Source organism: Caretta caretta, chromosome 2, assembly GCF_965140235.1.
Source record: "Caretta caretta isolate rCarCar2 chromosome 2, rCarCar1.hap1, whole genome shotgun sequence".
Lineage (NCBI taxonomy): Eukaryota > Metazoa > Chordata > Testudines > Cheloniidae > Caretta > Caretta caretta.
This window is the reverse complement of record NC_134207.1, coordinates 106943085-107015173: the sequence shown is the minus strand read 5'-3', so window position 1 is coordinate 107015173 and position 72089 is coordinate 106943085. Positions and strand designations below refer to the sequence as shown.

At 42.3% G+C, this 72089-nt stretch overlaps 1 protein-coding gene across 1 annotated transcript; it reads right to left on the bottom strand.

The window, feature by feature from the left end:
* Positions 1–27036: 27036 nt before the first annotated feature.
* LOC142070767 (uncharacterized) lies at positions 27037–65892 on the bottom strand. The gene is made up of 3 exons (XM_075124735.1): positions 65247–65892; positions 64350–64634; positions 27037–27152 (listed from the first exon to the last, which is right to left on the bottom strand). The coding sequence occupies exons 1-3, from the start codon at positions 65650–65652 to the stop codon at positions 27037–27039; spliced, it is 807 nt and encodes a 268-aa protein (XP_074980836.1). The 5' UTR covers positions 65653–65892.
* Positions 65893–72089: the final 6197 nt, after the last annotated feature.

The following is a 72089-nucleotide window of genomic DNA, read 5'->3' as shown; positions in this document are numbered from 1 at the left end:
GATGGTCCCTTCTGGTATTTCACTGTCACTAACGCCTTCAATTTTATCGTGAGTCTCATGATATCTGGTGTATTTCTTAAACCTCCAACTCCTTCAGTCGTGATTATGTGAGACTCTCAGCCTCTATATAACACCTTTCTGACCCTCACAGTTGGGGACAAAAGCTAAAAAATATGAGTGCTAATGGCTCAAAAAAACAAAAGGCAAATAAAGTACCCCAAAGATATTATTTTTGCAAGATCTCACTTTGTTTATAAGTGATTTGTCATTTGATTTCTTTAAAAAGGTCCAAATATAGGGCTTGAGGTTTTCTTCTTGGCTACTCTTACCTCTAATATGGCTTTGCCTACAAAGTCCAGCTTTGGATGTTTTGGTCTTGCTGAGCGTCTTGTAGGGTTTTGAGGTGACATTAATGGAGAAATTACGAGGATATAGAACACCCCTAACAAACTTTGTTAATGTACAGTTAAGACTGTTCAGTGAACATCCTACCAACACAATTAAAACCAAGAAACGTGCAAATTAAGTACATAATTGAAACCTGCACACTATGCTCACCCCTTCAATTTGTTTATTTTGCCACCCCACATCACATAAGCTGCATAGATCTCCTGGTCACTTGTAGCCAAAAGCCTGCCTTAAGCTGATCAGTGAGAGAAAGAGACAGAGAGTGTGTGTGTGTACTTGGGATGGGGAAGGGAGTTGTATGGTTTACTTTGATTGTTTGCATGGTGGTTTTACGGTTTCACAGAAGGATGATATATCATTACCATGGTGTTATGTGAATAGTGTCATGGTAGTTAGAAGCCAAGGGAAAGGAATGTGGTTTTGTAATGCCTATAAGAAAAACATTGTAGAGAACTGGTTGACAGCATTTAGTGTTTTAAGGAGTGAAGGTTTGTGAGAGAAGAGGCTTGTATGTTTTGGCTGCCTTGATATAGATCAACCTGTATAATGGGAATGCTAGTAGGTTGAAGCACATGGGTGGGCAGCATGTTGAGGACTGGAATGGAGGAAGAGTTCAGGTCTGCATGAGGAGAATGTGGGGACGGGGAGGCCTTTGGTAATAGGAATGTGCTTGGGAGCACAGAAGTGTAGAAGGAGCATGAAAGTGAGTAGGGTTGGGGAGAGGAATGGTGGCCATTTTGGGCTTAAACTAGGGGTTGACTCTAAGGTAGAAGAAATAAAGCACAGAGCAGTTCCATTTTGATGAACCTCCTGTGTATTTCATCACAGTAGGGTTTCTTTTTCCACCTGTCCTCTGTCTCCCCTGCACTTTTTTGACATTTGATGCCACTGAACGGCTTCAAACAACCACCATTTAAACAACAGCCCCCAAGGGTTAAAGGATGAAAGAACTGCTTCCCCACTTGTGGCTAATTATTGGACTACCACCATCTGGGATAAAATGCTGCAGCTCAGCCAGAGAGGGGCTTCTGCCAGGGAGCCTGAGGAGGACTCTGCACTGGCTGTAAACAAAAGGAAACCACTGGAAGGAGCTGCTCTTCAAGGGAGGCCTGCAGGCAGATGAAGGTAGGAAGCAGCTGAGAGAAGCAGCAACGGTATAATGTCATTGGAATATTTGTTTGATGGACTCTATTACCCTGGGAGGGGTGGGACTGTAAGCAACCTAGTTGAAGGATTGAGTTGTGAGAAGGGGCAAACCTCTGAAGGCTTGGAGTGGCCATCAATAAGTGCTGCCAGATTCAAAGAAGCTGCTGCATTACAGCTGGACACGGGGGGAGGGGGATGCACCGGCAAGTAAGTGACCCTTCCTCACCCTGCCAGAGAAAACACCCTTCCCTGCCCAAACACAGAATTTTCACTTCAGAATTACCTCTGCTTGAAGCCTGGGGTGGGTGAGATTAGTCCTGCACCTGTAGCAATTCTTTCATACAGAACTAATTGTGACTTTTAACATTTTAGCCCAGAGCTCTGCAGGTTGAGAAACAGATACCTTAACCATTGGGAAGGGAAGAGTCTGAGCTTCCCTTTGAAGTCCATAGCAGTTGCTTCTAGCCCCACAAGCTCCCAAAATGTCGGACTTTCAGGCTGTGGTATTTTTTGAGATTTCTGGCTTCTTCTGAATTATTTATGTCTTAACAGGGTCAGAGGGATACAAAGTAGAGCCCCAATCATAGTTTAAAGTCTATCTAAAATATTTCTGAAATATATTTTTCTTTAGCCTGTGACACATACAAAACATAAGTGTGGTAAAGTATAAAGATGGCAATTATTTGGTATGGGCTGCTGTGACATACCAGGGTACAATCCAGTGTAATGAGCAGCTGCGTCACACTGGCCTGCAACCTTGGGTGATTTACAATACTTTGTTGAAGTAGCTTCCATCTGGGCTGAGTGTTTGTGTGTAACTGCAGCTGGCCAGCCACACTTGGGCTCTCACAGTCTTGCTTATACTACAGGGTGACCCCAACGCACACCCCAGTCTTAAAATTTCCTCCAGAAATGTATGTCCTGTACTGCCCAGCCCTCCCCTAGCTGATACAGGTTACATTGTCTGTTATTTCTGTAATAGAAACAATATACACACAACTTGCCACCACAAATGGAGTTTCCCAGACACCTCAATTTAAACCCATTGGGTTAGATAAAACAAGTTTGTAATTAATAAAGAGATATTAAGTGACTGCAAGTAATGAAGCATAAATAGGGGGACCATATTTCCCTAAACTGAAAATGGGACACCGGGTAAGCAGCGACACCAGGCGACTCGAGCCAGTCCCATGTGCGGCTGGCGTAAGCCACCTGGCATCACTGCAGCCCGAGCCCTGATGCCGTGAGGCTGACTGCCTGAGCCAGGGCTGACAGCCTGAGCCCCACCGCAGGGATCTGGCCTGAACCCTCTGGCGTCACCACTTGCCAGAGCCAACATCACAACTTTTTTTTGGCAAAACCAGGCATTTGTCCCGTTTGCTCTTGCCCGAATGTTCCTTCACGCCTTTCTTTTACTCAGAATAAATATACCTGTGGAATTTAAATCATTCGGTGTAAAATGCTTTCAAAGTTACTAAATGAAAGGTGCAGTAGAATTGAAAAGTAATAATTATAATAATCAATAATCTTGGGAGAGCATTAATATAGCTAAAAACTTAATTCAATCTCTATCTTCTGGTAGCTCCAAATTGACTTTAGTAAAATAGTATAGAATGGTACAGATAAGTTTCAACCTGTGCAATGCATAAGGTGGTTACAGTATTCTGCATGAAGCTAATAATCATAAGTAATAAAATTAATATAAATAAAGCTACTTTTTTATATTTACCAATAAGCATGACCATTTCAGTTCCATTCTCAGATGCCACCACTGGCTCCCTATTTATTTCAGGACCCAGTCCAAACTTGACCTTTATTTTTTAAACATAGCATGGATTTGCAGTTCCTCAGGCTAGAACATTCTTACAACTTTTAATCTTATTCCAGAACTCATCTCTTTTTCTCCCTGCCTCACTCAATTCTTCTATTTAATCTGTCTCAGAAATCTGATGTTATGTGCCTCTGTATGGAGATTTATAGGTACACAAACAAAGGTATTTTTATTTTTGGAGTAGCAGGCACAGAAGAAGCTGTCCTCCACTAACCCATGTGGACCCTCTCACTCAACCACAAGCCACATAACATTTTCTGTTGATTCTACAACACGTAATTTTTCAATTTAACTCAGCCTTCAGCAAGAATTGTGCTCAAGGGAGTACGTTGGTCAGAGAATAGGTGTTAGTTATTGTAAGTAGTAGAGTAATGTAACATGCACCAATTTATCATCATTAACTGGGTGTTTAAAACCAGTACAGTTCACTTGCTGAGGCGGCACAGTAAGAGGTGCAGCAACTATTAGGAAAATGTAAAATAAATAGAGCTGGCTGAATAACGGACTTTTTAGTTCACTGCAATTTAAATAAATATAGTTTCAGGTTGAACAAAACATTTCAACAAAATATTTCATTTTCATTGTGACCACTTAACTGTCTTTTAATATAAAATTAAACAAAATTTTGAAAGAAAAATTTCTGTCAGTACCCTGGGATTAATTTAGAGAGCAAACTGCACCTGTCACAAATAACAGATTCTTTTATTCAGGCAGCTACTTAGAGTTAATTAAAAAGATGGAATTGATGAAACACACAGAAACTTTATGAACTTTAGTTTATACAGACAAATATAATTGCAATTGGAAAATCAATATACACAAGTAAAAGAATAAGATGAGTACAATAGAGTTTTCCTGCATTGTTCATACTTACAATCTTATGGAGACCACTAGAAACAAAGAAGGAAGAAACAGTCAGTGGAACCCCCCCAAGAGGAAGGTGCTGGTCCAGGCTTCCTACCTGGTTGTCCCATTTGTCATCCCAGTATCCCAACTAGGAATAAGTTTGACAATCTTTTATACAATTTTTCCACTCAACCCACATATATCTAGGAATATATCTAATTAAGTCTCAGCCCCTATTCATAAACAGTATTCTGGAAGACGAATTTTAGGGTTCCAGTTGTCCATATGTGGTATTGCCCTTGACCATCATTACATTTCCAATAGATAACCAAACTATTTGTGTCAGTCTCTTTCCCAATAGTTTTGATATGTCAATGCGGTCAGTCCTCTCTTTCCCAATAGTTTTGATATGTCAATTGTGGTCAGTCCCCCCCAAAAAACCCTAAAATACTACCATATGTTTATTTGTGGTTTACCTGTTTATTCAGACAGTGCATTGCTAAACTATCACAAGATCTATATTGATAAATTTTATAACCCTAGGTCAAGCACATATCATTCCATAAACTTCGGTCAAGCACATAATACTTATTCTAACCTATGCCAATTTCTACCGCCCTTAACAGTTAATGCTTAGGACCCATAGCCAAGCCTATTTTTAATCCATATATTTTGGTTATTATTTCTATACACATTCTTAGCAGATAGACTATATTTTACCCAAACTTTAGACCTTCCAAGTTCAAGTCAGGGTCAACATGTCAAACTGAAAAATCAAAAAGTTTCATTTCAAAAATGTCAAAACAAAATATTCTGACTTTGTCACTCTTTTTTAATTTTATTTTTGATTGAGACAATTCAATGAAATTGACACTAATTCACCAAACATTTCAGAAAAACATTTTGTGCAAAAAATTTGCCCAGCTCTAAAAATAAAGCAGGACACACATACTGTCTTAAACCCTCCTGTTAGTTACTTTTTCTTCTACACATTCAATTTCACCACATTTGCATGCAAGTTGCATTCATTTTGCACAGATATTCAAAGTCAAATCTGTACAAGTTCCATTCTTTGGTCCTGCCCTTACTCTCACTGAAGCTAGTAGCAGAAACCCTAATGGTGCATCATCACATATGCTATACCATTTACATTTCATGTGAAAATTACAGCACTGTTTATATCACCATTGCAGTTAAACCCAATTACATCAGGGCTGACTTTGGCCCATTGTTTCCATAATTTAATCTTTTAGCAATTGATGTACCATACTTATGATTAGTATAGAACATCATGAATCTGCTGTAGGTTGTATGTTCCACTAATGCCTTATTCAGTCCTCTTTCTGTGGAACAATTTCTTTGTTCACCTCATCACCACCCACACATTAGGATGCGTAAACTTTTAGTGATAGTCCCTTGTCTTGTAGCTGCAGACAAATTCCACATCCTAGCAGACTTGCAAATTTTTTGCCTAACTAAAATATTAGAACAAAAGTTTTCAGAGAAGCTATTTTAAAAAGTTACACATACCCAGATGACAACACCAAAGACATTTATTCCAAAGAGACGTCTCTTAATGACAATTCTTTTCTTGGTCTCCCATGACTCAGGCTCATCTTAGGTAGTTTCCAAAGGTGATGTCTCTTGGACAGTAAATCACTGTTTCATCAGCACATTGTAGCATGTACAATAATATTTCATTCTTCATTGGATTCCATGAACAACCTCTGAATCAAAACCCCTTTCTCAACTGTGTTTTAATACATTTATTTTTTTTTCCTCCTTTTACTGCTTAATATTGAAGTTGTTCTTTTCCTGGCAAGCACATAGCTCTAATTCCAATTTCTGTTGCATTTTTTAAAACAATTCTGAGGGCCAGATTGTCATTAAACACTAAAAGTCCTGTTTAAAACTGGTGTTAACTGAGGTCAGTTAACTGGCCTTATAAGTTAGCTCTTTATTTCTTCACTTTGTTATACTTGACACCAGACATTGGTGGGTAAGGAATAAAGTTTATGGGACAGATGACACCTGTTTAGTCTCAGAGAGCATGGGCAAAAAAGTTGTCCACCCCCAGTGAGGTGTGTTGCAAAAGGCTACAGTGGGTAATACTAGGAGAAATGCCAAAAGGACCACAGAAGAAAAGTGAATTGAAGAGTGGTTGGGTCACAGTTCAGAGGCTTTGTGTTTGTATGGCCAGATTAAGGTATGGGCACCATAAACCCAGGCTGCAGCCCTTATGTGATCACAACAAAATTTCACCTAGAAAGTAGGAATGTGTAGGCCTCATGGCTCTGAAGCAAAGCTTGAAAACGTGTCCCAAGGTAAGGAAGACAATGAGATGTTCCCAAACTTGAAGAGAACAATAGCTATGAGGTGTGACCTTACTCTACCCATCTCTTTGGAGTGTTAACTCCAAGACACACCTCTGGGAACCCTGCCAAACTACATCAGCAGAGCACTCTGTGTCTGGCAGCAAAAGAAGAGCACAATGGACCCAGTCCACCCACCCACACATACTCCCCAGATGCTGGAGTATCAGGGGGCACACTTGCTACTTCAAACAGGACAGGAGGTCCCTTGCCAATGGCACTCCAAATGGAAGGAACGGGGGCAATGCCATGTGTATGAGGTCATGGTAGGCACCTTGTGTCATTGTGTGCTGAGGGCCCTGGAGTGCTGGCCCTCTGCCTGTGGGTGAATTTCACCCAAAAAGAGCCTACATGAGGGATTTGGCTGGTCGTGGCAAATTTACCTTGGAAACACAGCTCTAAATCTTGGATTAGAAGATTTGAGATATAACATCACATCTGACTGAAAGAGAGCAGACTAAGACTAAACAGAATTCCTGCTATGCTAACAGAAGCAACAGTATGTGTGATTTTGCCTCCTGGTTAATGCCACTGGTTAATGACAATGGATGAACAAGAAGATTCTACAGGGATATCTGGATAAAAATCTGAAAAGGCACCAAGAAGGACCAAAAATAACCACATTTGACTAAAATAATCCTTCTCCCCACCCCTACTCGATTGTAGTAGTAGTGATTATTTTCTTGCCTAAGCAATGCTTCCCTGTTAAAAAATAAAAACAAAAAACAAAAAAAAAACTATCCTTTCTGTGCTCAATCAACTGTGTCATCAGGGGTTAACACACTAAGTTCACTCTCCTTGACATGCCACCCTCATGCACACACTGCAATCCTTCTCCCACTAGGCGATTGATTTAAATGCAAGCAGGCTATACAAAAATGTTCTCTACATTGCTATCAGTAATGTAATTACACAGGATTGAATGTTAAAACTGTAATTTATATGTGGGCCCTTGTGCTATACCATGCATAGAGAACTCACGCTACCTCTTGGTTTGTGAGTTCAGGCCTACCAAATTAAATTATAACCCTGCAGTTAAAATTCAGATGAAAAAACACTGTTCCTCAAACAGTGGAAGTGCAAATGGAACAGCCTTTATGAGGATACTATGAGACACTTTAAAGAGGACACAGATCTACAAGTTGCACATCAAAACACACACAAACAAACAAAACCCAGACAGAAGTTAATCTTATTCTACTTCCCTCTTCATATAACACATGAGAAGTCTGGAATTAGTGCTGGTCTTGACAGACACGTAAAGCACAGACGTAGCAGCTGAGAGTTATCCCACTTGTAAGTATCTAGGGAACTAAAGTGCTCTCACGTTTTAGAGTGGGTTGGCAGCTGCTTTGCTAAAGAAAGGGACACAAAGGACTTCATACATTTTCATTTGGGAATTTCCCATATGTAACTGCAGCATTATTTAGTAAGTAAAAGAGAATGTTATTCCACTCATCAAAAATTTATTCAAATGCCTCGTATTTACGGAGTAAAATCAGACAAGTGAATTTACAATTTTAAAAAAGAAACTTATTATGGGAGAAAAACACTACATTGACATTATTACTCGAAAAGAAAAGGAGTACTTGTGGCACCTTAGAGACTAACCAATTTATTTGAGCATGAGCTTTCGTGAGCTATAGACATTATTACTGTTATACAACCCCTTCTTACCCCAGATAACATCTAAGTGATGTAGCTGTAAATGTAGACATATGTGGTGCTAATTTCAATAAACAGACCTCAAAAAGTCACCTAGATAATTATAGCCCTGTTAATGAAGTCTGTTCTTTATCCCCTCCTACAGGAAGTTTAATTATCCCAGTATTATTCTGCACGCAGAAGTAATTTCCTGAAGGTGACCTTTTTCTAGGCAGTATCCATAGTAACAGATTTCCAACTGCTAACGGTGTGACACTGCTTGTACATCGCAAATGTTACAGGGAAGCTGAGGATTGATGTTTTAGCTTACCCACTAGAGACAGTGGCTGCATAAATACACATAAATTGAAGAGCAGCATTGTTAAAAGAAATTTAAGGCCACGTTCACTGTTCCCTTATTAGCAGTCCTTATTCCACAGGTCTCTGACATCCCACACACAGAAAACTACAATAGCTAAAAACAGAACTCGAGCAGACAAATATGTGAAGGGAAAAGGAGAAACTGTCCTTTGCATCTTTCTCCAACATCTAATAGTACACAGAGATGAGAGAATCATCATTATGGGTCACGCACTGATCTCACATGCACTAGTGTAAATCCAAAGTAACTCCATGGATGCCAATAATTCTTTTCGATTTACCCTGTCTGTAACAGATTAGAATATGGCACTAATGGGTCTTTACTCCCCACATTAGCCTTAATGGGAGATATGTGTACATGTCAAAGGAAGACTATATAGCCCTAAGATTATGTTTGTCAAAGTATGCACTAGAGCAGGGGTGGGCAAACTACGGCCATGTCCGGCCTGTCAGATGTTTTAATCCGGCCCTCAAGCTCCCACCAGGGAGCGGGGTCTCTGGCTTGCCCTGCTCCACGCATGCCATGGCTCCTGGAAGCAGTGGCATGTCCCCCCTCGGCTCCTACATGTAGGAGCAGCCAGGAGGCTCCGTTTGCTGTCGCTGCCCCTGCCCCGCCCCAAGTGCTACTTCCACAGCTCCCATTGGCCAGGAACTGCGGCCAATGGGAACTGCAGGGGCGGCACCTACAGACAGGGCAGTGTGCAGAGCCACCTGGCCACGCCTTCATGTAGGAGCTGGAGGGGGGACATGCCACTGCGGGGGTGGTGCAGCTGCGGGGGGTGGTGCCTGCGGATGGGGCAACATGCTTAGCTGTCTGGCCATGCCTCCGCATAGGAGCCAGAGGGGGGACATACTGCTAATTCCGGGAACTGCTTGAGGTAAGCGCCATCCAGAGCCTGCACCCCTGACCTCCTCCCGTGCTCCAAACCCCTGCCCCAGCCCTGATCCTTCCTCCCACCCTCTGAACCCCTCAGTCCCAGCCTGCACCCCAAAATCCTCATCCCCAGCCCCTGTACCCTCAGCTGCAGCACCTTCTATGCACCCCAACCCCCTGCCCCAGCCCGGAGCCTCCTCCCACACCCTGCACTCCTCATATCTGGCCCCACCCCAGAGCCTGCACCCCCAGCCAGAACCTTCACCCCCTCCCACACCCCAACCCCAATTTCGTGAGCATTCATGGCCCACCATACAATTTCCATGCCCAGATGTGGCCCTTGGGCCAAAAAGTTTGCCCATCCCTGCACTAGAACTTACAACCATTCAGGAATTCTGTAAACCTACCATGCATTCCAGCCCATCAGCCTTGCCTGAGAAAACTTCCATAAAACTCAATGCACAGGGAAACTAAGAAATCGAGTCACTAAATCAGCAAGAAATTAAACTATTAACAGGCACTAAAGAGTTGCTGAAAAACCCAAATCTCAGAATCACATGCAAGAGTGGATCAGTCACATGATCTTAAAGAGCAGACATCAAAGCTTAGGTGGGCAAGCGTCCTTCTGCGTCGCATCTCCAGAGTTCCTCAGCATTGATCCTTACCTACCAACACAGGTGACTATCAGCATATCAAAGACAATGCAAAAAGCATAGAATCCCACCCTTGACACATTAATAAAACAGAGCTCTCAACCTTCTCTTTCTTATAGCTCATTTTTTCAAAAAGGGAGGCTGAGGCCACGGTTTAATCAACCAGATATACACAAACCAAAACCCTCCACAGGTAATTTATCTGATTTCACTCTTCTTCTCCAGTCATCTTGGCTTAAACTGGAGTCTCCAGACACAATGTGAAGAATTTGCCATGGAATAAGGTAAGGGAAGCAAGTTCCCTCAGCTTGTTCACAAGCAGATTTTAATTTGTGGGTAATTTAGCACAACGTCACATACAAAGCAAAGGGTGACATTAGGGCTGTTTGAAATTTTACATATCAAGACAGACTTAAAGAGGGTGTTTTCTTCATTTCTGTGTAATTACAAATAACAATTACCTTTTGACTGTAAAATTGCACAGAGTTGTTTTACTTTTTCCATAAACAGAAAGCAGCCCAAACAAAAATCTAAACAACTCAAGCTTTGTGGAAGTTCAGATCCAGATCCTAAATCTATGCGTGGCCCATATTTAACCAATAAGCTGAACCAAAGCTATGAATCTAGTAATTTGGGAAAGTGTGGTTTTGGGTGGGAACTGGTCTGGCCTGAGCCCATCTCTATCTATAAACAAAAATCATATGTCCCTGACAAAACTGCTTTACCATTAGAGGGGGAAAAAATGAACTTGTGTATCACAGAGGGGCTTCCAGTTGCTGTGATATTTTCCTGACCCTTGGATATGTCTTACCTTTATGAACAGGACCTTCTTATTAATATCATCAGATTACTGTTTCCTCAGATGCAGAATCCTGCTTCTGGCAGAGGACAATATCTGATGCTTCAAACAAAGATGAAATTTCATGATACACGTAGAGTCTGACTCAGCAAAATACTTAAGCACATGAGCAGTCTCAACGAAGTCAATGGGACTACTCATGCAGTTGCGTGCTTAAATATCATCTTGAATCAGTGTCCTCATTCGTTCTTCAATGAGTTCTTTCCTAATCCCTCTGGTGATCAATTTTCACCATGAATCTGGAAATTTGATTACCTTTGGTCCCTAAATGTTTGTTATCCCAGAATACGTAACTACAAATAGCAATGCTCACAAAATTAGCCAGCTCTTCTAAAAATCCAACCACATTACTTGACTTGATGTATTCTGGTAGCAATGAATTCACAAAGTTGACAGTGTGCTGCACTAAATATTATTCCCAAGGAGAGCTGAAGAAGGGAAGGAACTGAAGGAGTCTTGGAACTCAGGGGAGAAGTTAAGAAAGATACCGGGAAGGGGAAGGGCAGGGAAGTAACATCACATTTCAGGGGTTGAATTACCACCAGCAGTTGTAGTGTTGTACGTTGCTTTTAATTTTATTTTGTTCAGAAATGGCTTACGCTGGAAAAGAGAAATAATGAGGAAACTTTTCTCAGTTGCATTATTGTGTTTGGAGGGAGAATCTAAGCAGAATGTGAAATGGGCTGGGGACCGTGAGAGGCTAGCGAAAACAAAAACAACCAGAGGAGAACACATTAAAAGATAAGATATGGGGACAAGGCTACTGCCTTACTTTCCTTTCTATTAGCTCCAAAATGCCACCCACCTCCACCTCCCCTCCCCCCCACCTCCCAAAAAATGTTATTTGGTTTCCAATGAGAACACATGATGCCGGTGCATAAACAGCAGGAGCAGGTAAGGAAAAGGCAACAGCACTAGAGGCAAACAGAGTATATCCCCTGGCAGTAAAAACATCAACCAAACCCAGGTGAGACCTCCCAAGGCAGCAATTGAAGCTTTAGTATCCACTCATTTTCTTTCTTCACCAGCCCCAAAGCAACAAGAAAAGCAGTTTAATCTTCTTGGCATCTGAAACCAAAAAGATTGTTTTCCTACTTTAACAACATCTACCAATTTGCCACCCAGTTCTTCTAGTACATTGCAATGTAGATGGCTGTATTGCAAGAGCCACACAAACTACCTGCTGAAGTCAATGACATTGAGAGCTTCTGCCTAGTTCAGAAGAGTGTAAATCCATGTTAAATTTCCATAATGCTCCCCAGTTAGCCTTAGCCCCTATAGGCCACTTCTAGCCCAAATAAAATACAAAATGGTGGTGGCATAGCTGGAATTCTAGGCACAGAACAGGGATTTTTTTACTCTTGTAAACTGTCACTCCGCTCTCCCCAATACTTATTCTACCTTCAAGCAGCCGGAAGAACAAATCTGACAGATCAGTTTCATGATCACAGTTGCTCAAATATGGACTAGAAAGCAATAGCAGCGAAGTGGGTGAGGACAGAAGGGGAGCGGAAAAGCAGAGGGAAAGAGCCATATTTTCTCATCTTTCCCCTCACTACAAGGCAATGTCCCACTTCAGTGCGTAGCTTTGAAGGCCCTCCATGCTCATTCTGCTCCTGCAGGTTTGGGAGCAGTCACAGGATGGGAACATGTGTTTTTAAAAGTGCTCTCTTCTATCCCTCCCCATAAGCTGTACACATAGGCGACCGATGTAATTGTGTGATCTTATTGTTACCATCCTCCTGCCTCCTCCTCCTCAGAGCCCTACTTGCCTGTTAAATTTAATTTTATATTAGACTGTAAACTCTTTGGTCTAGGGATTGTGCTTGCCTTTGTATATGTACAGAACCTTGCACACTGGGACCATATTCCTGATTGGGGCACCTTTGAGTGATGTCACAATAATGAACCACCACTATCATCTCCAGCCCTGGAGCCAGAACACATTTGCATTCAATTGCTCCTTGTGGTGTAGAAATGCATAGAGGACCCATTGTGCTAGATATTGCACAAATACACAACAAAGATTATGCTTGGCCAAAAGAGCTTAGAATCAAAACAAATGCAGATGCCCTGACCCAGTGCTCTTCTGTACAGACACCAGTCTGCGCAAGTGGACCCAGACCCTGGGTTCCACTTGCTTCTAAGCCAACTGCGTCTGGATAGAGCCTAGCCACTCTTTCTACCTCTGCGATTCTAGGGCGTGTTCTACTCAGAGCTCCTGTCTGAACCCTTCCTAAGGACACAGGACAACACAGTCCATCCACCTGAAACCAGTGCCTCAGATTCCCTGAGCTCTCTAATGGTTTACACACACTCCCTCAGCAGTCCGTCTAGTCATGTGCACCCTCAGTCCTAATTTATCCCTTTCAGGGACAATGTGGCAACAAAGCAAGAAACACAGGCTTAGCAAAGGAATTTCTTAATTACAGTCACTTTAGTCTTTGAAAGCACTAGAGAGTTACAGAAGTTCACAAACTGACAAAATCTCCTACGTCTTACCTCCCCTAGTCTGCGAGTCTGAGGATTGTCTGTCTTTCAGGCTAAGCAGACACCCTCCTGCCATCTCTCTCACTCTCCAGCCATTCCTGCTTACTTGTAGTAATGGTCTGCCCTTGCTTGCTCAGAGAAGTAGGCCCCCTTAAATGCAGTCTCTCTCCCTTTTCCATGCATACCAGCTGAAAGGCAGCAATCTACCACCTATGTAGTCAGCCCGATGTAGAAAGTCCATTTTCCATGGGAGTGGGTCAGCAGTTGAGAAGATCAAAATTGATTCCTCTGTGATGGCTTCGCAGTGATAGTCCTTGAATAAGGCATCAAGCACCTTCCCAGGACAGGGTAGCGGACTGAAATATGTCATAATAGGCTTGTTTTAGGCAACATTAGTCATACATTCATCACAATTGTGCTGGAAAGAATGCAAAAAGGGGGAGGGAGGCTTAGCAACCAAAATGGACCAAATTTGAGTGGCATTGTGTGATCCATTGCACCAGGTTGCTACACCACTTACTCAAATTTGGTGCAACTGGCTCCCTGCCATGATGGAAAGGTGGCTGGGCCAAATTTGAATGGCACTTGCAACCTGGGTCATAGTGCCACTCAAACATGGAGTTGCAACATCATTCACTCAGCTATGGCCTGTCCACCCTGCCATCATGCCAGCAGGGAAAGGGCTCCCCCGCTACACCCTCCAGCATTGGTCAGGGACCAGGGAAGGGTGAGTGTTTTGAAAAGTGCCCTCTCATCTCCAATACATACCACAAAATGGAGGTCTTGATACCAAAAGAGAGGCTACAGTACAAAATGGAGTTCACTATTTGGTACAGACATATTCTTTCACCCTATCATCTTTACAAAAGCCAGGCAGTAAAACACAAGGAAGAATATAGCTAAAATATCAAATCTTTTCCAGCTAGTAAACATTCATTCTTACCAAGTAGAAAGAAATCACCACAATACAGCCACTCTAACTATGAACCACTGATTGTGAGATATTTTTGTGTTGTTTTTATCATTTGATTTCTGAATATTCTTTTTAAGGATATGGTGAAATGGGAAAGATCAGTAAAAATATATTAATTGACAGTGGTTTTGGTAAATTAATGTTTTATATGAATACATGTTTAATATATAGGAAGTATGAAATTAAGGAGAAGTGTATAACTTGATTTATGGTAAAAAAAAATCTGTGCTTGTGGGTTTTCTTTTAAGCAATACACATAATTAAACAGTATGAATATAACATATGCATCTTTTTCAGAAGGGTTCCAAGTACAGCTGCTCTGTAATTTTAAAAAAAAAATCTATTCCAAAATGGGCTAAAAATGAGAAGTTTTAAAAATTTCCCACAAAACAAAATTCCAGAGAAAAAATTCATTCTGATAAAAATGAAATGTTTTGTACTGATTTTGTTTTTTTTTAAATTAAAAAAATTAAGGTCAGACTTACATTCATCTCAATGACACTGGAAGGACTGCAAAAATGTGGGGGGCCAAGCAACCAAAATGGGCCAAACCTGAGTGATATTGTGTCAAGAATTTGAAACTAAGTCATTTCAAAATGGGAAATAAAAACATTCCATTCAGAAAAAAAGTCAAAGTGGACCTTTCAGCCTTATCAGAACACTCCATTCAGTTTTTTCCCCAAAAATGCTATTTAGTCAAATTAACATGTTCCCGCAAAACATATCAATTTTGATGAAACAACATTTTCCTATGGAAAACCATTGTCAGAAAATTTCCTATCAGCGCTAGTTTTGAGTTGTGTTTATAGTTGGAGATTTCTTAAGAAAAGTATTTGTTTTGAGACAAAATTAAAGTTGTGAAGAAATATAACTTTTTTACATTTGATAAGGATCATGTATTTTTTATGTAGGCAGTGTATAAGATTTATCACATCATTAACTGCTCATTACCTTGCTTTTAAGGACTTGAGTTTTGTAAATGATATGCTAGAGGTAAGTACACACATCATTTAGCAATGTTAACGAGTTTAAGACAAAGGTTTTTTTGTTTTAGATTTCCTCATGGTTGCTCAACACAAATCCAACATCTCTGTTTGCAATCACGTTCCTTCCTTTCATCATACGTTGCAATCACTATTACTAATCCAAGCTAGTACATACACAACCTCCTCTCTGTTTCATCCTGTACACTGAATAAGGCAGGAGTCCTATAGGAAACATGGCATGTGGTCATGTACTTAACAACTATCAGAATTCATATGCACAAGGGCGCAGAATGAAGGCTGCACTGGCATTTTTCTAACTTTCGCAACCTAAAACACTTTTTAAGGGCTTATCTACGAACACTTTGTTCTCAGCAAGTTGGGGAGTAAATCTACTCTGCACTAGCCTGCCAGGCATTAAATGTCCTTGTGGACCTTGCTGCTGCACACTAAAAGTTCCCTAGTGTTTTTAATCTACTTCCAATCATACATCAGTAGGATCTGAACCTGGAGCCCTCAGCTTTTCGACACTGCTTAAGCTACAAGATTGCTGCATTTGTTAGCAGCAAGAGACCACTGTTATCTGGGTCTGGGGTCAGGGTGAACAGGTTGCTAGGGCTATGTGCTGGGTACTCTACAGGGAGAAGAGTTCAGATGGGCTCTCCCCTGCTTCTTCCAGGGAGCGGTCTGGTGTCAGGACTCCCAATGATGTGTGTACTGCTGCAATGCTGTGGACCCAGCCTTAGATAAAATTTTCATGTTCAGTTATTTTGGCATACTACCAAACTTTGACAATGCAAACAACAGAAGGAAAGTAGCAATTTTGAAAAGAAAGTTTATATCCCAGGCTAGGGTTGCCAACATTCTAGTCGCACAAAACCGAACACCCTAGCCCCTTCCCTTCCCTGAGGCCCTGGCCCTTCCCCGCCCCTTCCCCAGGGCCCCAGCCCCCACTCACTACATTCCCACTCCCTCGGTAGCTCACTCTCCCCCACCTTCACTCACTTTTACTGGACTGTGGGAGGCGGTGAGGGCTCTAACTGGGGGTGCAGGCTCCAGGGTGGGAAGAGGGGTTCAGGATGTGGGAGGAGGCTCTGGGTGGGGGCAGGGAGTTGGGGTGAGTGCTCTGGGCTGGGTATGAGGAGTTTGGGGTACAGGAGGGGGCTCCAGGCTGGGGCCAAAGGATTCAGAGTGCCGGAGGGGGCTGTGGGTTGAGGCAGGGGATTGGGGTGCAGGAGGGGGTGAGGACACTGCGTATGGGGTGCTGGCTCTGGGGTGGGGCCGGGGATGAGGGGTTCAGGGTGTGGGAGGGTGCTCCGGGGTTGGGGCATGGGCTTACCTCAGGCAGCTCCCAGTCAGCAGCACAATAGGGGAGCTAAGGCAGGCTGCCTGCCTGTCCTGGCACTGCGCTGCACGTAGTCTGGGTCCTAGGCAGGAGGCCGGCAGGCTCCACGCACCGCTCCCACCCGCAGGAACTGCGCCGCCGCCCCCCAGCTCCCATTGGCCACGAGAGCAGAGCCAGTGCTTGGGGCAGGGACAGTGTGCGGAGCCCTGTGGCCCACCCCCACCTAGGAGTCGGACCTGCTGGCTGCTTCCAGGGCACAGTGCAGTGCCAGCCAGGACAGGTAGGGACTAGCCTGCCCTAGCGCCACAGCACCGCCAACCAGACTTTTAACAAGCAAGTCAGCGGTGCTGACTGTAGCCGCCAGGGTCCCTTTTCGACCAGGTGTTCCTGGTCACTCTATCCCAGACACACCTGAACAGAATGTCATGGGACAAAGAAAAGGCACTTCTCCAGCCTGAAAGCATTCTCCCTGCCAAATTCGAAAGGCCTTCTGCCAACGATGGAGGTGTTAGAGCTGCTCAAAAAAAAAGGTTGCAAGTGTAATTATTTCCATTATAAATTATATGATGGGGTTGCCTACCGTGCCATAACAGCACATCTTGGATTGAACTATGACCAAGGAAGCCCCTCCCAGTTCTTTGTTGGAAAGTGTTAGACACCTAAATATAGTGGTTACTAGCAGCTCCTAATATACAGTCTTCATTTCTCTCCTCCCCTCAAATGAAACTGTATTTGAATATGATGGATGATACACCACTTTCTTTTCTGCTCCAAGTTTCACGGAAGTGTGACGTGTCATGCAGATGTGGTTCTATGTGTGTTCATATAAATTAAAATATATATATTCACAGTACTCTAATGTCATGGCTAAGCTCTATGTCAGAGGCATAAGCCACCCGAAAGAGAATGGACATTCTCTTTTCCTCCCAAGTTTTCATGGGGAAAAAATGTCCTTAGTTTTGGACAGCTCTCTGTATTTGTGTTACAGGAGATATAAGTGGTTTTTTTAAAGAAATCAAGTGAATAACAACATGATACCTGGACAGACAGCAGGAACCAAACAATGGGTTTACTTTGTTTTATTAATGTAATAGCAGAAAATGGCAAGAGCCCAATATATTTGTTTCGTTTGAGTTTGAGAGTGTTCCAAAAACTTGTTTCACCCATAATGAAAATTTACACACACACAGTTTAATTCTATTTATTTGTCAAGGGTATTTTTTAAAAAACAAGAAAGTGTGTGTTATAACTTCTTTGATTATTTTGACATCATATTCTATGCCTTATCCTCACAGATGAAGGAAACAGCATTCTTGAGCAAAAGCAGCCTTGAGAGCTGTGACCTGCATTGACCAACTTCAGCTGAAAAAGCTATGGAGAATGGTGATATCATACTTCATATGTTAGGACAGGGAGTAAAAGGAATCCTTAGCCAGCTTTCCATCATGCAGAAAAGAATTCTGAGAATTACACATATAGCATTCAATGAAAGTCACTTAATAGATAATCTGTTAAAGGAACAGACCCTTTAAAAATATGTATTTCCATGTACCCATGTAAAGAGAAATGCCTTAAAGTTGCTTCAAATATCCAATAAAGGAGTATAGTACTAATGAAATAAGATTTTCTGCACCAGGTTATGTATTTTACAGGTTTCCATAACACTTCAGACATCAGAAAGATGCATTAAGTTGTTTCCAAGCTTTTGGAACAATCAAGGGCACAGAATCCTCTACAAAAGCCATCAGCAAGCTGCACTATTATGAAACCAATCTTAAAAAATATTGATTCCCTTAGTAGGACTGTAAGCCAAGAAGAGTCCGTGTTCGAACGCCTGAGGCCACCTCTTGGCATAGTAAATTTAAAAAAGAAAAATATGCAACGTATAAATGACCCTGACACACTATAGACATAAAAGACAAACTCTCTGCCCCAAACTGCTTAATCTGAATTCTAGACTTCATAGAATTTTAACAGGAGGTCCACCAATTTTCCTTCTCTCTCAGACAAAATCTGTTCCAATGGTATCTGGAGATTCTCGGTCACTTGTGTGTGTGCCGATGATTGAACCATATTTAGAATCGTCAGGCAGGGGCCTTCACTCATAGAACTGGGAGAAGACCTCGGGTCTATTCCCACCTGTGCCACAGACTTCCTGTGAGACACTGTCTTAAAAGATGTAACCCCTCTCTGCCTCAGTTTCCTCATCTGTAAAATGGTAGTAATCAGCTATGTCTCCTGGTCTTGGGAGATTTAGTTCATGAGAGTTTGTGAAGTTGTTTGCAATCTTCTGATTGAATGTGCTATAGAACTGACTATCGTACAATAATCATTTTAAGGTTAGCAGAATCATGAACGGGGTTGCTAGTATTGGGGAAGAGAACCAATTTTCCAGGATGCTGCGGATCTACTGCCAATAATAATGACTTTGCAATGATTTAACTGCGAAGAAGGAGTGATGATTTATGAATGGAGCCTCTAGAGAAGTGTGACTTTCTCCCTGCTTTATAATTAATCAAATGCAAAAACACCTTGCCAAAGGCTCCTGTCCTGACAGCAGGAGATTCATTAGAACAAGAGGAATCTCCATTGTGAAACTGCATTCAAAACAATTGTGTGGTGCAAGTACTATATTGGATGGGTGGCTGTGTTCTCTGCTAGTGAGACAAAAATACAGAACTGTAGTATTTTAACTATAAATAAAATATGATTAAAGAAGAGTCCACCCATTATGTGAAGTGACACTTTCATAAAATCTGGTGGGACAACTTCAGTACAGCTTTATAACACAGTAGCACTCCCTCCCCCAGGGAATACTACTAGTGCACAGCTGAACGTTTTCTGATGTGATCAAATCATACATGAGCTGATGAGATACTAAAATAGTTCAGTTACTTGTTAAATTTAAATTCTTATTATAACTGGCCAACTCGTGAGCACTATATCCCGCATGAAGGCTAGGTCTCTCTTTGTAGCAAACTAAAGGACTCTGTTACCAATGGATATTAGACAGGAAGATGCTCCTCCACAGCTTGTCAGGCTGGTTTCAACTATCCTCACCCCCACCCCAAATTCCAGTGAGCTTGTGAGTCCCCTTTTTCCACTCACACTTCCAAAATGCAACCCTAGCTCTCCCATTTCCACCCGAGTATTCCTTCACTTTTATTGGAGAGAGTCCAGCGATGGCAATGAAAATTATTAGAGGGCTGGGGCACATGACTTATGAGGAGAGGCTGAGGGAACTGGGATTATTTAGTCTGTAGAAGAGAAGAGTGAGGGGGGATTTGATAGCAGCCTTCAACTACCTGAAGGGAGGCTCCAAAGAGGATGGAGCTAGGCTGTTCTCAGTGGTGGCAGATCACAGAACAAGGAGCAATGATCTCAAATGGCATTGGGGGAGGTCTAGGTTGGATATTAGGAAAAACTTTTTCACTAGGAGGGTGATGAAACACTGGAATGGGTTACCTCGGGAGGTGGTGGAATCTCCATCCTTAGAGGTTTTAAGGCCTGGCTTGACAAAGCCCTGGCTGCGATGATTTAGTTGATGTTGGTCCTGCTTTGAGCAGGGGGTTGAACTAGATGACCTCCTGTGGTGTCTTCCAATCCTAATCTTGTATGACTCTATCCATTCACTCTGTTCTTCAAGTACCCGTATGACAGATATGACAAAGGGGCTCTGAAAAAGTATACCAGTGAATTGTGTGTCACTATTGCTACAGGACACCAATCACACTTCTAACTGTTCTATTATAATTAACAACTCTCCACTGGCATAATATGAATTGGTATTCTTCTTTTGCCAATAAACTGTGAAAGAGTTATGGTATTAATTACTAGTAATGAGACAGTTCTAGCCATCCACTGTCAATAATTTGCTAAAATAAGCACGATAAGATGAACCAATCATGACAGGAAATGAGTACCTGCCCAAATTCTGTAACTATTAAAAATGAAGCTCAGGTAAGTCAAAATATCAATAATTAGAAAACTACTTTCCTTTACACTGAAAAGTTTAGCATTTCCATGTTATATATGGGTATGGGAGTTTCTTCTGAGTGTTTACATTTTAAGTACAAACATGTCCCCACATTACAAGAAAGCAGCCAGTCTATAAACCCAGAAAGGCAGTCAGATTTTGAGTTAAAGCTATTACAGCAGCCATCTCTCAGTCCTAATGGGCCTGTGTATGGAAGCATCCCTGGTCCTTTATAAGGACACACAAAGGCATGAGCCTTTCTTAATTCAGTAAGAGGAATAATTTAAATAGCATTTTTCACAGGGAAAGGGTAATTAGCAAGATTCCCTGAAAGAACAGTTCAGGATGTTTATAAGAGGAGGATGCATTTTTCTTACAAAGGAGTGTTAATCTTGCTTTTCCGGTTGAATTCTGCAGGATGGAGCAAATCCTTCTAAGCATCAACTTTTTAGAGTCCCTACTTCAGACTTAACTTGAACCAGAGACCTAGGACAATGGAAGTATGTGTGCTGCTGTAATTAATGTGCTTAGATATATGTCAATCTCAGACATTAAAACAGCATGTGCTCCACTTAGGAGACATGCTGAAAGTGGCTCTGAACATGTATACCAATCATTTGTTGGTCACAATTGCTATTGGGCAACCATATACTTCTGACTAAGATTGTCTCAAGGTATTAGCACTTGGATGTCATGAATATCTCTTTATGCAATGAATTCAAAGGGAAAACAGAATAATATCTTCAGGATCTTCCCAACTTTATATATAGTAAGATATTGCAACTGATTACCCTGTATACGTCAAATACTGATTCCTGTACAAAAGGGTGATGGTTTTTTAATTGCAGCAAATTTCTGATTTTCTGCCCTGCACAGCTCCAACCCTAGTTCCAGAGCAAGCTTGCTCACCAGCTGATAATTGCTGGAGTGCTGCTGTGGTCCAGCCATGCCTTGATGAGCCCAGCATGCCAGAGTTGGGGTAGAGTGGCACAGAAGTCAGCTACACTGTTTGTTTCCCAGGTGAGGGCTCCATTGTCTGGTACCAGAGGAATTTCCAGCTAGCCTGCAACACAACCAGACTCAGTCTTTCATGTGAGAATGGAGAAGCAGAAAAGGAAGAGGGGCCGGGGGTGGGGATTCTTTTTCAATGTTGTCACAGTGCAGAAATAGTTCAAGCAATAAAACTGGGGTCAGGATCTCAAATTTCCCAAAGTTTGGGGTGGGGGAGGACTGTTCAGATGTAAAGGTTTGTTTTGGTTCATCTGTGATACTTTATAATAAAGATAGGTGTCATTCCAAATCCAAATTGGAACAAGGTTTGGATTTCAGACCTCCCCTACCTCCCACCCATACCCCACCTCAAAAAGCACATAGTCACGAGCCCTGGGATTGGTCTGAAACCATTCTAATAAGGTGGGGGCAGTTAAGGCTGACATAATAGGTGTACAAGTCAAATATACACTTTGCTTTGTTTCCAAAAGTGTATTATCAAGTCACCCCATACAGGCTTTAACCCATATTTCACCGTGCACATAAATATACTGCTAAACTTGATTTACTGTACATAGGTTGGTGATCCTTTAGGATATTAACAGAAACAATCTGAAATTGCCACTATAATCCTTTCATTAAATATCTTGGGGAGTTAAATGAATTCAAGAGACCTATCACTTTATTGCAAATCGTCACTGTGAACACTGACCAGAGAGTCTGCAAACATAGTGAGGAAAAGGGAAATACATCTGACAGACTCAGCTCCTTCCCACATTGCCACACAGTCAGCATAGCCCTATAAAAGCAGGCAGATGACTCACCACTGTGCCGAATGAAACAATCACAGGGACAAAATGCATCTTCCACACTCCTCTGTGGTCAATCAAAAGGAGGCTTTAGTTTTATCTCTAGAACCATATGAGAGAACTGATGCAGTGTGTTTGTGCATGGAGGACTTTTGTGCAGTTAGCACAGGTAACTAATCAAAAGGCAGCTTTCCATATATCCTCAGTCAGAGAATCATAGGGTTAGAAGGGACCACAAGGGTCAACTAGTCTAACACCCTGCACAAGATGCAGGATTTCTTGTGTCTAAAGCAGGGGTGGGCAAACTTTTTGGCCCGAGGGCCACATCAGGGTGCGAAACGATATGGAAGGCCAGGTAGGGAAGGCTGTGCCTCTGCAAACAGCCTGGCCCCCGTCCCCTATCCTCCCCCTACCACTTCCCGCCCCCTGACTGCCCCCGACCCATCCAACCCCACCTGCTCCCTGTCCTCTGACTGCCCCAACCTCTATCCATACCCCTGCCCTTGACAGGCCCCTCCAACCCATCCAAGCCCCCACCCCACTCCTTGTCCCCTGACTGCCCCCTCTTGGGACCCCCATCCCTAACTGCCCCCCCAGGACCCCACCCCTTATCCAACCCCCCCGCTCCCTGTCAGAGCAGCAGGACAGGTTTATTGGAAAGCCTGGGAGGTGGGCGAGTGCAAGCCATGCTGCCAGCAAGGCTGCGAAAACAGAAAGACAGAGGGGGAGGGGCCGGGGGCTAGCCTCCCTGGCCAGGAGCTCAGGGGCCAGGCAGGACGGTTCCACGGGCCAGATGTGGCCTGCTGGCCGTAGTTTGCCCACCTCTGGTCTAAAGCATCCAAGACATATGGCTATCCAGCGTCCTTTTGAAAACTTGCAGTGAAGCAGTTTCCACAACCCTCCTCGGCAGTCTGTTCGATTGTCCTACTGTTCTTACAGTTAGGAAGAGTTTCCCGAGTTGAGATCTGCTGTGCTGTAGTTTGAATCCATTGCCTCTTGTCCTGCCCTCTGTGGCAAGAGAGAACAACTTTTCTCCATCTCTTTTATATCAGCAAAGACAAAAGTAAGGTGCTACACTTAGGGAAGAAAAACCAAACGTGCAAATACAGAATGGGGGAGAACTGGGTTGGCAGCAGCACTGCTGAGAAGGATCTGGGAGTTGTGGTGGATCACAGCCTCAACTTTAATCAGCAATGCAATGCTGATGCAAAAAAAGCAAATGGAAGTTCGGGTTGCATTAGTAGAGGCATAGCATGCAAGTCACAGAAGGTGATAGTACCACACTGATTAGGCCTCAGCTGGAGTACTGTGTCCAATTTTGGTCACCTATGTATAGAAAGGATGTAGAGAAACTGGAAAGGATCCAGAGGTGAGTGACAAAGATGATCAAATACGTCTCCTTTCACAAGCAATTCACTATTTTTAACGTAAACACAAAATTTGTGCTGCCAACAGCGTTCTGCGTCTAATTTTCTATGGTGGGAGAAGGAAATAAAGTTGATTCACAGTAATACAACTGAGAAGGCGTTAATCAGGCCAAAAAGGAAAGAACTACTTGTTCCCTATGTGCAACATGATTGGTAAGAGAATGACCACAACCAGCATGTAACAATCTATCACACTCTCTATTTCAATTAATCTGTGTGCATTTAACACAAGTATATTTATATATAATCTTCTACAATCATATTGTGTTATAAAAATACAAAAAAAGCAAGCACATACTCCTGGCTTGCATCTAGATTTGTGATTAAGTTCTGTTCTCAGATCTGCAATGCACACTTCATCTTTAAACATGCTGCTCTGCCACCACAGCATCTTTTGCAGCAGGGTGAAATTCACCCCAAAGCAAGAGGCCCACCCAAGACTCTCTATACCACTTAAGTCTTTAAGGCATCTAAGAAAAGTAAAATACCCAACAGATCTTGACTCTGATCAGTCCGACAGCAGATTCCCCCACCCGTCACCCCCTTGCTCGATCAATTAAGAAAGGCCTGATTTTGCAGCACTTGCTCATGTTCAGAAGTACCTTATTTTGTGAATAGTCCCATTTAACTTCAGTGGAACTATTCCCATAGTAGAGTACTACTAAGTATCAGTAAGAGTGGCATAATCCAGCCCAGATCAAAATATATGTGTGTGTTATTTGAGATGTTCACTTTCTTTTCTATATGATATCTGCATTTCTTAAACTTATATAGGGGAGCATATATTTGTAAACCATGCAATTAGACTATGCATTTTAAAAATGTGCTACAATCCTAACCACTTAAGACTATTTTCTTCACAACTGAACCTAGTATTTATATTTTTGATTTGAGTTTTTTAAAAGCTATTTTCACATTTCACAAAGCAAAGTTGAAGTAGATGGCACCTCCAGGAGCACGTATGTTGGCTCATCATCCAGAATATCATGAGAGCAGTCAGAAACACATTTGTGATCTCTATGAGATTTGAACCACAATCTTTCTTTCATCCCACAGCAGACAGAGGGAGCAGTACAGTGACTCCATTCATTCCTGTCTATAGCTGGTTCTTCCATTAAGCCCAGCCTGGTCATATCCCCGTGTATGATGTCCCACCATCTAATCTGGGGTCAGGCTGACCTTGGTTGTGTTTGTATTATTTTCTTTGGTATCCTATCATCTGTTTGTCTTCTACCCCACCATCATAATATTTTGACTATAGCCAATCCCGTGCCTTGATTTCACATACTACTATAATTTATTAATTTACCTGAAAATCATTCCACTTCATATCTGCCATCTTTTGACAAACTCTCATCTCTATTGCCTTCTGATGTCTGTTTCATTCAGTGCACCTGCTTTCAGACCATAAAATAATACACTGGATTTATATATGTTCACTTTGGAACCAAACAATGTTTTTATCAGTTCATAATTTCATCAGTTTCTGTGCAGCACTTGTTGCTAAGGCAGATCTCCTTTAAACTTCAAACTTTAAGGCCAGAAGGGACCATCACGATCATCTAGTCTGACCACCTGCACATTGCAGGCCACAGAACCTCACCCACCCACTCGTGTAATAGGTCCATAACCTCATCCTTGGTGGAACCACTGATCAAGCTGTCTAGGTACATATAAGATTCTACTTGTTCTATGATTTTACTGCTGCTGCATTTCTAGAGTGACCAGATGTCCCGATTTTATAGGGACAGTCCCAATTTTGGGGTCTTTTTCTTATATAGGCTCTTATTACCCGCACCCCATCCCGATTTTTCACACTTGCTCTCTGGTCACCCTATGCATTTCAACACTTTATCTATTGCCCCTTTTCCAAGATACAATAAATGCCAAGATGACAAAGTGGTACAAGTCAACTACACCAGTTTTCCAAAGTAGTGAGGAGTATCATGGTTAATTTAAATGCATCTGGTAGTTGTACGATGTCATCTGCATAAGCGAAGGAGCTTAACTCTAGATCATCCAATGTCATGCCTCCAACTCGTATAAATATTCTTAATTTAAAAACATGATAAAGCGCAACAGTGATGCCATGCCTCCTTGTCTTATATCAAAGTTTGACTTGAACCAGTTGCTTAAATTTCCACCAATTTTTATAGTATTGCAGGAGTTATCATACACAGCTTTTATAATTGCTATTATCCTATCCGGAACTCCATATAATCTTACTACTTTGCATCCTTCCAAACCAAATGCCTTCATAAAATCTATGAAAACAACAATCCCCATTCTCACTTTTTATCTGATCAATGCAACTTCGGCCTGGTCTCAAGCAGCACTGTTCCTTGCCTACTACTTCAAAAATTGGCCTTAATCTATTGACAGTTACTTTCAAAATAATTTTTCCCAGCACTGAAAATAAGCTAATACCTCTTTAATATTCAGGTAAGCAGTATCTCCTTTCTTCAATACTGGTACAATTATTGCGTTTAGCCCAGGGGTGGCCAACCTGTGGCTCCGGAGCCACATGCGGCTCTTCAGAAGTTAATATGCGGCTCCTCATATAGGCATCGACTCTGGGGCTGGAGCTACAGGTGCCAACTTTCCAATGTGCCAGGGGAGTGCTCACTGCTCACCCCCTGGCTCTGCCCCAGGCCCTGCCCCCACTCAACCTCTTCCCATGCCCTCCCCTGAGCCTGTCATGCCCTCACTCCTCCCCCTCTCCCCCGAGCCTCCTGCATACCATGAAACAGCTGATTGGGAGGCGCAGGGAGGGAAGGGGAGGCGCTGATCGGCGGGGCTGTCGGTGGGTGGTAGGTGCAGGGAGCGGGAGGTAGGGAGCTGATGAGGGGCTGCTGACGTATTACTGTGGGTCTTTGGCAATGTACATTGGTAAATTCTGGCTCCTTCTCAGGCTCAGGTTGGCCACCCCTGGTTTAGTCAGTTTTCTAATGCTCTGGCAGCACTTGTCCAACCAGCATTTAGCAGTCCAGCTGTTACATTGTCTATTACTGCAGCTCTCCCATTTTTAACTACTTCACTGTTCTTTCTGTTTCTTCTTCTGATGGTGGCTCAGTGCTGATGTCCATTCTGCCTTGCAAGCTGTCTTGTTTATCTAGCATGACTAGAATGCTTGCATCTGGATGAACTGCAGATGAACCACAACACCACAAAGATAATATATTTATTGTGCAAGCACTTTCAGAAACCCTATAACACTGAATTAGCAGCTGCAACAATGCTTTGGATACAAAGCTTATTTATTCAGCCACAAAAGATGCTGTCGCACCTGCAACTTGAAGGCACAAGTTCGTCTTCACAATTATTTGAACTTCAAATTGAAGGCCACTTAAATAATATCTGGCTACACCTGCAAGTAAAGCTGGATGAAATATTTTGGCAGAAACTTTTTTGATGAAAAGTGCAGATTCAGTGACACTGAAACATTTCATGAATTTGCGCCAGTTTCGCGAAATTGCTTGCGTTGAAAAAACAAAAAACACTGCAAAGGAGTCTAAATGTTTCATTCTGACACTTTCAAAATGAAGTGTTTTGATTTTTGGTTCTCAACAATTTTTAGTTTTTCAATTTTCTTCAAATTTAATTTAAAAAATGTAACAATCTTCAAAAACATTTGAAATCAAAATGTTTTATTTTGACCTGAAGCAAATTGTTTACCAACTTTTCAATTCACTGAAAATTTAGAACAATTTCATTTTTGATTCAACAAAAAACAAATTTTTTCCCAAGCTTTCAGAATTGTCAGCACAGTGAAAATTGTTATTCACATAGCATTACCTTAGACATCTCTGGGTGCGAAATGGCACCTCCCAGGTTCTTTTGCTTTCCATATTGTGAACCCCACAACAGAGGCTTACGTTACATCCCAGAACACCCCCTAACAGGGTGGCCCAGCACTATGGCACTTCTGTCTCAGTTTTCCCACAACCATCTTTGGCCTACTCCCTTCATAGAGGTGACTTGGCCCTCCTGCCAAGCCACTTTTAACCATTTTTGGTGTAACAGACTTCTTTAGTCTAAGTCCAAAAACAACATCAACAAAAAAAAGAGTGTCTTCGGTAGCACCAGGTTCAACCATCAGCCCCCTTCCTTACAGTCAGGCTCCCAGTGGCCACAGTCTGTCTGACTGTCTAATCACCAGCTCTTAGGCCCCAGTCAACCCAACCCTCCAAGACAGGTCAATCCTCCTACCAAAGATCTCTGGCAGGCCATAGGCCTCAGCAAGTTCCTAGCTTAAGCCCAGTTTCTTTCCTTACGACTGCTTCAATGTGAGGAGACTGCTGTGGCTCTTTTCCTTAGCTGGTCTAGCCTGCTTCCTCCCTCCAGGAGATCCTGGCAGCCTTCCCTGGGCAGATCCCCTTCTAAAAACCTAACACTCAGTGCAGGGGTAGCAGGGAGGGGTTAATGGAACAGGGCTGACTGACTCCAAGCCTACTGGCCCTTAAAGGGGTGGGTGCCCTGTTGCAGCCTGGTTGAGACTGGGCTGGAGATTTGGTACCTTTACTTTCAAAATCTGTAAAAAGAAAAGGAGTACTTGTGGCACCTTAGAGACTAACCAATTTATTTGAGCATGAGCTTTCGTGAGCTACAAATTTATTTGAGCATGAGCTTTCGTGAGCTACAGCTCAGCTGTAGCTCACGAAAGCTCATGCTCAAATAAATTGGTTAGTCTCTAAGGTGCCACAAGTACTCCTTTTCTTTTTGCGAATACAGACTAACACGGCTGTTCCTCTGAAACCTTTCAAAATCTGTGTGTGCTTTAAACCACATTTCCATCTCACAAGTGGGGTATCATGAGGATTTTCACATCCAGCTGTATATTCTCAGTGCTAAATGATCATCAAATTACTACAAAGGGTGCTTGAAACCATTGGGCTGCTCTGTTAGTGGTTGTTTGCATTATAGAAGCACCTAGTGACCGTAACTGATGTCAGGATGCCATTGTACTAAACACAGGACAAGCAAAATAAGAGACAGTCTCTACCCTGAAGAACTGAAAATTAAGACCAACAAGACTAGAAAGACACAGGGTTAAGAGGACGGGATACCGTGCTCAAGAAGAGGAAACAATGTGATGGTCAGCAAACATCATTGGTACCACTTTGGTGGTGGAGGGCATCCTGTTGGGAGAGGACACTGAAGGGAAGGTGGGGTGTGGCTGAAGTGAAGTCTGAGGTAGAGGCAGGAGGGAGCTGGAGCAAGCAGTCAATCAAAAGAAGGGAAAGAACGCCCAGAATTTTAAAAAATCATAAGAAGCAGTGGGGCACAGGTGAGGATACCACTCTCTCAAGCTATGCTACGTTGGCTCCTTGATGGCTGAGTTTCCGGCTGGCTCCACCCAGTAGTTTTGTCCCCAAGTTCATAGGGGTTGTGGGAGGAGTAAGGGCCACTTAGACACTGATTCTCCCAGAGCAGGGGGTCTCCCCTGACGCTTTCTGGGGGACATGTCTGTTGGACAATCAGGGGTGGGGTGAGCAACTGAAGGGTCAGTGCTAGGGGTTGCAGTGATAAGCAGAGTTCTACCATTAAAAAATAACAGATGGCTACTGAACTGACCATGTATTTTTTCTATTAAATTTACCTCCTGATGATTTTATCTACTTGGAGAGTGAAGCCTTGAAACTGTTTATACCATACTTACCTGAGTAGCGTCATTCCCAATACTAGTGACTGCATGTTTAATGTAAAGTCTGGAACAGGTAAAGCAAGTTCTGTGTTTCAAAAACTTAACACAGTATGGAAGTCCAATAAGATTAGCAAAAATACCAAACTTAAGATCTTTAGAAGCAACATCCTAAGTGTCCTCCTATATGGAACAGAGTCCTGGAAAAATAGCACAATGATAGCTGAAGTGGCATTATTTTATCTTAATATAGTACTCCTGAGGGAATTCTGCACCAAAAATTTAAAAATTCTGCACACAATATTTTAAAATTCTGCAAATTTTATTTGTCAATAAATAGATGTGGAGGCTCCTGCATGGCAGTGGGGAGCACAGGCCACTGGCTGGACAGAGGTGGGAGATCACCCTGCAGACCCTGCCCACTGCCTGGGATATGGACTCGGCGATAAAGATGCACCGGACCCTGACACAAGGCAAAGACCAGGCCTGCCCTAGAAAACACCCAGGGGCCCTGCCCCTCCATGCCAAGCATACTAGATGTAGGCAGGCAGGCTCAGCCCAGAAGGATCCAAGTGTGGAGGGGCTTAGTTTGGGGAGATCCTGGTGTGGGTGATAGAGTTCTGTGTGGGGCAATCTGGGTGTACGTGCCTTGGGGGGGGGGGTATCTGGATGCACAGGGGTGCAGACACAATGGGACTCTGCAGGTGGGGTATGGGTGAAGGTGGTTGGGGCTCAGCAGGAAGGGTCTGGGTGTGGAGTGCTCAGCAGGAGAGGTCCAGGTGCTAGCTTGGTGTGGTTAGGTGGGGTGGGGATCTGGGTGTAGGGGGCTAGTCAGGGTGGTCCAGGTGCAGATGGGATGAAGTTTGTTGGGGTGGGGGTTTGAGTGTAGAGGGTGGTCTCAGTGCAGGGGTGGGGTCCAGAAGCAGGGAAGCGGGGCTTGGCATGGGGGTGCGGGTGCAGGAAGGCTCCAGATGCAGAGAGTGAGTCTTGTTAGGGTGTGGGTTTGGGTTCAGGAGTGTCAGTGGCGGGGTTCTGGGTCCAGGAGTGAGGCTTGGCGGGGTGATCTGGGTATGAGGTGAGTCCAGATGCATGGCGGTTGGGTGGATGGGGGAGCAGCTCCCTGTACACTGACCTCTGACCCTCCCCCACAGCTGAGGAGGAAGTGGGGGGATGATGCAGAGCTTCCTGCAAACAGAGAGGTTTCTGGGGGTGGGTCTGACTCAGCCTGGCTGCTCCTTGCAGGGGAAGAGAAAGTCCTGTTCTCCCCACCCCATCTGGAACTAGCAGCTTTGCCTGGCACAGGGTAGGAGCCACTGGGCTGGGGCGTCCCCAGCCCCATCCACTCCACCTTCCACCAGTGATTTACCTCTCCGCTAGCTACTCTGGGTGCCCAAAACAATACACCCACGCATGAACACTCTCGTGGCTTCCCTTTGCTTCCCGATCAGAAAGTCATTTTTCTGTGGTGAAGCTAAGAAATCCACAGTGGATATTATGAATTCAGCGCATGCACAGTGGCACAGAATTCCCCAAGGAGTAATATAGGAAACCTGGGAAAACAAGCCCAGGAGAGAAGCAACTGGCACTCTTTGACTTCTGCTTTATGCATATGATGGTGCAGGTAGAATGAGGTTGACTAAATAGGCATGTCCCTTTTCTCCAGAGTCTTAGTGCTATTCTTTTCCAAAGCCTATTTGTGGTTGCTTCTTCTTCTTAGCATATGCGCAACGTGCCTCATCTGGCACGTGACCAGGATTCATTACTGAATCTGCTGGCTGGATCATTAGCTTCCCCAGCCTGGGCCGAGACAGCGTTAACGTAAAACAAACCACTTTTTTTTTTTTTTTTTTTTTTTGCAGGAAGTTGTAGACTCAGAACACTGAAGTTAGTGGCACATTTTTCGATATCTGCTGGAAGACTCTGGGTAGCTACCTATTTGAGGGCAAGCAGTAAAAGTCTCTCTCACTTGAAAGGTTTCAATCAAGTGTGCATGTCTTCTGGAAAGATAAGTTTCCAGAGGTTCCACCCAATACAGAAATTACTAAATGAAATTCTATGACCTGGGTAAGGAGATCAAACTAGATGACCATAAGGGTCTCCTCTGGACTTAGTTTTTGAGGCCATGAAAAAGCAACCTGCTAAAAAGTGCCAGAAATTCAGTGCTTAATGGCCATTTTTTCCATTGGTTCATCACTTCCCTGGTGGTCTAGTGGTTAGGATTTGGTGCTCTCAGTACTGCAGCCTGTGTTCAGTTCCCAGTCAGGGAAAGAAGTTTTTGGGGGGAGGGATAGCTCAGTGGTTTGAGCATTGGCCTGCTAAACCCAGGGTTGTGAGCTCAATCCTTGAGGGGGCCATTTAGGAATCAGGGCAAAATTTGGGGATTGGTCCTGCTTTGAGCAGAGGATTGGACTACATGACTTCCTGAGGTCCCTTCCAACCCTGATATTCTATGATATATGTTTAACCTCAGGGTGGGGGGGAGTGAGAGGCCTTTTGATGTTCAATACATCTTGTTTCCTAATGTAGCTGTCACATAAATGTGGGCTCTTGCCCTGCAGATTTGCTGGCCTTGGTCAATGTTTCTTGACTCACATCTCATCTCTCTCACAGCAGCGTCACAATCACACAAGAGACAGGTCTTTCACAATTATTTTTTAGTCCCATTTCTCTGGAAAAATTGGACAGCAGTCCTAAATTCTTATTCTCTAAATCATATCCAATCTCTCTCTCTCCGGGAAACTGCCAACGTCTGAATTTTACTCACAATAGTCTATTTATTGTAATTTATTAGTTCTAGCAAAATAGGTGCTTCTGTAGAGAATTTGAAAAGAGGGCCAAGTGAGTTCTGATATATGGACCTTCTTGTGAGGAAATCTACTATCCCTGGTCTTTAAATTTTGTCTCTTATTAGTGGTTGGGGACTAATTAATTTTAGTTGATGGCAGAATTGGCTATTTTGGGGGAATTTCATTTTACCCGACACACAACCATATTTCCCAGAATAAGTAAAGTCCTACCATTACATGGTGAACAAATATACCCCATGACATCAGAGAGCCAAGTTTCAGTACACTGGTCCTACGGGACATTTTTAAGTGCAGTGATCTTCAAAGCACAAGGCTGGATGAAAATGGGATTATTTCAGTAAAAAAATAAAGTCAGAGAGTACATATGTTGGTGTCAGTGAGTAGCTGTTTCTGATTTCTCTGCATAAGCACCCATTTCAGCCACAAGGTTGTATCTCAGAACAAGGTGACCATGACAAAAGAAACTTTAAGTACCTTATTGAAAGATATATCCTAACAGAGATCTGAATGTTTTCTTTAATATCAGACTCCAAATATCATTTCAGACACATACCTTAATTCCTTTTTTATTACTCAAGGCAATTTTAAGTACATGCAGGTTAGTGAAACCAAGCCAGGTTCAGTGAATCTAATATATTGTGACTGCAAACAAGAATGAACTTTCCAACCAACATATTTCAGTAAAACAGATATTCATTCCAGAGAGTCAACAGTATATTTAGCTGGCTGCGGGACTTCCATTGAAAGTGACATCTTTTCTAAAGCAACAAATTTTAAACTTAGTTCTTTGTCAAAAGTGACTGAAGATCAGTGTATCATCATTCACAAATCGTTTCTCAATTAGTGCATGAGAAAAGGAAACTGACTGTTCAAAAATCTGAAGTCATCTCATCTTAAACAAACAACTGGGTACAATATGGAAGATGTAATAGGTGTGCCCACAAAAACCAGGCATTTGTGTGAGCAACACTATTAATTCTGCATGCAAGAGGGCATTGATATGTTTCGTTTCTCCAAGTAGCCACAAATAGCACACTCTCTCTGAAGCCTTCCTTGAAAAAAATCTTGCCCTAAGCCACTTTGGTTTTCTACCTAATGTGGCTTTAAAAGACTGGTACATAACATTTCACATACAGAACATGAAATTATTTTGTTCTTTCTCAAGCAAAACCATCCATTGACATCTATGGAAGTTTTGCTTGATTAAAGGATTGCAGATTTTGTCCGACTGTTCATTGAACTTAAATATTTACTATGGTCAGCAAATCACCACACTGACTATGTTAGGGTGACCATATTTCTCAAAGTGAAAACAGGACACCACGTAGGGCTGGCCCCAGCTGCTTCCCTGAGCTCCACCCCTCCCGAATGTTCCTCTGCACCCCGCTAGGGAGGCGCATCCCACTTCTTTCGCAAAACTGAGCATTTGTCCCATTTCCCCTTGCTAACTGATGATCAGTTGGCAAGAGCAAATGGGACAAATGCCCAGTTCTGCCAAAAAAGTAGGGACATCCAGGACAGGGCTTAAAAAAGGGACTGTCCCAGCCAAAATGGGACGTACGGTCACCCTATATGTGCTGGGATGCAAGGTGGCATCTTCTGAAACAAACGCAACTTTCTCTTCAGTTGCACTGCAAGATGGTTAGTGAAGGTTCTGGGTTTTTTAGTCTGTGAATGAATTTGTTATTTCTCACAGAAGCAAGAGGTAACAGATACTGGATTAAGGTAGGTATTATCCAGGGTGGCACTATGTAAACTTTGCACACACATAGTTCTCCCCTGGAATAACACTACAATTCAATTATTGAATTGGCTCTTTAGCACTGATCCCCCACTTGGTAAGGCAACTACCATCTTTTCATATGCTGTGTATTTATACCTCCCCACTGTATTTTCCACTCCATGCATCTGATGAAGTGGGTTTTAGCTCACGAACGCTTATGCCCAGATAAATTTGTTAGTCTCTAAGGTGCCACAAGGACTCCTCATTGTTTTTCCTGATATAGACTAACACAGCTACCACTCTGAATCCTATTACTGTGGCACAGAAATCAGAAGGAAGAAGTTACCATATTAAAGTATACTTCTGTTTAGTTGTAGGCTAGGTAATTCTATATCTAAAATGGCTAGCAAGGAAAAAGAAACCCTGTTGCTACGTCCATTTTGAGAGGAAGTAACACAACACATCAAGCAAAACAGCAAGGAAATATAAACTGAAAAGCTAAATTACCATGTAAAAGGTATGGGTTTTCTTCATTCCATTATTTGGGTGCTAATAGTACCTAAAGGACTCAGCTGAGATTGAATTCACTGTGATAGGTACTAAAAATACATAGACAGTCTCTTCCCTGAAGATCTTACAATCTAAATAGGCAACAAATGCAAAGGAAGTGTTTTACTGACTGGGAGTGACACAGAGACTACATGATTTGTCCAACGTCACACAGGAAGTCTGGGACAGAGTCAGGAATTGATCCCACATTTCAAATACATCATTTGAGTTTCTTAACCATTAGACCAGTCTTCCTGTCATCTTTAAGTTCAGGAGCTGTTAGGCTTGAATTTTAATTAAATCTACTGAATTTATTCAATTTTTAGATAGCATAATAAACCTCTAAGTAGAACCTCTGTTGGAATCAAATTAGTACTCCCCTCAGACAAAATGCCAACCAAGATCAGACATCAAGAAATATCTGGAAATTACTGTACAGCACCAACCAAATCAAAATATTGTATTGTTGCTTTAACGGCTACTGAGAGATTGCAACTATGCCACAATAAACCTTGCAATCCCCTATATTATTCCATAAGAGAAGAACAGAATATGAACTGCAAAGCTGGAGACACAACGAAGGATAGTGTTTTGTTTTGTTTTTTTTAATTCGGAATTAAAGAATTCTAGGCTTTACAGCTGGGGACTGGCAAAAAAAAAGAATCAATACTTGTGTTTTAAATTTAAAGCTTCTAGTTGCATATGTTACAAACACTGATTTGAATCCATATGATCCAAATCAAACTAAGACTTCCGTCCTGGCATTTTGTATTTACTGGGTAATATAGTAAGATCTTCAATGAATCTGCAAACAGAACTGGAATTCTCTACTCCAGTTGCTACTTATAACATTTGACCATGCTATTTTTTAAAAGAATTAGCCATCTAGTCATTTAAATAGAATAAAAATATTGATAGATAATAAGAATGTAAATGTATCTCTTCTTTACCAGTTTAAAGAGCTTTCATAGGATCATTATCACTGATACTGACTTCTCCATGGCACATATCCTGGAGGTCTTTACTCAGGTAAATTTCTCATTTACTCAGTGGTAACTGTATCCGCATAAGAACTTCAGGATTTATCCCCATAAGAATACATGCATAGAGGGGAATTGACAAGGTCCACATTATGATTGAACTAGGGTTCAAGTCAACTGAACTGAAAGGAACTCCTATACCTCTTCCTAACTTGAGGTAAGCAATGCATCTCCTTAACTAGTGCTGTAAGAGTTTCCCACCATTAGGGACCTAGTTCAAAAAAGCCACAACCTTACAAACTGTTTTCCCAGGATTTTAGCACAAAACTGCAGAGAACTCATTACATTTCTATCTTCATGAATGATAAAAATCTCATGATCTATGTTGTTGCAACAGTTACACCATCCTGGGCTGTATCCAGACTGGATCTGGAATTAGACCCTTTCTTGTTCTGAGCCCAACAGAGAACCAAAACAATAGGGGTAGATGAATCTGAACCAGCCTCCAAATTTCAGTGGAATGCAAAGTTTCATTTTGGGTGGATCTATTAGAACAATTATGTATATTATCTATGTATATTGGGACAACAATGTATGTTAATGCGCCAGACTAACCAATTTCAATTAAAAAAACCCACATATCCAGATGGGTAGGGGATTTGGGCCAAGAATTCCAAAATGTATGCCTCAAAACTGAGACACCCTAACTTGAGATACCTTAAAGGCCCACTTTTCAGAAAATGCTGAGCATCTGTCCTCAAAAAATCAGGCTCCTTTAAGTCACAAGCACTTTAGAAATACTGGCCTTTCCAGGTCAGTGTTTATATAAAGTAAAGCTTTTTGTCTATTTGAAAGGAATGAAAAGTAAAGGCCAAATACAAACAGATAGAAAGGAAGAGCCAACGATATTTGGAGACACGTTTTTTATCCAAAGATTTTCAGTGAAACATCTCTATTCTCTGAGAATTTTAACGGTGGTTTTGTCAGTGATCCCAACAAAATGTCAAACTTCACATTTACATGGAAATACTATAGCATACAGGTGCTTGTTAGAAGTAGGTTAGCACAGAAAACCAACACTGTACTCCATATATATATTTATTGTATTGGAACTGTCAGACTCCATTATTTCCACTGAAGCTTGACAGTAGAAGTTAACAAAGCAATCAGATTAGAACCCAGTCTCTCAGATTAACACAAGCCACAGAATTTAAGCCATACAAGAAGAGGACAGATTTGGGGGGGCCCATTTTAAGCTTAAAAGATTTAAAATAGGTAAGTGCAAACAAACAAACCCTCTCTTCAAGTCTTCAGAGGAGGCAATACAGATCAGTTGAGGCCATTTACAGCTTAACTCCAAACGGCCATTAAATGTCATCCTGCTTTGAGGCATAAAAAAAGAAAGCTAACAGGAGGGTTTCTTGAACAGTTGGGGTCTTTTGCTATTTCTGCCATGATTAGGTTGTCACATTCATTATTGTTTCTTCCCTGCTGCACCCATCCCTGGCACTCTCTACCCTGTGCTTCTGTCCCTCTAAGTCTGTAAGTCACTTCATGATGAACAAAGGACAATACCTGAGCGGTAGAGATATTAGTGAAAAAGTGAGAGGGCATTTGAAATGCAACTACTTCAACAAGCTGTTACCATGTGATAACAGAAACATGTTATGCGACTAGGAGTTGGCAAAAGTAGGGCTGTTTGTGCAGTATTTCCGTACAGGCACCTGAAGCATATGGGGCTACTCACTAACCTCCCCATTTTGACCCACTTTAGAATCACGTTATTGGGGGTTGACGTAGTTGTTATAATCCAAAAGGCTTTTTAAAGGGTCCTGAGATACTCTAAATAAATTGTAGTTAAGAGCTAATGGGCCAGATTCTGCCATTGGATGCACACATGTAACTCCCATTTAGGGCTCACATACCAACCACTGTGATGAGTATGGTTTAAAAACCTGAAGAAGTGAGATGTGTATTTTCTCCTGATGTACATGTGCTGTGAGCCAACAAAAAAAAACATTGCACCTGTGCTCCACTGTCTGAACCGGCTGCCAGTAGATGTCCAGCTGAAACACAGTGTGCTGGTCGCTATTTACAAAGCCCTAAGAAGCCCAGGCTTCAGTTACCTACAAGACTGGCCCTCCAGCTCTGATGTATATTACCTCCACTCACCAGGAATGCTTCAACTAATTGCCTCTAGGCTAAAACTCATTGGCACTAGGTACAAGCCTCAAAGAGGGACCATAGCTCTGGAATTGCTCCCATAAGCTTATGTCTAAGATTGACTTATGTCATATGTAGGAACAGATCCAAGATGTGTCTTTGCACAGGATTTTTAGTGAATGTGAAATCCGAGGAAGTTAGCCAACTAAGCAAGACTCCACATTCTGTCTTTCAAGCTACAGAGTAATGGGGTCTGTAATACTATTCAGAATCACCAAATGGCACTAGTACAAACTGAAAGACATGGACAATCATTATGTTACCCCTTGATGCTATGTTACAAAATCACCTAAGAAACAAACATACAATCTATAAACATTTGCTAGGAAGTTTACATCTGAATATTGTAATCTGAAATTAAGTTCAATTATCAGTGTTCTGAAATACTTGGTTGGAGCAAATTGCAAAGGTTTCTGATTGTCTTAAATATTTAATATTTATTATTTGGCAAATGTCTGGTCTATACTAAGAAGTTTGGTACGTTTTCTTTTTCTTTTCTTTTTTTTCCTTTTCTATTTTTGATTCTACAAAAAGATAGCTGGAAACTCTGTTACCTCTATTCCTATAAGTTTAACTGAAGACACAGAGTATAGACAGTCAAGTCAGGGGAGAAATGCTTTGGTTAGCTGTAGTGTAGTTCTTTCTAGAACTAAGTATATTGCCAAAATAGTTGCCAAATAATCTCAGGGAGGTGGAAAGTGGCTACCTACATGTTATACCCATGCAAACACAATATAAAATGATGTACAAATATTCTTCTATCTGTTCCTTTTATAAAAGGGAGTGACTAGGCCAAATTTTCAACTATGATATTTAGTGCCTACTCAGATACTACAATGATGTGTGCTCTGTAAATACACATTACTACATGTAACCCCACTTATGTTAACAGCAGTGACCTATGAGTGGCAGAAAGAAAAGTTCCCCTGAAGAGCTGATATCAAGACTCCCTCCTTCATTTTTTTCACTTTTGTCCCCTTTATAGACAACAGATTAAAACCCCCACAATTCATAGGTCTCCATCCTGAACTTCAAATTAGATTGAAAGAGCTTCTTTATTCTATTTAATATTGGTAAACAAAATACACACAAAGGTTTACCCCATTCTGAAGTGAGAGTCACTGAAGTGTTTTAGGATTATATCTATACATGGACTAGATATATACAGGTATATAGCAGCACTGCGTTCCTTTGGCCATTAGTTGCTTTATCTGAGCCTCTTATCATTAGCAACAAAGGCACAAGGTAAAGAGGGGAAAATAGTAACGTGAATCTTTCCACGTATGCTGATTGCAGAATACATAATTTTTTTTGAAAGTTTTGTCATTTGCAGTGATTGGGTGGAATGAGGAGGATAAGATAGTACCTACTGTACAGATTTAGGCATCTAAAACACAGACTTTTTTCCACACAGGTTCACAGTGTCTGAACCAGTTGGAGAAGAACAGAAAGCTTGATCCAATGCCCAAGTCCATAGAGTCTTTCCATTGATATCACCAGGCGCTGGATCAGGCCCAAATAAAAGACAAGATAGGAACAGATAAAAATAATGAAGGATTTTGAAAAAGGTAGATCAGGTACTTAGTTGTCACTCTCATAATACAAAAACCAAAGGGATATTCAATGACACTGGAGGGCAGCAAATTTAAAGCTGACAGAAGAAAATGCTCTGTTATAAATTGGATAATTTACTTATGGAACTCACATAAGCACACGGTATTGTTGAAATCAAGAGCTTAATAGGTTTTCAGAAAAGGATTAGATGTTTGTGTGGTTCATGAGAGCATATACAGATATGTTAGATAGGAAAAAATAGATAGGATATAAGCCTTCACACTTCAGGGCATAATTCAGCTTCTGACAAGTGTGTGGAAAAAACTCAGATGGCCTGATTATTCCATGATTGTACACCATGGGGAGGGGTTAGGGGTGTGTATGTCACCCCTCCCTGTGTGAACCTGTGTGAACCCTAGAGCCTTAAAGATAAGAAATAAAAAGAATCCAACTACACAGTATTTCTTTTTAACGGGTTTGTATGTTTTTGAATGTTTGTACTGCATAGTTCTGATTGATTGCCACTGAACTTGTTTGAATAAAAAGAGTAATTTTACCAGGTGTCCCGTATTCAGCATAGGGAAATATGGTCTCCCTATGTTTAATGCTATTTCTATCCAGACTTACAGAACTAAAACATATAATAATAAACATGAGAATAGAAAATATATTAAAGTAGGAATGCCTTTAAAGACAATACCAACCCAGGGACACAGGATTACAGGGACCTGTCTTAACTTACATGCACTCAGGCTAGGTCTATGCTTATGGCGGCATATAGAGTATAAGCACTACATATGTAGCTACACACCACAGTGAAAGGCTCTGGCAGAGGGGGAAACACAGGGACACTTCACTGCTAAAAAGAGCAGTGTAGATATGGGAGGTACTGCTTGGGTGTGGAAAGCCAAGGAAGGTATATACCCTCTGGGTTCAGGCATCCAGGTCACTTTAACTCTACGGACTCAATGTCTACACCACTAATTATGCCCATTCTAGCTGGGCATGCAGTGTCTCTACACTGCACACTGCATAAGTGTAGACATAGCCTGGTTAGATTACTTTTGGTCCTGTTTAAGCACATTAGGGTAAAGTTAAATAAATACCAGTCATATAAAATATCAGGAAAGGGAGACAAGGAATGAGTATAAAGACAAAAATTGAAGACTAAAGTAGCAAGTGAAACAAACAGCTAAAAGGATTAAATACATAAGTAACAAGCTAACAATAGGACCTCTGAAGAAAAAGAAAAAAAGAAAGCTAAACAGCTAAAAGTAATGATAAAGAATTAAGTAGAAAAGTAACAAGCGAACAATTGGACCTCTGAAGAAAAAAGAAAAAAAAGAAAGTTAATGACAGAAAACATTCAGAACACTGAAGGTCTAAATGATCTTCTATTTTGTCCCAGAATTCACAAATGAAACAGAAGGAAGTATCCAGTACTGAGATGCGGTTTTCTTCAGGGATTAGTAAACATTTAAAAAGTATTTACCGGTGTATGGAGACAAATAAGGTGATTAAAAACTATTCACTATGACAAAGATCTGGACCCAGGAGAGTTACATCCTAAGATTCAAAAGGAAGCCTAGTAGCCAGAGAAAAGGAAACCCTTTGACAAAGCTTTTTAATAGTACAGTAAGGAAGGAGTTGATAACCAGGAACTGGACAATTACTAGTTACATTTAGATTTTTCAAAGGAATGGGGGGTGGGGGGAGGAAGAGGATCAAGGGAACTACACAGACCCATCTGATTATCTGCAGGGAAGATACTGAAAATATCAGTTAAAAAAAACTACAAAATATTCATGGGAACAGTAATTACGAATTTGTTCAATGAACATCCGTGTACATAATTTATTTGCACTTCAAAGCATTTGATACTGCACTACTGACAAGGGCTATCATTCACAGAGTACTGTGAGTGTGTCTTTCCCACACGTCCACCCAAAGTGCTCTCTGATGAGATGCTGAGCACTTTAAAGTAGCAGGAAAGTGGGAGATGCAAGCTTAGCAAAGGTTTTTTACTGGGGCTTTGTTTTGGGGGAGCAGGTTAAACACACAAAGTATGTTCTGGGGAAAAAAAGACATTCTACACAATTTAATATTACTCACATTGAGCTATTAGGCCTAAGGAAGTTGGCTAATTCCCCTGTGGGCCATACTTGGAAACCGGCTGCTTTCCATTTAGAGTTTTTTCGATAGCCTCTGTGAGGGAAGGGAAGCCAGCTATTACTTTAGAGCTCAATTCAACTCTCATTGAGTTCAATGGGAAGACACATGGCCCATAATAGATGCTAGTCACATTGCTAAATGCACTCCTGGAATGACCTTAAGTACTCTGATGAGCTGGGTGTAAAGAACCTATATCAAATAGAATAGACTAATATTGGCTTTGAGAAGGGTTGTATAGAAACTTGAACCACTATTTAAGTGTTTTAAATGCGTAAATTAGACCTCGCTTCAAATTTGTATGAATACTCACTGAAACTGCAGTCTCAATGATCCTGCCCCTTTGAAAGGCTACAGCAGCAGAAGCAAGAGCATTCTGGGAAAAATGCATCCAAAATACACTTTGTTCCGCTGTATGCAGTGTTGTTGTAGCCATGCTGGTCTCAGGGTACTAGATTAAACAAGGTAGGTGAGGCAATTTCTTTTACTGGACCAACTTCTGTTGGGGAGAGAGAAAAGCTTTCGTGCTTACACAGAGATCTTCTTCAGATCGCTGGGATAGATCACGGGAGACTATGCCAGGCTGGGGAAGATGCTTAAGGAAATGGAGACTCAAGTAATCTTCAGTGGGATTCTGCCTGTCCCTAGAGGCAGAGAACGAAGGCGAGAACGGATGATGATGATGATGATCAAGAAGAAAGCCAAGGAAAGTGTGGGCCCCTTAATGAATGAGGGAGGCAACCTAGTGACAGAGGATTTGGAAAAAGCTAATGTACTCAATGCTTTTTTTGCCTCTGTCTTCACTAACAAGGTCAGCTCCCAGACTGCTGTGCTGGGCATCACAACATGGGGAATAGATGGCCAGCCCTCTGTGGAGAAAGAGGTGGTTAGGGACTATTTAGAAAAGCTGGACATGCACAAGTCCATGGGGCCGGACGAGTTGCATCTGAGAGTGCTAAAGGAACTGGCGGCTGTGATTGCAGAGCCATTGGCCATTATCTTTGAAAACTCGTGGCGAACGGGGGAAGTCCCGGATGACTGGAAAAAGGCTAATGTAGTGCCAATCTTTAAAAAAGGGAAGAAGGAGGATCCTGGGAACTACAGGCCAGTCAGCCTCACTTCAGTCCCCGGAAAAATCATGGAGCAGGTCCTCAAAGAATCAATCCTGAAGCACTTACATGAGAGGAAAGTGATCAGGAACAGTCAGTATGGATTCACCGAGGGAAGGTCATGCCTGACTAATCTAATCGCCTTCTATGATGAGATTACTGGTTCTGTGGATGAAGGGAAAGCAGTGGATGTATTGTTTCTTGACTTTAGCAAAGCTTTTGACACGGTCTCCCACAGTATTCTTGTCAGCAAGTTAAAGAAGTACGGGCTGGATGAATGCACTATAAGGTGGGTAGAAAGTTGGCTAGATTGTCGGGCTCAACGGGTAGTGATCAATGGCTCCATGTCTAGTTGGCAGCCGGTGTCAAGTGGAGTGCCCCAGTGGGTCGGTCCTGGGGCCAGTTTTGTTCAATATCTTCATAAATGATCTGGATAATGGTGTGGATTGCACTCTCAGCAAATTTGCAGATGATACTAAACTGGGAGGAGTGGTAGATACGCTGGAGGGCAGGGATAGGATACAGAGGGACCTAGACAAATTGGAGGATTGGGCCAAAAGAAATCTGATGAGGTTCAATAAGGATAAGTGCAGGGTCCTGCACTTAGGACGGAAGAACCCAATGCACAGCTACAGACTAGGGACCGAATGGCTAGGCAGCAGTTCTGCGGAAAAGGACCTAGGGGTGACAGTGGACGAGAAGCTGGATATGAGTCAGCAGTGTGCCCTTGTTGCCAAGAAGGCCAATGGCATTTTGGGATGTATAAGTAGGGGCATTGCCAGCAGATCGAGGGACGTGATCGTTCCCCTCTATTCGACATTGGTGAGGCCTCATCTGGAGTACTGTGTCCAGTTTGGGCCCCACATTTCAAGAAGGATGTGGATAAATTGGAAAGAGTCCAGCGAAGGGCAACAAAAATGATTAGGGGTCTGGAACACATGAGTTATGAGGAGAGGCTGAGGGAACTGGGATTGTTTAGTCTGCAGAAGAGAAGAATGAGGGGGGATTTGATAGCTGCTTTCAACTACCTGAGAGGTGGTTCCAGAGAGGATGGTTCTAGACTATTCTCAGTGGTAGAAGAGGACAGGACAAGGAGTAATGGTCTCAAGTTGCAGTGGGGGAAGGTTTAGGTTGGATATTAGGAAAAACTTTTTCACTAGGAGAGTGGTGAAACACTGGAATGCGTTGCCTAGGGAGGTGGTGGAATCTCCTTCCTTAGAAGTTTTTAAGGTCAGGCTTGACAAAGCCCTGGCTGGGATGATTTAATTGGGGATTGGTCCTGCTTTGAGCAGGGGGTTGGACTAGATGACCTCCTGAGGTCCCTTCCAACCCTGATATTCTATGATTCTATGATTCTATGAACAGATGGCTCAGGCAGTTGTGCTATAAGGAGGGATTTGGGATGTCTGACTGCTGGGAGGCATTTATGGATAGAGGACTGTTCTCATGGGATGGACTCCACCAGAGTATGGAGGTTGGCACAACTCATTAAAAGAGCTTTAAACTAGGAACTATTGGGAGACCACTGGGAGATGTTCACGTAATCTCCTCCCTGATTTTAACATTGAGAGGGAGGAAAATCAAGTAAGAAAGGATACAGCAGTGGGTAGGAGAATGGTCATTAAGAGGAAGGATAGTGCTGATACCAGACAGGCAACACTGGCAGTAGAATGACTGTACCCAATCGGGTGAGGAATGTGGGCGAACCCAAGCAGCAACAGTTATGATGTTTGTACACCAATGCAAGGAGCCTAGGTAACAAAATGGAGGAACTAGAACTACTGTGCAGGAAGTGAAACCAGATATTATAGGGATAACAGAAACACGGTGGACTAATAGGCATGACTGGAGTACAGGCATTGAAGGGTATGTGATGTTCAGGACAGACAGAACTAAAGGCAAAGGTGGTGGAGTAGCATTGTACATTAATGATGAAGTAGACTATAAAGAAATTAGAAGTGATGGAATGGATAAGACAAAGCCTGTTAGGGCCAAAATCACTTTGGGGAAGAAAACTACTAGATGTTCCCCCGATTTAGTGCTTGGTGCATACTACAGACCACGAGGATCCAATTTGGATATGGACAGAGACCTCTTTAATGTTGTTAATGAAATAAAAACTACTGGGAATTGTTTGATTATGGGAGACTTTAACTTCCCAGATATATATATGGCAGGACAAGTATTATCGATAATAGTAGGGCCTAGATTTTCCTGGATGTGATAGCTGATGGATTTCTTCACCAAATAGTTGCTGAACCAAAAAGAGGTGATGCCATTTTAGATTTGGTATTGGTGAGTAGTAAGGACCTCATAGAAGAACTGGTTGTAAAAGAAAACCTTGGTTCAAGTGATCGTTAGCTAATTCAGTTTAAACTAAATGGAAGGATAAACAAAAACAGATCTGCAGCAAGGGTCCTTGATTTCAAAAAAGCTAACTTTAAAAAATGAAGGGAATTTGTGAGGGAAGAGGACTAGATTGAAGAACTTAAGGATCTGAATGTGGAGAAGGCTTGGAATTACTTTAAGTCAAAGTCGAAGAAACTATCTGAAGCCTGCATCCCAAGCAAGGGGAAAAAATTAATTGGGAAGGGTTGCAGACCAAGATGGACGATCAAGCATCTCAAACGGATGATTAAGAGAAAGCAGAATGCCTACAAGGAATGGAAGATGGGATGGATCAGCAAGGAAAGCTATGTCATGGAGGTCAGAAAGTCTAAGCATAAAGTGAGAACTGCCAAAAGGGAAGTAGAGTTGGACCTTGCAAAGGGAATTAAAACCAATATTAAAAGACTCTATAGCCATATAAATAAGAAGAAAACAAGGAAAGAAGAAGTGGGACCGCTAAGCACTGAGGATGGGATGGAGATTAAAGATGATCTAGGCCTGGCCCCACAGCTAAACAAATACTTTGCCTCAGTTTTTAATGAACAGCTTACGGGTAGTGGCAGGGAGTCTAATGGCAATGAGGCTATGGAGGTAGAAATTACCAGATCCGAGGTAGAAGTCAAACTCAAACAGCTTAATGGGACGAAATCGGGGAGCCCACATAACCTCCATCCAAGAATATTAAAGGAACTGGCATATGAAATTGCAAGCCCAATAGCAAGGATTTTTAATGAATCTATAAACTTGGGTGTCATACCCTATGACTGGAGAATTGCTAATCTTGTTCTTATCTTTAAGAAAGGGAAATATGTGATCCAGGAAACTACAGGCCTGTTAGTTTGATGTCAATTGTATGCAAGATCTTGGAACAAATTTTGAAAGAGAAAGTAGTTAAAGACAGAGGTGAACAGTAATTAGGATAAAATATAACATGGTTTTACAAAAGGTAGATCATGCCAGACCAACTTGATCACCTTCTTTGAAAAAATAACTGATTTGTTTAGACAGAGGATTTCAGTAAGCCATTTGATATAGTTCTACATAGGAAATTATTAGTTTAATTGGAGAAGATGAGGGTTAATATGAGAATTGAAAGGTAGATAAGGAAATGGTTAAAGGGGAGACTACAACAGGTCATACTGAAAGGTGAACTGTCAGGCTTGCGGGAGGTTACTAGTGGAGTTCCTAGGGATCCAGGGTTCCTAGGGATCCAGGGATCAGTCTTGGGATCAAATCTTATTTAACATTTTTATTACTGATTTTGGCACAAAAAGTGAAAGTGTGCTAATAAAATGTGTGGATGACACAAAGTTAGGAGGTATTGCCAATACAGAGGAGGACCGGAATATCATACAAGAAGAACTGGATGACCTTGTAAACTGGAGTAATAGAAATGGGATGAAATTTAATAGTGCAAAGTGCAAGGTCATGCATTTAGGGACTAACTACAAGAATTTTTGCTATAAGATGAGAAATTATCAGTTGGAAATGGCAGAGGAGGAGAAAGATGTGGGTGTATTGGTTGATCACAGGATAAATCAAACTGGAACAGGTGCAGAGAAGGGCTACTAGGGTGATCCGAGGGATGGAAAACCTACCTTATGAGAGGAGACTCAAAGAGCTTGGCTTGTTTAGCCTAACCAAAAGAGAGTTGAGGGGAAGTATGATTGCTCTCTATAAATACATCAGAGGGATAAATACCAGGGACTGGAGAGGAGTTATTTAAGTTAAGTGCCCATGTAGACGCAAAAACAAATGGATATAAACTGGCCATCAACAAGTTTAGGCTTTAAATCAGGCAAAGGTTTCTAACCATTAGAAGAGTGAAGTTCTGGAACAGCCTTCCAAGGGGGGCAATGGGGCCAAAAAACCTATCTGGCTTCAAGACTGAGCTTGATAAGTTTATGGAGGGCATGGTATGATGAGATTGCCTACAATAGCATGTGTCCCATTGGCGACTGCCTGTAGCAAAAATCACCAACTGCTGGAGACAGGACACTAGATGGGGAGGGCTCTGAGTCAGTACAGCGAATTCTTTCCCAGGTATCTGCCTGGTGAGTCTTGCCTTGATGCTCAGGGTCTAATGATTATCATATTTGGGGTCTGGAAAGAATTTTCCCCTGGGTCAAATTGGCAGAGACCCAGAGGGCAGGGGGTGTTTCGCCTTCCTCTGCAGCATGGGACATGGGTCACTTGCAGGTTTAAACTAGTGTAAATGATGAATTCTCTGTAACTTGACATCTTTAAACCATTATATGAGGACTTCAGTAACTCTGCCAGAGGTTAGGGTATTTCAGGAGTGAGTAGGTGAGGTTCTGTGGTCTGCAATGTGCAGGTCAGACTAGATGATCATGATGGTCCCTTCTGACCTTAAAGTCTATGAGGTCTGGGAAACATACTCAGTGCCACAGCTAAATACAAGACAGAACAGTTTAATTTAAAATTAAATGTAATCTTAACTTTTTCAATTCCATCTGTTCCATCTTGTGTTTAGCTGTGGCACTGAGTACGTTTCCCAGCCCTGAAGAAGAGCTCTTCGTAAGCCTGAAACCTTGTCTCTCTCACCAACAGAAGTTGGTCCAATAAAAAAATATTACCTCACCCACCTTGTTTTTGTTTTGCTGTAATAAAGCTACACCCCAGTTTGATCTTTGGTTAGTTGTTCAAGACAGCTGGATAGACGTTGCTGCAACTTTGGAATAGGGAAAGATCTGTCACTTTAAAGAACCAGAAAACATGGGGAATGGGACAAATGACCTCTGATGGACCCTGGCATTACCAGTCTGCTACTGACTGATTTAAAGATCAGATAATTTTTTAAAAAAAAAATGTATGAACAGGAAACAAAAGGAAAATTTTAAAACCACAGTTCAAGGTGGAAGAACATGTGAAATCTGCAAAGATCTGTATTTGGGCCATATTTTTTGGTACAGAAATGTCCTTTTTGAAAGTACATATTTATAGCCAGATACATATCCTCATTTGGTAAAAGAATTGTCCAATTCTGGACAAGTATAAATACAGAAGGCCAAAGTAAACAAATGAAGAATTCTGGTAGGTGGATCATATGGAGTATGCCATGCAATGTAAACAAATGAGATAATGAAACCAAAGGCAAAAATATATATATATGCATGCACACCCACATGCATAGACACCCACACAAGCAGCTGCAGTTGCTTCCACAGAAATACAAAACAGATTACAGACCAGAAAAAGAGACCTCAGGGGATGACAGGTGATCAAAGTATTAGATTAAACCATGTGCACAGAATATGCAGATAATAAAAAAAGGCAAAGAAGATTTTGAAATGTGCAATATAGGAAAGCATTAAGGATCCAGACAGAATAAAACACTGTATGTGAAACACTATAGGCAGTTCATGTTATGACATCAGTGTTGTTAGAGAAATTACAAGAGCAGCTTGTTGTATGTAATCTTAGCTTTTTAAATATATTAGTGTATTATTTCTTATTATGTAACCTTTGGAAATAATCCAATTTCTTTTCAACATCAGTCCTCTTCTCCTTCCCTTGAGCATATGTGATGACAAAGCAGTCACAGTACCAAGCCTGTACTAAAACAAAAATAATCATGGCCCAATTATCCCCACAAGGAGAACAGTGTAAAGTGAATCCTCCACACACATCTATGCACCTCAGAGGCATCTTTGCGGGCAGCAGGAGTCGGAGACTCAACCACACCCGTGGCAACGCACTTCTAGCTCAGGATGTACTCTTCTAATACATCTTGGTGGACTGAAAGGAATGAACCCCTTGGTGGTCTTCCACTTCTTATCGTTGCTCCTATATTTTTATCCAAATAGATGTATAGCCATGCAAATCAGTATGCAGAACATTTCATAACTCTGTCCTGTGAGCAATTTTTTGTTGAAACATTTCATGGCATGGGGGAAGAACATTTGTTTTGATGATGATTTTCAACTTCTCTAAAACCTAAGTTGCAGTCAGTTCACCTGCACAAAATAACTGAAAGAGACAATACTTAAGAGATTTATTCCATGCAAAAGCAGCCTCCTTGCATTAATCCAACATTAAGTTTGTGAAGTCAAGCACATTAAAGTTAGGAAATACAGCATCAAGGTTGAAAGCTACACCTTAATTCTGTAATCATGGGCTAGTGTTCTCTCATAAAGCATTTATTAATTAGCATAATACAATACTAACTTCCCAAGGTAAAATCCTGTTTCTCTGCACACAAAACCTAATAAAAAACTAAAACAGAGACACTGTTGGAGGAGAATGGAATCTTCTTCCCAACCCTGGGGCAGGGCATAGGGTAATTGCAGATTCTGCAGTGACTGCCCATCAGGAAGCTGGGATTCAAGAATCTGAACATTCCCAGAACCATTGAGCATGCTCTACCTCTCCCCAGGCCAACATAAAGCTCTATGTCTCTCAGGAAGCTACAGAGTCCTAAACACGTGTGATGGGGTGTACTTCCCACACTGGCCATGAAAAAGCTGAAGTGGGCCAGGTGGGCCAAATCAGCCAATTAAGCTGCAAACCAGGGAGATTTGGGGTGTGGTGGGAGATAATTAGAAGGAAGCTCACCTGTGAGGGAACAAATGGGGCTTCTATAAAGCCAGGAGGCTGGCAATGGTGGGGACCGGAGGAAGCCTGCAGTCTCTCTGATGTAAGGGAGAAAGAAGGGGGATAAGAACCCATGAGAAAGGGTTTACCTAGTAGGCCTAAGAGAGAGGTAGTCCAGGGAAGAGAGCAGTAAGGTTGGTGAGGACCCAGACCATAACTGCTTGCTATAGGGCCCTAGATTGGAACCCAGTGCAGAGGGCAGACTTGAGTTCCGGACATCCACTGCAGAGTGGTACTGCTTGGGGGCAGTGGATGGGAAGACTGAGTCACTGCAGGATTGACATAGTCAGGGCAGCGGGCATGAGGACTGCCTGACGCTGCTTGTGTAGAGAGACTTGGAAAGACTCCACCGGAAAGGGAAACACAGTGTGACCTGGCCGGAGGGCCAAGTCACGAAGCAGCTGTACTGCGACTCTGTGAGTGGGAGAAGAGTGCAATGGTGGAAGAGAAGAGAGGGGACATTGAACTGAGCAGATCTAATTGCCAGGATTGCCAGAAGGGGGCGCCATCCAGCAGCAAGTACATCCTGACAATACCTCAACCCAGTGTAAATGTGGTGTTACTGCTCAGTCTTGGAACTTCCACAGCTACTGGATTTGGCTCCAAATATAATGGAGAAATTAAAACAAAACTGCCTGATTGTTTAACATTTGCTTATTCCTGCAGGTATCATCTTTGACACAGTGAAGAATATGGCCATTTAATAAAGTATGAAAAGTGTATTGGCCTCTTGTTGTGCACTGCAATGTTACTGAATTTCAGTCAAGCCCCATGGGAAAGACTTGTGTGTGATCCTGAAACTGTGTCACAGTCATTTCAAGTTGCTTCTGTACACAGCACACTTGTTTCTGGCACAAACACTGTTGACCAACAGAGTAAGGTATTTGCTGGACATGTGAGGAACAATGCAGAAAGAAAAGTTAAAGCACCGGGCTGATTCTCAGGAGATCTAAACTCAAATCACAACTCTGCCACACACTGAGTACATCATTTTGAACAGAAACTTCCTATGCCTCAGTTTAGTCATCTAAAATGGGGCTAAACACCTCCCAAAGGGATCAAAACAATACATCCATTCTACATTTACCGATCTCCAGTTCAAAGACACTATGCTTTCTCTCTGGAGCAGACGGATCTAGACTGCTACAGAAAGTTTCTCTTAGACACTGATGTCAACTACATGTCACTGAGGATTACTGAGAACATAAAGTCCCTTTTATTGACATTAGGCTTCAGGTGAGAAAAAAAAAAGCACAGAAGTGTCTGTAGAAGCAAAAATAAAGAAAACACCCATCACACCTTGAAAACACCCAGCAAGGAGGACAGGAAAGAGCATCTATCCTCTTGATCTTATTCTCACACTACATTTTTAATTGCAGAAATGAAAGAAATGCCCTTTCACAGGGAAGAAAACAAGACTACACATGAATAGAAACCTACCGAATTACAGCCCACTAATATGATATCGGGCAACCGCAGAAGAGTTATTAAAGAAGCCAAAAAACACATTAGGGTGAACTAAGGTCACCTCAGCTGTGACAGTGTGCATGGCTAGTTGGACAGGTAATCAGCCTCCAGAGAGAATGAGAATGAGCACAGAATACAAAATAATGAGCTGTTCAGCTTTCAGATGCTCTGGGGAAAAGGGCTTTTTGTTAACAATCAAAATTTGAGTATTTTTTTAAGCTTTTGCAAGTGCAGCAAAGCGCTGCATTTCCAAAGTGCTTTTTCACCCAAGATTCATCAATCATTCTGTGGGCAGACAAGCCATGAAAACTTAAAAATGAATAATTGATTATTTTACAATCGGAGGCAATAGAGTCATTTTAGAATTTCACATGGACAGCATCATGATCTTAGATGGCACAAACGGCTAGAAAACCCCAGCTTCTCCAGCAGTTGGAGTCTTTATTGACTTGTTCCATTTTTAGGTAGATGAAACAAAGATGAATTCTTGAAGTGAGCTGTTGCCAAGTCTATGAGAAGTTCCTGCTCTGAGACAATATGAACTAAGTTATGGCAGCCTCTAAATAGGGGCACTAGGAAGGAGAGGAAAGAGGGTGCCTCCTTCCCACTCCTATAACAGAGGCAACCAAATTACTGCTGCCTGCACTCCAGAGGCTTAATGCGTGAATGCTCTGCAGCCAAAAACACTGCCTTTAGCGCACACCACTCCAAAGAGATTACCTCTAGGTGAAGGTTGGGTATATGCCCCTCTGGTGCACCAGCAAGCACCTGCAGGACTGTACTGGAGTGACACTGCTTAAGTAATGAAGCCAGATTTCCTAATTGGTGCAACATGAAATATGGGGGGGAAAATCTGCCACATACATCGCCCCATGCTGTGCACAATGGGAGTTGTGTGTACAGACAAAAGGGCAGCAATAATGAACCAAGTTTTGCTCTCCTCCTATAGAAAGAAAACCCAGCCATTACTTCACCATTGTAAGGTTCTTCCAGTTGCATAGGACTTTAGTATTTAGCATAAAAGTGAGCTATTTCCTATTCACAGATATTTGGGGACTGGTCTAGACTAGAAACTTTTACTAGTATATTAAGGCTGCTTAGGGATGTGATTTTGGTCACATTTTTATTCTGAGAAAAGCCCTTGTGTTAGACTCAGGCCAAAAAAAAAAGTCATTTTGCCAATATGGCTTCTTTCGTTTGGGGAACTGGCATAAGCTATCCTGGCAAAAGCACTTTCATACCAGTATAAACTGTGAATATAGTAGCAGGATTTGATGTTATAGCTATACCAGCAAACCTTTTCTAGTACAGACCTGACCTTAGGTGACGCCAGACAACAAAGTATTTGATCAGGTAAGTCACTGAACTGACAACTTACAGAATAAAAGTCACACGGCTACAAGTACCATGCACTGAAGAGGACTATTCTGACAACCATCTACAGTATCCTTTCCTAGAATGGCAGCCGCCCGAGTCCCACCATTTCCAGTTTCCCATATCTTTCTACTTGTGTTCACTTTTCATTATGATCATCATCTCCCTGGGAGTGCCACACTGAGAATGACAAAGATGCTGTGGAATGTAGTAGCATGACTTTTAGTTCCCTGGCTTGTTACTGAATCTGTGCTTTTCTCATGGGACTGCATAAAAGTTGTTAGCTAGGAAGAGGCGGAGAGAACCTTTAGTTCTAAAAGCCTGATTTTAAATGCAGTTGTTACATCCCTTTAAAAGAGACTTGCTCTACCATTTAGAAGCTTCTCATTATTTGTATGGCCCAATCACAAAGGGCTTGATCCTGCAAACACAAGTATATGAATAACTTTAGCTAAGTGAGTAGCCCTATTGGAGTTAATGTGGCTTTTCACGTGCTTGATTGCTTGCAGGATCAGGATCACAGTTGTTCCACATGCAGAATTTCCATTCTCTGAATACCTGTATATGGCAGTCATAATGTCTGAGCAACTCACTGAGTTCCATTCACAGATCAGCTGTGGGATAGAACTCAGACAAAGTTGTGGGGGTGGGAATCATATAAATCATAGAAATCTAGCACTGGAAGGAACCTTGATAGATCATCAAGTCCAATCACCTGCACTGAAGCAGGACTAAGTATTATCTGAACCATCATTGACAGGTATTTTTCTAACCTGTTCTTAAAAACCTCCAATGTCAGAGATTCCACAACCTCCCTAGCTAATTTGTTCCAGTGCTTAACTACCCTTACAAGTTAGGCAGTTTTTCCCAATGTCTAACCTAAATCTCCCTTGCTGCAATTTAAGCCCATTGCTTTTTGTCTCATCCTCAGTGATTAAAGAGAACAATTTAGCACGCTCATCTTTATCACAAACTTTTATGTACTTGAAGATCATTATGTCCCCACTCAGTTTTCTATTCGCAGTCTCCCAGGTTTTTTCAATCTTTCCTCATAGGTCATGTTTCTTTACTCATATTTGTTGTTCTCTGGACTTTCTCCAATTTGTCCTTCCCAAAGTATGGTGCCCAGTACCGTACACTGTACTGCAGTTGAGGCCTCATCATTGCTCGGTACAGTAGAAGAATTACTTCTCTTGTCTTGATTACAACACTCCTGCTAATACATCCCAGAATTATGTTCACTTTTTTTTTTCTGCAACAGTATTGCATTGTGGACTCATTTAATTTGTGATCCAGAAGAGCACTCCTTCCTAAGCAATCATTCCCCTTTTTGTATTTGTGCAATTGGTTATTCCTCCCCAAATATAGCACTTTGCACTTGTCCTTATTGAATCTCATCCTATTTATTTTAGACCTTTCATCAAAATCATTTTGAATTCTAATCCTGTCCTCCAAAGCCCTTACAATCCCCCTCATCTTGGTATCATCTGCATATTTTATAAGTGTACTGTCTATGCCAGTATCTAAATACTTTATGAAGATACTGACTAGAACCAGACCCAGGACAGCTCTCTGCAGGACCTCACTCAAGATGCCCTTCCAGCTTCACTGTGAATCATTGGAAAACCATACCCCCAGAGACATTATCAATCAGTTGTGCACCCATATTTTAGTAGGTTCATCTAGGCTATATTTCCCTATTTCATTAACGAAAAGGTCATGTGAGACTATCACAAGCCTTACTGAAGTCGAGATATATGACATCTGCTGCTTTCCTCCTATTCACAAGGCTTGTTACCCTGTCGGAAAAGAATATAAGGTTGGTTTGACATGATTTGACATGACTGGAATATTGGTATAGAAGGATACTGCTTGGTCAGGAAGGAAAGGCAGGGGGAAAATGGAGGAGGTGTTGCCTTATATATTAAAAATGTATACACTTGGACTGAGGTTGAGATAGAAATAAGAGACAGACTTGTTGAAAATCTCTGGATAAGGATAAAAGGGGTAAAAAACCAAGGGCGATGTGAAGGTGAAGAGGTGGATGAGATTTTTTTTAAACAACTAATAAAATCATCCAAAGCACAGGACTTGGTGGTGATGGGGGACTTCAACTACCCAGATATCTGTTGGGAAAATAACAGAGCAGGGCACAGATTATCCAACAAGTTCTTGGAATGTATTATAGACTTTTTTTTTATTTCAGAAGGTGGAGAAAGCTACTGGGGGGAGGCTGTTTTAGATTTGATTTTGAGAAATAGGGAAGAACTGGTTGAGAATTTGAAAGTGGAAGGCAACTTGAGTGAAAGTGATCATGAAATGATAGAGTTCATGATTCTAAGGAATGGCAGAAGGGAGAACAGCACAATAAAGATAATGGATTTCAAGAAGGCAGACATTAGCAAACTCAGGGAGTTGGTAGGTAAAATCCCATGGGAAGCAAGTCTAAGGGGAAAAACAAGGGGGAAAACAATTGAAGATAGTTGGCAGTTTTTCAAAGAGATATTATTAAGGGCACAAGAGCAAACTATCCCACTGTGTAGGAAAGATAGGAAGTATGGCAAGAGACCACCCTGTCTTAACCAGGAGATATTCAATGATCTAAAAATCAAGAAAGAGTTCTACAAAAAGTGGAAACTCAGACAAATTACAAAGGATGAATATAAACAAATAACACAAGTATGTAGGGACAAAATTAGAAAAGCCAAGGCACAAAACGAGATCACACTAGCTAAGGACATAAAAGGAAACAAGAAAACATTCTACAAATACATTAGAAGGAAGAGGAAGACCAAACACAGAGTAGGCCCATTACTTAATGAGGGGGGTAAGGCAATAACAGAAAATGTGGAAATGGCAGAGATGCTTAATGACTTCTTTATTTCGGTTTTAACCAAGAAGGTTGGTGGCGATAGGACGTCTACCATAGTGAATGCCGGTGAAAATGAGATAGAATCAGAGTCTAAAATAGGGAAAGAACAAGTCAAAAATTACTTAGAAAAGTTAGATGTCTTCAAATCACTAGGGCCTGATGAAATGCATCCTAGAATACTCAAGGAGCTGACTGAGGAGATATCTGAGCCATTAGCAATTATCTTTGAAAAGTCATGGTAGGCAGGAGACATTCCAGAAGACTGTAAAAGGGCAAATATAGTGCCTATCTATAAAAAGAGAAATAAGGACAACCCAAGAAATTACAGACCAGACAGCTTAACTTCTGTACCCAGAAAGATAATGGAGCAAATAATTAAGCAATCAATTTGCAAACACCTAGAAGATAATAAGGTGATAAATAACAGTCATCATGGATTTGTCAAGAACAAATTGTGTCAAACCAACCTGATAGCTTTCTTTGACAGGGTAACAAGCCTTATGGATAGGAGGGAAGCCGTAGATGTGGTATATCTTGACTTTAGTAAGGCTTTTGATACTGTGTTACATGACCTTCTCCTAAACAAACTAGGCAAATGCAACCTAGATGGAGCTACTATAAGGTGGGTGCATAACTGGTTGGAAAATCATTCCCAGAGAGTAGTTATCAGTTGTTCATAGTCAAACTGGAAGGACATAACAAGTGGGGTCCCATAGGGATCAGTTCTGGGTCCGTTTCTGTTTAATATCTTCATCAATGATTTAGATAATGGCATAAAGAGTACACTTATAAAGTTTGGGGATGATACCAAGCTGGGAGGGGTTGCAAGTGCTTTGGAGGATAGGATTAAAATTCAAAAAGATCTGGACAAACTGGAGAAATGGTCTGAAGTAAATAGGATGAAATTCAATAAGGACAAATGCAAAGTACTCCATTTAGGAAGGAACAATCAGTTGCACATATACAAAATGGGAAATGACTGCACAGGAAGGAGTACTGCGGAAAGGGATCTGGGGGCCATAGTGGATCACAAGCTAAACCTGAGTCAACAGTGTAATGCCGTTGCAAAAAAAGCAAACATCATTCTGGATTGTATTAGTAGGAGTATTGTAAGCAAGACACGAGAAGTAATTCTTCTGCTCTACTCTGCACTGATTAGGCCTCAACTGCAGTATTGTGTCCAGTTCTGGGTGCCACATTTCAGGAAAGACGTGGACAAATTGGAGAAAGCCCAGAGATGAGAACAAAAATGATTAAAGGTCTAGAAAACATGACCTATGAGGGAAGATTGGAAAAGCTGGGTTTGTTTAGTCTGGAGAAGAGAAGACTGAGAGGGGACATGATAACAGTTTTCAATACATAAAAGGTTGTTACAAGGCAGAGGGAGAAAAATTGTTTTTCTTAACCTCTGAGGATAGGACAAGAAGCAATGGGCTTAAATTGCAGCAAGGGCGGTTTAGGTTAGACATCAGGAAAAACTTTCTATCAGAGTGGTTAAGCACTGGAATAAATTGCCTAGGGAGGTTGTGGAATCTCCATCATGGGGATATATAACAGCAGGTTGGACAAGCACATGTCAGGAATGGTCTAGATAATACTTAGTCCTGCCTTGAGTGCAGGGGACTGGACTAGATAACCTCTCGACATACCTTCCAGTTCTATGATTCTATGTTGACTGTTACTTATCACCTTATCTTCTGGGATAGCAATGACTACTTCTGTTCCAATCAGAGTCAGTGGCTACTTCAGTGTGAGCAGGATTGGGCTCAAAGTGAATTTAGGGGCCAATCTAAAGTCCACTGAAATCAATGGAAAGATCCCTGATGTACTTCAATAGACACTAAGACCCCAAAACACTGCAAAGAGTGAAAAAACACTTTTCAAAAGTCTCTGATGCACAATGCCCACCACTAATGAAATAAATACTCCCCTCCCAACCCCCCCAAAAAAGCCTGAAATTAGAGCTGGTCAAAAAACCCAGTAAGTATATTCCACAAAACAAGTTTGAAAATATGAAGAATTCTCATTGCATTTGAACTTTCTCAAATTCTGACGTAAAGAAGTTTTTATGAGAGAAGGACAAAACAAAACAAACCACCGCCACACAAAACATACTTTCCCCCTTTTTCCAGTGGTGAGGAAGGAAAACAAAAGAAAGCTGGAGTCCTCACCAAAACTAAAAGAAATTTAAGGGGAAAAAATGAAAACTTCACTGAAAACGTCTAACAAAACTAACTCATTTTATCATAAAAAATTTATTTTGTCAAAGGCATTTTCTATTAAAAAATAAATTTGGCTATGTCCTAACAGATAAAGGACAACATCGGGTATTAGTGTGTGTTAGATACAGACCACCAAATCAGTTTTTTTAATAGGGTGACTGACTTCTTACACATCTATCAATAATGTGTTGTGGACGAGAGAGGGGGTTGGTGAGATCATGGGGAACTTCAAGTTGAGTGATATATTCTGAACACCCATCATGCTACCAGTACTAAATCATTCTTGGCATTTCTAAATATTATAGATGACAATTTCCTAACCCTAAAAGTGTTGCATCCACCTCATCTTGACAGATAAAGAGGAACTGATAACAGAACTAAACATTAATGGTAGCTTAGGCACAAGTGATCATGACTTGATCACATTTATAATGTGCAAACTGAATAAAAGTCCAGACCATAATATATATATACTTGGAGCTTTAAAAGGGCTAATTTCACAAAGCTGAAAAGAATTATGAGCCAAATTAGCTGGGAGGAAGAATTTAATCAGAGAGATGTGAATGCTACTTGGGATTTGTTTAAGAATACTTCACTATATGCCCAAAAAGCCACCATCACACATTCAAGGAAGGCCATATTAGTTAAAATATCAACCTGGTTTAGAGGGGAAGTGAACACAGCTATAAAATATTTTTATATATATAAACAAATGGAGGAAAGGGGAAGTTGATAATAATATAAATCAGAAGCCAGGCATTGTAGAAAATTTACAAGGAAAGCAAAGGGATACAAGGAGAACTCTCTGGCCAGCAGAGTTTAGGACAACAAGGAGGAAGTTTTTTAAGTATATTAAGAACAAAAAGAATCCCAGAAATGGTATTAGTCCATTGCTAAATGGAAATGGCAGAATTAATAATAATGCAGAAGAGGCAGAAGTAATCAGCAAATATTTCTGTTGTGGCGGGGAGGACAAATGTTGTGCTGCCATGTGTTAATAACAGTCTTTCAGTTCATGGCTCTACGCTATTTAACATTTTGCTCAATGACCTGGAAGAAAACAAAATCAATACTGATAAGATCTGCAGATGACACAAAGATTAGGGGGAGTAGTAAATAATGAAGAGGACAGATCACTGATACAGAGTGATCTGGACCACTTGGTAAGCTGGGCACAAGCAAACAATATGCATTTTACTACAGATAAATGCAAACATATACACCTAAGAACAAAGCATGTAGGCCATAATTACAGGATGGGAGACTCTATCCTGGGAAGCAGTGACTCAAAAATATTTTGGGATCATCATGGATAATCAGTTGAATACAAGCTCCTATTTGTGGCCAAAAGGGCTAATGTGATCCTTGGATGCATAAACAGAAGAATCTCAAGTAGGAGTAGAGACCTTATTTAACCACTGCAGTTGGTATGGGTGCAACCGCTGCTGGAATACTGTGTCCAGTTGTGATGTCCGCAATTAGAGAAGGATGTTGATAATTTGGAGAGGGTTCAGAGAAGAGCCACAAGAATGATTACAGGATTAGAAAACAAGTCTTTTATAGTGATAGACTCAAGGAGCTCAGTCTATTTAGATTAAAGAAAACGGTAAGGGGTAATTTGATTATAAACTGTAAGTACCTACATAGGGAACAAATATTTGATAAAGGGCTCGTCAATCTAGCAGAGAAAGGTATAACATGAGCCAGTCGCTGGAAGTTAAAATCAGGCAAAGTCAGATTGAAAATAAAGCATAAATTTTTGACAGTGAGAATAACTATTGGAACAATTTACATCAAGGGTTGTAGTGGATTCACCATCACTGACAATTTTTAAATCAATTTAAATTTCTAAAATATATTATCTAGAAATTATTTTGTGGGAGTGCTGTGGCTTGTGTTATACAGGAGGTCAGACTAGATGATCACAGTCGTCCCTTCTGGCCTTGGAATCTATGAAGCACAACCAGCTCTACCTAAAGTTTATAAAGAATAGGAGTCAGGTCCAAAAATCCAAATCACTATCAAAAACCTACGCTAGCACCAAGAAAGCCAAATAGATTTTTTGTGTTTACACTTTTGAGTAAGTAGGTAGCACAATCTGAGCTTGAGTGACATCTTCAAAATGTAGAAAAATATTAACAGAGTGAAAAGAGATTACAAATGGGATAGCCAGCATTTATTCCTGCTGTAAGGAACCTCACACTTTATTTACGCATACAAATGAGAGCTACTAAAAGGATGATTTAAAGTTAAATTGGGAGGAAGAAAAAGTTAAAAAGCCTCCTGAGAAAGGATTTGGATCATTATACACTGTAGGTGGCCCTAGAAGACAGACAGTGCAGATAAGTAAATGCATGTCAAATAATATGATGAATATAGGAGGACTTATCACAGTGTCATTGACTGAAACACCAATCTTCAGAGGTGTGCTCTTAGAGGAGATAAGTGACAATATCCTATCAGATGGGCCAGTGGCAGAAAAATGTGGTCTGATGGTACCTGAATTTTGGCCAGATACCCACGAAAAATCACTATTAAGAGCACAGTGGCAATAACAGTGGTCAGAATACTGTAGTATATACATTAAATGGACTATAAAACATAGCAAGTGTCAACATATCAGTGCTAAGACCTCACATATGGTGACTAGAGCTGGGGTGAGTAATTCATGAATAATTTAGCCTCTTTCTGTTTGCAAAATATCAACAAGCAGGATCACGATTTCCTCACATTTACTTTATTCATCATTTGAAGTGATAAAAATTTGTTATTGCAATTTAGGTCTATAGATGGATCACAATCATTTCTCTGCATGTATTCAATATCCAGTGGTGATTAGATGGGATTATCTTCCTAAATTAGGTCTTTCTTTGAGTTCTTTGACTGGATAAGTGTGTGAGCAATTCTACCAAATACTTGTAGATGTAGCTCAAAATTAACTAATTTTTCATGAATGTTTGTGGTAATAAAACTAGATAATACTAATATGTTGATAATCAACATTAAAATAGGCACTAGAACAGCAAATCCAAATTCATATATAGATTACAGCAAATAGTTGCAGAAAAAATTAGTGTTAGCATATCTATAATGCTGATAGAGATTACCATAATAAAGGTAACAGCGCTCTCCTTGAATAGGAATTAATAGCACAAACATTGGGGTACAGTAATTCCTCACTTAAAGTCATCCCAGTTAATGTCGTTACATTGCTGATCAATTAGGGAACATGCTCATTTAAAGTTGTGCAGTGCTCCCTTATAACATTGTTTGGCAGCTGCTTTGTCCACTGCTTGCAGGAAGAGCAGCTCATTGCAACTAGCTGGTAGGGGCTTGGAACCAGGGTGGACTGGCAGCCGCCGCGCCCCCCCGCCCCCCGCATCAGCTCGCCTAAGGGTATGTCTACACTATGGAATAAGGTTGAATTTATAGAAGTCGGTTTTTTAGAAATCGGTTTTATATATTCGAGTGTGTGTGCCCCCACAGAAAATGCTCTAAGTGCATTAAGTGCATTAACTCGACGGAGCGCTTCCACAGTACCAAGGCTAGAGTCGACTTCCGGAGCATTGCACTGTGGATAGCTATCCCACAGTTCCCGCAGTCTCCGCTGCCCATTGGAATTCTGGGTTGAGATCCCAATGCCTGATGGGGCTAAAACATTGTCGCGGGTGGTTCTGGGTACATATCGTCAGGCCCCTGTTCCCTCCCTCCCTCCGTGAAAGCAAGGGCAGACAATTGTTTCGCGCCTTTTTTCCTGAGTTACCTATGCAGACGCCATACCATGGCAAGCATGGAGCCTGCTCAGGTAACCGTCACCCTATGACTCCTGGGTGCTGGCAGACGCGGTACGGCATTGCTACACAGTAGCAGCAACCTCTTGCCTTGTGGCAGCAGACGGTACAGTACGACTGGTAGCCATCGTCGTCATGTCCGAGGTGCTCCTGGCCACGTCGGCTGGGAGCGCCTGGACAGACATGGGCGCAGGGACTAAATTTGGAGTGACTTGACCAGGTCATTCTCTTTAGTCCTGCAGTCAGTCCTATTGAACCGTCTTATGGTGAGCAGGCAGGCGATATGGATTGCTAGCATTCGTACTGTACCATCTTCTGCCAGGCAGGCAAGAGATGAGGATGGCTAGCAGTCGTACTGTATCATCTTCTGCCGGGCAGGCAAGAGATGAGGATGGCTAGCAGTCGTACTGTACCATCTTCTGCCGAGCAGCCATGAGATGTGGATGGCATGCAGTCCTTCTGCACCGTCTGCTGCCAGCCAAAGATGTAAAAGATAGATGGAGTGGATCAAAACAAGAAATAGACCAGATTTGTTCTGTATTCATTTGCTTCCCCCCCTCCCCGTCTAGGGGACTCATTCTTCTAGGTCGCACTGCAGTCACTCACAGAGAAGGTGCAGCGAGGTAAATCTAGCCATGTATCAATCAGAGGCCAGGCTAACCTCCTCGTTCCAATAAGAACAATAACTTAGGTGCACCATTTCTTATTAGAACCCTCCGTGAACTCCTGTCTGAAATACTCCTTGATGTAAAGACACCCCCTTTGTTGATTTTAGCTCCCTGAAGCCAACCCTGTAAGCCGTGTCGTCAGTCGCCCCTCCCTCCATCAGAGCAACGGCAGACAATCGTTCCGCGCCTTTTTTCTGTGCGGACGCCATACCAAGGCAAGCATGGAGGCCGCTCAGCTCACTTTGGCAATTAGGAGCACATTAAACACCACACGCATTATCCAGCAGTATATACAGCACCAGAACCGGGCAAAGCGATACCGGATGAGGAGGCGACGTCAGCGCGGTCACGTGAGTGATCAGGACATGGACACAGATTTCTCTGAAAGCATGGGCCCTGCCAATGCATGCATCATGGTGCTAATGGGGCAGGTTCATGCTGTGGAACGCCGATTCTGGGCTTGGGAAACAAGCACAGACTGGTGGGACCGCATAGTGTTGCGGGTCTGGGACAATTCCCAGTGGCTGTGAAACTTTCGCATGCGTAAGGGCACTTTCATGGAACTTTGTGACTTGCTTTCCCCTGCCCTGAGGCGCATGAATACCAAGATGAGAGCAGCCCTCACAGTTGAGAAGCAAGTGGCGATAGCCCTGTGGAAGCTTGCAACGCCAGACAGCTACCGGTCAGTTGGGAATCAATTTGGAGTGGGCAAATCTACTGTGGGGGCTGCTGTGATGCAAGTAGCCCACGCAATCAAAGATCTGCTGATATCAAGGGTAGTGACCCTGGGAAATGTGCAGGTCATAGTGGATGGCTTTGCTGCAATGGGATTCCCTAACTGTGGTGGGGCCATAGACGAAACCCATATCCCTATCTTGGCACTGGAGCACCAAGCCGCCGAGTACATAAACCGCAAGGGGTACTTTTCGATAGTGCTGCAAGCTCTGGTGGATCACAAGGGACGTTTCACCAACATCAACGTGGGATGGCCGGGAAAGGTGCATGACGCTCGCATCTTCAGGAACTCTGGTCTGTTTCAAAAGCTGCAGGAAGGGACTTTATTCCCAGACCAGAAAATAACTGTTGGGGATGTTGAAATGCCTATAGTTATCCTTGGGGACCCAGCCTACCCCTTAATGCCATGGCTCATGAAGCCGTACACAGGCAGCCTGGACAGTAGTCAGGAGCTGTTCAACTACAGGCTGAGCAAGTGCAGAATGGTGGTAGAATGTGCATTTGGATGTTTGCTGGCGCAGTTTACTGGCTCGCTTAGACCTCAGCAAAACCAATATTCCCACTGTTATTACTGCTTGCTGTGTGCTCCACAATATCTGTGAGAGTAAGGGGGAGACATTTATGGCGGGGTGGGAGGTTGAGGCAAATCGCCTGGCTGCTGGTTACGCGCAGCCAGACACCAGGGCGGATAGAAGAGCACAGGAGGGCGCGGTACGCATCAGAGAAGCTTTGAAAACCAGTTTCATGACTGGCCAGGCTACGGTGTGAAAGTTCTGTTTGTTTCTCCTTGATGAAACCCCCCACCCCTTGGTTCACTCTACTTCCCTGTAAGCTAACCACCCGCCCCTCCTCCCTTCAATCACCGCTTGCAGAGGCAATAAAGTCATTCGCAAAAAGAAAAGGAGTACTTGTGGCACCTTAGAGACTAACCAATTTATTTGAACATGAGCTTTCGTGAGCTACAGCTCACTTCATCAGATGCTGTAGCTCACGAAAGCTCATGCTCAAATAAATTGGTTAGTCTCTAAGGTGCCACAAGTACTCCTTTTCTTTTTGCGAATACAGACTAACACGGCTGTTACTCTGAAATAAAGTCATTGTTGCTTCACATTCATGCATTCTTTATTCATTCATCACACAAATAGGGGGATGACTACCAAGGTAGCCCAGGAGGGGTGGTGGAGGAGGGGGGAAGGAAAATGCCACACAGCACTTTAAGCACAGCACTTTAAAAGTTTACAACTTTAAAATTTATTGAATGACAGCCTTCTTTTTTTTGGGCAATCCTTTGTGGTGGAGTGGCTGGTTGGCCGGAGGCCCCCCCACTGCGTTCTTGGGCGTCTGGGTGTGGAGGCTATGGAACTTGGGGAGGAGGGCGGTTGGTTACAGAGGGGCTGCAGTGGCAGTCTGTGCTCCAGCTGCCTTTGCTGCAGCTCAACCATACACTGGAGCATACTGGTTTGGTCCTCCAGCAGCCTCAGCATTGAATCCTGCCTCCTCTCATCACGCTGCCGCCACATTTGAGCTTCAGCCCTCTCTTCAGCCCGCCACTTACTCTCTTCAGCCCGCCACCTCTCCTCCCGGTCATTTTGTGCTTTCCTGCACTCTGACATTATTTGCCTCCACGCATTCGTCTGTGCTCTGTCAGTGTGGGAGGACAGCATGAGCTCAGAGAACATTTCATCGCGAGTGCGTTTTTTTTTCTTTCTAAGCTTCACTAGCCTCTGGGAAGGAGAAGATCCTGTGATCATTGAAACACATGCAGCTGGTGGAGAAAAAAAAAGGGACAGCGGTATTTAAAAAGACACATTTTATAAAACAGTGGCTACACTCTTTCAGGGTAAACCTTGCTGTTAACATTACATACATAGCACATGTGCTTTCGTTACAAGATCGCATTTTGCCTCCCCCCACCGCGTGGCTACCCCCTCAACCCTCCCCCCTCCCCGTGGCTAACAGCGGGGAACATTTCTGTTTAGCCACAGGCAAACAGCCCAGCAGGAATGGGCTCCTCTGAGTGTCTCCTGAAGAAAAGCATTCTATTTCAACCAGGTGACCATGAATTATATCTCACTCTCCTGAGGATAACACAGAGAGATAAAAAATGGATGTTGTTTGAATGCCAGCAAACATACACTGCAATGCTTTGTTCTACAATGATTCCCGAGTACGTGTTACTGGCCTGGAGTGGTAAAGTGTCCTACCATGAAGGATGCAATAAGGCTGCCCTCCCCAGAAACCTTTTGCAAAGGCTTTGGGAGTACATCCAGGAGAACCGCGAATGCCAGGACAAAGTAATCCTTTCACATGCTTGCTTTTAAACCATGTATAGTATTTTAAAAGGTACACTCACCAGAGGTCCCTTCTCCACCTGCTGGGTCCAGGAGGCAGCCTTGGGTGGGTTCGGGGGGTACTGGCTCCAGGTCTAGGGTGAGAAACAGTTCCTGGCTGTTGGGAAAACCGGTTTCTCCGCTTGCTTGCTGTGAGCTATCTACAACCTCCTCATCATCATCATCTTCTTCGTCCCCAAAACCTGCTTCCGTATTGCCTCCATCTCCATTGAAGGAGTCAAACAACATGGCTGGGGTAGTGGTGGCTGAACCCCCTAAAATGGCATGCAGCTCATCATAGAAGCAGCATGTTTGGGGCTCTGACCCAGAGCGGCTGTTCACCTCTCTGGTTTTCTGGTAAGCTTGCCTCAGCTCCTTCAGTTTCACGCGGCACTGCTTCGGGTCCCTGTTATGGCCTCTGTCCTTCATGCCCTGGGAGATTTTGACAAAGGTTTTGGCATTTCAAAAACTGGAACGGAGTTCTGATAGCACGGATTCCTCTCCCCAAACAGCGATCAGATCCCGTACCTCCCGTTCGGTCCATGCTGGAGCTCTTTTGCAATTCTGAGACTCCATCATGGTCACCTCTGCTGATGAGCTCTGCATGGTCACCTGCAGCTTGCCACGCTGGCCAAACAGGAAATGAGATTCAAAAGTTCACGGTTCTTTTCCTGTCTACCTGGCCAGTGCATCTGAGTTGAAAGTGCTGTCCAGAGCGGTCACAATGGAGCACTCTGGGATAGCTCCCGGAGGCCAATACCATCGAATTGTGTCCACAGTACCCCAAATTCGAGCCAGCAAGGCCGATTTAAGCGCTAATCCACTTGTCAGGGGTGGAGTAAGGAAATCAATTTTAAGAGCCCTTTAAGTCGAAATAAAGGGCTTCATCATGTGGACGGGTGCAGGTTTACATCGATTTAATGCTGCTAAATTCGACCTAAAGTCCTAGTGTAGACCAGGGCTAAGTTCCCTGTGCAGCAGCCGCCCAGCAGGCTATCAATTGCCGGGCAGTTCAGCTGTTCCTCCCCACACTGCCATGTGCTGCTCCTGCCCTCTGCCTTGGAGTTGCTCCAGGGAGCCTCCTGCTTGTGTGTCAGGAGCGGGGGTAGAGGGGTGCTAATGTCAGGGTGTCCTCCTGCCCCCCGCTTCTGTACCCATCTCCACAGAGTCAGGGGGGACCCGACAGGGCTCAGGACGGAGGGAGCTTGCTGGCAGCAGCTGCTGTCTCAACTTGCTGATCTACTTAAAAAGGCAGTGTGTACTTAGAGTGGGGTCAGCGTACTTAAAGGAGTACGCTTAATCATCATAGACTGCAAAAGTCCACATTCCTGACCAGCCCTTGTACTGGACAGGCAACTTGGCTGTAGGCAAATTGAAAGAGTTGGACTTGAAGGGTTGAATCGTCACTTGGATCTCTGGGTTGATTAAATTGGGGTCCACTAAGGAAGCATGGATAGCTGACACTTGTGCTCCGGTGTCCCTCCACGCGGTGACCTTCTTCCCGCCCACACTCACAGTTTCCCTCCGCTCCAAGGGTATCTGGGAGGTATCTGGGCCTGTGGACCTCTGGTGTGATTCCGGTGCAATGAACTGTAATCTGTTGGGGTTCTAGGGGCAGTTGGCCTTTACATGCCCCAGCTCGTTACACTTAAAACATCGTCCAGCTGACGGGTCACTGGGGCGAGGAGGGTTGCTGGAGAACGGGGTGGTGGGACGATAAGGGGTCTGGAGGGTTCTTTGGGAGGTAGGTGGGGCTTTGGGCGGCCCCCGGTAATAGGGTGTGGTCTGGGGTGGTCCCTTCTGGTCTCCGCTCCAACTGCGACCAGTTTTCTTCTTCTCCGCCACCTCCACCCATCTGGCTCCAATCTCTCCTGCCTCAATTACAGTTTTGGGTTTCCCATCTAGGATGTATCTTTCTATTTCCTCAGGAACACCCTCTAAGAATTGTTCCATTTGCATTAGGAAGGACAAATTTACTGGAGATTCAACACTTGCTCCTGATATCCAGGCATCCCAATGTTTCACAATGTGGTAGGCATGTCGGGTAAATGACATGTCTGGTTTCCACCTTAGGGCTCTGAACCTCTGACGAGACTGCTCGGGTGTTATCCCCATTCTGACTCTCGCCTTGGATTTAAACAGTTCATACTTGTTCATGTGTTCTTTAGGCATTTCAGCTGCCACCTCAGCTAAGGGTCCACTGAGCTGCGGCCTCAGCTCTACCATGTATTGGTCAGTAGAGATGTTGTACCCAAGGCAGGCCCTTTCGAAGTTTTCTAGGAAGGCCTCAGTATCATCGCCTGCCTTGTAGGTGGGGAACTTTCTGGGATGAGAAGTGGTACTTGGAGAAGGATTACTAGGGTTTGTTGGGATATTCTGCTGAGCCTTTATCTTCTCCATCTCCTCCACATACTTCCTCTCTTTTTCCTTCTCCTCCAGTTCTTTTCCCCCTCGCTTCCATAGCTCTCCTGTGAGCAGCCGCTTGGTGTTGTTCTGCCTCCCTTTCTTGTTCCTTCTTCAGCCGCATGAGTTCTATCTGTCTTTCATGTTCCCTTTGTCTTTCCTCAGCCTGAAATTTGGCTAATTCCAGCTGTAGTCGAGCTGAGGATTTGGTCATTCTAACCTCTCTGTTTTTAACTAACTTTACACCCGAGGTTTAGAAATAAACAAACAAAACGTGGCTGTAAAATTTTGCTGTGCTGGAATAGAATACCTATTCTCTGATAGTGACTGTCAGCCTACAGAAAAAGACAATTCCCTTGTCTCTGCTCTGGGCCCAAATTAAAGCAAAAAACCTCCAACTATTTGGAAACCTGCTTACCCAGCCCAAAGAAAAAGCAAATGGGTAGAACACACACCCCCTATTTACTTTTAGGAAGAAAAGAAAAAAAAACCTCTGGGTTGGAAGACTGTGAATTTCCCTGCAGGAGTTAAGTACCCTGCCTCCAGGCAAAGAAAACCTGCAATTCACAAGATAATCCCCTTTTGTCTCTGCTTGGCCACAGAGCAGAGAGAAACCAAGCTGCTTTCAGTTTCAAAGCTGCTTTCTGGACTTCCTAAAAATTCCTTTTTAAAATCTGTATTTCTAGTTCAAAAAATCTCAACTGGATCTCAAAATGACTTCAGGTTACTCCCACCTCTGCCACCATGTCAAGGTTCCTCCCCCACTCTGAACTCTAGGGTACAGATGTGGGGACCTGCATGAAAAACCTCCTAAGCTTATCTTTACCAGCTTAGGTCAAAACTTCCCCAAGGTACAAAATATTACACCCGTTATCCTTGGAATGGCCGCTACCACCACCAAACTAATACTGGTTACTGGGGAAGAGCTGTTTGGATGCGTCTTTCCCCCCAAAATACTTCCCAAAACCTTGCACCCCACTTCCTGGACAAGGTTTGGTAAAAAGCCTCACCAATTTGCCTAGGTGACTACAGACCCAGACCCTTGGATCTTAAGAACAATGAACAATCCTCCCAACACTTGCACCCCCCCTTTCCTGGGAAATGTTGGATAAAAAGCCTCACCAATTTGCATAGGTGACCACAGACCCAAACCCTTGGATCTGAGAACAATGAAAAAGCATTCAGTTTTTACAAGAAGACTTTTAATAAAAAATAGAAGTAAATAGAAATAAAGAAATCCCCCCTGTAAAATCAGGATGGTAGATATCTTACAGGGTAATTAGATTCAAAAACATAGAGAACCCCTCTAGGCAAAACCTTAAGTTACAAAAAAGATGCACAGACAGAAATAGTTATTCTATTCAGCAAAATTCTTTTCTCAGCCATTTAAAGAAATCATAATCTAACACATACCTAGCTAGCTTACTTACTAAAAGTTCTAAGACTCCATTCCTGGTCTATCCCTGGCAGAAACCAGCATACAGACAGACACAGACCCTTTGTTTCTCTCCCTCCTCCCAGCTTTTGAAAGTATCTTGTCTCCTCATTGGTCATTTTGGTCAGGTGCCAGCGAGGTTACCTTTAGCTTCTTAACCCTTTACAGGTGAGAGGAGCTTTCCCCTGGCCAGGAGGGATTTCAAAGGGGTTTACCTTTCCCTTTATATTTATGACAGCATCTCTCTCTCATACACAGAGTGTGTGTCTCTCTCTGCCATGCTGTCTCCCCTCCCTCCATTCGTGCTGCCTTGTAGAGTGAGGCAACATTAACAACAATGTGTTAATCCTTGAGGGCTCAGCGAGTGCTAGTTCATCATTTAGCAGTAAGGCATTCCCTGGGAAATATCCTACCCTCTTCCACCCTCTAACTCCACCACCTCAACCAAGCTTCACAATCATCATTGCTGTGTACAGTATTAAATTGTTTGTTTAAAACTTATACTGTGTATATGTGTATACACATAAACACACAGGTATATAAAAAATATATAGTCTTTTGTCTGGCAAAAAATTTCCCTGGAACTTAACCCCGCACCCCCCTCCCCTGCCCGCACCCCCATTTACATTCATTCTTATGGGAAAATTGGATTCGCTTAACATCATTTCGCTTAAAGTAGCATTTTTCAGGAACATAACAATAACATTAAGCGAGGAATAACTGTATTTGGAACTCTGTTTAAGAACCTTAACATTGGATAATATTTTCCATACACATTTCTAATATTTTATGGAAAGAGATAGATGCCATGTTATTAACCTAAAATTGAAGTTTTCAAAATTATAGAAAAGGGTCAGATAAAACCTGTCCATATTCAGACAAATGATAGCAAAGGAAACACTTGGGCAAACACGTTATTTCATGGTAAGTGTGATCAAGATATGTACAATTATGGAAAAAAACATTTTGCAGCTACCCCCTGTTGATGAATCAGGATGAGGGAAGAGTTTAAAATTCAGATTTGGATTTAGTCAGTAAGAGGTACAATAAGAAAAGGTGAATATGGCAACCAGTAAAGAGAGAGGATTTCATTTACACCGATTATTTAGTTTAGTTTAGTCGCAATCCTGGGGGCCTGTTTGATTTATGGAAGCATCCTCCAGCTGCCCTATGGGCCACAGAACTGCCAGGGAAGTAGAGTGAACCAAGGGGTGGGGGGTTTCATCAAGGAGAAACAAACAGAACTTTCACACCGTAGCCTGGCCAGTCACTTTGGATGAGCTATTACCAGCAGGATAGTGAGTTTGTGTGTGTGGTTTTTGGGAGGGGGGTGAGGGGGTGAGAGAACCTGGATTTGTGCAGGAAATGGCCCAACTTGATTATCATGCACATTGTGTAGAGAGTTGTCACTTTGGATAGGCTATCACCAGCAGGAGAGTGAATTTGTGTGGGGGGGTGGAGGGTGAGAAAACCTGGATTTGTGCTGGAAATGGCCCAACTTGATGATCATTTTAGATAAGCTATTACCAGCAGGAGAGTGGGGTGGGAGGAGGTATTGTTTCATATTCTCTGTGTGTATATAAAGTCTGCTGCAGTTTCCACGGTATGCATCCGATGAAGTGAGCTGTAGCTCACGAAAGCTCATGCTCAAATAAATTGGTTAGTCTCTAAGGTGCCACAAGTACTCCTTTTCTTTTTACATATATCTGTGTTAGTACACATTGATATTGCTGAAAGTTACCAGTGCGTTATCTAATAACCACAAGCCTCCTGGTACCCAAGAAAGAACATATCTGTTTTAGCTATTTGCACTTTTTACTCATGAAAAGTCAGGATGAACGAAAGTTAAATAGCGAACATCTGATGCAGAAGGACTTAGTAATCTTTAGTAAATTTAATTCATTCTTATGCCGCCTACACTCCTAGTTATTTCACTTGTTCTAAAAAGGCCTTATGTGACGAGACAGAGGTGACAAATGCATAATACGCAAGAGATATTTCAGATGTGTCATGGCATATAGGGAATAAATGTACTATGATACAGAACTGCAGCTACATTCACAATCATACTGTCACCTGATCTGTGATGCCTAAGCCATGAGATATTTAAAGAACCATCAGTCATAAGCATATACAGTTACAAAATATGTAACCACAAAACAGAGTAACAAAGATGGCTTCATTCAGAGTAGCAGCCGTGTTAGTCTGTATCCACAAAGAGAAAAGGAGTACTTGTGGCACCTTAGAGACTAACAAATTTATTTGAGCATAAGCTTTCGTGAGCTGTAGCTGTAATTTGTTAGTCTCTAAGGTGCCACAAGTCCTCCTTTTCTTTTTAAAGATGTCTTGAGTTAGCCATAACATTTTATATTACAGCCTAATATACTGACTAGAGCATTACAGAGATAGGAGGATACAAATTCATAGTCAAACACTGAATTCTCCTAAAATGGGCACGCATATGACGTTAAATATTTTTGTGCTGATCTACTCTGAATATTTAGTGTTTAAAATCCCTTAAAATCTTACTTGGACAGGAAGGAGGTTTGGGTTGCAATATACCATAAACATGTTATCTCGGGGAGCACTTGCTTTTACATTGTCTGAAGGATGTATACCCATTTCTCAAATTAGTCAATTTATTCATTTCTGTGTTTCACATTTGAAATGCATTGGAGCGTGCGACTGCCACGAAACTGCACAGTAGCACACCCAGTAGTACACTGGTGCAATGTTTCAGTAGAGGAACATCAACACCTACGAGACTATTAAAGTGTAAAAAGAATTATTAGAAAGTGAAGAGACAAGAGTCATGAAGGTTACTCATCCCAACCAAAGGGCAGAACATTATAAGTCATCAAGAAAATAGAAGTTGGATGTACACAGGCTTATTTCTTTGCTCCCTCATTTGAAAGTCATCTTGTCTTAAGTTCAGAAAAGAAAACAACATGAGCCCTGTGAAACAGGAAGGAAGGGTCTGGATACTCAGTCTTTTCCAAACTGGCTCATTTTGTATCTGTGGGAAAGG

What these genes read in the sequence shown, in the direction of transcription:
- LOC142070767 (XM_075124735.1), bottom strand. Translation starts at nt 65,652, where the DNA reads ATGAAGGACAGAGGCCATAACAGGGACCCGAAGCAGTGCCGCGTGAAA. An exon ending in AGGTGGAGAAGGGACCTCTG is followed by an intron (nt 64,635 to 65,246) that starts GTGAGTGTACCT and finishes CAATGATCACAG; the next exon opens with GATCTTCTCCTTCCCAGAGG. An exon ending in GCTGCTGGAGGACCAAACCA is followed by an intron (nt 27,153 to 64,349) that starts GTATGCTCCAGT and finishes GTTCATCTGCAG; the next exon opens with TTCATCCAGATGCAAGCATT.